General features: G+C 36.2%; 1 pseudogene; it reads right to left on the bottom strand.

The window, feature by feature from the left end:
* Nucleotides 1-41,940: 41,940 nt before the first annotated feature.
* LOC119540628 lies at nucleotides 41,941-44,326 on the bottom strand (annotated as a pseudogene).
* Between the last annotated feature and the right edge of the window lie 27,763 nt (nucleotides 44,327-72,089).

Below are 72,089 nucleotides of genomic sequence, written 5' to 3'. Positions count from 1 at the left end.
ATAGTGAAAGAGAAAAACTGCCAACCAAGAAATCTATGTCTGGCAAAACTGCCCTACAAAAATGAGGGAAAACTTAAAATGCTTTCAGACAAACAGACACTGAGAGAGTTTGTGAACAAGATACCTGCTCTACAAGAAACACTAAAGGGAACACTACAGACAGATAGGAAAAGACAAGAGAGAGAGGTTTGGAGAAGAGTGTAGAAATGAAGACTATCTGTAAGTGTAAAAGGAGAGAGTGAGAGAAAAAAATACAAATAAAATAAGATATGATATATAAAATCCAAAAGACAAAATGGTAGACAGTAGACATTATGTTGAGTGAAATTAGCCAGAAAAAAAAGGATGGATACTTTATGGACTCACTAATATGAACTAACATTAATGAGTGAACATTGAGAATTAAAGCTGTGAACACAGATTATCAGGAGATAGAAGAATTTAGAGAATGGGTATTTGAAGTTGAAGGAGTACAAAAGTTCAACAGGATTGATTGTATAGATCCAGAAATGGATAGCATAATAGAGTGTGATGGTAACACCATATTGTAAGTAGTCTGAATAAAGATGGATGTGAATACAGTTGAAAGAGGAAGGCTAGGGGCATATACAACACCAGAAGAAAATATAGAAGATGAAGACTGGAATTGTATAACTTAGTGAAACCTAGAGTGGTCAATGATAGTGATTAAAAGTACAAATATAAGAATGTTTTTAAATGAGAGAGAACAAATGAATGTCAACATTGCAAGGTGTTTAAAATTGGATGATATGGGGGAAAAATACAATCAATGCAAATTAGAGTCTATAGTTCACAGTAACATTTTATGATACTTCCATTAATTGTCATATCAGCAATATACCAAAGCTAAATGTGTATAAGAGGCAGATATAAGGGAGTGATATGGGATTATTGGTGGTTGTGTTGTTGTCTGACCTTTTGATTGAATTTTTTTAGTTTTCTTCTTTTATATTTTTATTCTTCATTTTATTTATCCTCTACCTTTTTCTTTGCAGAAGAAATGGAAATGTCCTCTTATAGATGGTGATGGTGAGTACATAATTATGTGATTATACTTGGAATCATTGATTATTTACTTAGGATGGATTGTATGGTATGTGAATAAAACCGTTTAAAAAATAAACAGAGGGATACAAGTGCTGGTAAAAATGTGGAGACAGGGTATACCTACTCACTTTTGGTGGGGAAGTAGAATGGTGTGGCTATCAGGAAGGGAGTGTGGTGGTTCCACAGGAAGCTAAGTATGGAGTTGCCTTATGGTCCTGCAACCCCATTGTTGGGTATATACTAGGAAGAACTGAGAGCAGGGACATGACCAGACATCGCACACTGGTGTTTATAGCAGAAGTATTCATGATTCCCAATCACAGAGGTGGCCTAAGGGTGCATCGACTGATAAATGGAATCGTGAACTGTGGTGTTTACATACAATGGAATACTGAGTGGCAGCAAGGAGGAATGAAGTTGTGGGGCATGCAACTAGGTGAATGGACCTTGAGGACAGTATGTTGAATGAAATAAGCCAGAATTGAAAAGGCAAACATTATAATACCTCACTAAAATGTACTAACTATAATGCGCAAACTCTGAGATTTGAATCTGAGAGCACAGGTTATCAGGGGAAAGCTTATGGCAAAGATTCCTAGGTTGTACTCTTATAGCAGTCACGTCTATTCCTGAGTTGTAATGGCTATTTCTAAATTCTGAGATGCTGAGCTCTTTCTGTATAATGTGGTCAGTCCCTGAAACTCTGGGTATCTCTATGACACCTGAGACTCAAAGCCAGAGTTTGGTAGCTATGAATGGCAGCATTACCCCACACAGCAAATGTCAAAGAGGCTGAAAAAGAGATCAGACTTCCATTAGAGCTATGAATGAAATGGACTTGGGTAGGACTAAAGTAAACCAGACTGAAGGGAAAAGAATGATATTGATTGTGTTTTAAAACTTCAACTTTTGTGTGAAACCAAGGTAAGAGATGTTTATTTGGTGGAAAATCTATATTTTCTGTAGTATACTATATAATTTAACTTGTATAGTCAGTTTATTTAAACACCATAATTACACAGTACCTTGAATAGGGAGCGAGATCTGGTTGTACAAGTTAGAGTGAAGCCCTGATACATCCCAGAGTAATTTGGGCAGAGAATAAAAAGTATTTGCAAAGCCCCCTTGAGGGACTAGGGGTAAATGTGGAAATATTAAACTTCCCTACCTGGGGAATTCCTGATACTCTTGCAAGTATTGGAGACTACCAGTTTAGTAGGCCAAGCCCTTGATCTTGGGGCTTACCCTTACGAAGCTTGTTACTGCAAAGTAGAGACTAAGATTACATACAACTGTGCCTAAGAGGCACCCTCAGAGAACCTCTTTCATTGCTCAGATGTGGCCTCTCTTTCTAAGCCAACACTGCAGGTAAACTCACTTCCCTCTCCCCTACACAGGACGTGACTCCAGGGGTGTAAATCTTTATGGCAATGTGGGACATCACTCCCAGGGATGAGCCTGGACAGGGCATTGTAGGATTGAGAAAGCCTTCTGGACCAAAAAGGGGAAAAGAAATGAAACAAAATAAAGTTTCAGTGTTTGACAGATTTCAAATGGAGTTAAGAGGTCATTCTGGAGGTTATTCTTACGCATTATATAGATATCCCTTTTTAGATTTTAGTGTATTAGAATAGCTAGAAGGAAATACCTGAAACTGTTGAACTGCAATCCAGTAACCTTGATTCTTGAAGATGATCATATAACTATATAGCATATATGGTGTGACTGTGTGATTGTGAAAACCTTGTGGCTCACACTCCCTTTATCCAGTGTATGGACAGATGAATAGAAAAAAGGACGACAAAAATTAAATGAATAATGGGAGGGGGGTAGGAGTTGAGATGTTTTGTGTGTTCTTTTTTACTTTTATTTTTATTTTTATTCATATTTTTATTTTTTGTTTTTTGAAGTAATGAAAATGTTCAAAAACTGTGGTGATGAATGCACAACTATATGGATATATTGTGAACAATTGATTGTACACTTTGGATGATTGTATGGTATGTGAATATATCTCAATAAAATTGCATTTTAAAAAACGAGACAAGGTCTTAAAAGTGGGGAGTCCAATTCGAGAGGCCTTATATAAAGTTAAAATCCCCATTGGACTATTACTACAGGGAAAGTAGAGAAGTTGGGGAAAAATTGTGTCATCACTGGAAACAGCAAGGAAGCTTATTTAACAAAAGCTTGCCTTTTAGGTAAAGAGAAGAAAATCTCAAATAAAAATCTCTAGCCAGAAGCAAGCCTTCGTGCAGGATCTGGGTTAAAATTCACAGTAACTTCAAAGTGCAAAACACATTTTGATAATTTAATTTAGAGTCCTTTAGGCACTGTACATAGTTGCCTGTCGAAAGCAAAAGAATTTTTTCTCTTGGAAAAAAGCATCTTGCAACTCAAGTCTCATGGAATGTCCACAGATAAATTTCCAGTAAACATGATCACTCACACACAAAATGCACAAAAGGGAAAAAAGGCACCAAGATTAAGAGTAAGCAGAGACTGGAAAAAGCAGAACAAGACTTTCAAAGACTGAAAATACTGGAATTGACATTTAAATAATATAAAATAAGTGCATAAAAGGGGTTTAAAAACTCAATTAAGGATTAAGAGGCTATCACAAATACTTACACAAATGTAAAAATCAGCTGAAAGAAATTTAATGAAACATAAAATATAATAATTAAAAATATAAGAAATAAAAATGCAAAATGTAATAATTAAAAATGCAAAAGAACTCAATGGAAGGGATAAATAGCAGATTAAAAGAGACTTAGTAAATTAGAAGGCAAATCTGAAGAAATTGTCTAGAACACAGCAAAGAGAAACAGAAAAATCTAAAAGAAATTTATAAACAACATATAGTATAGAGTGAGGAGATCTAACAAACATTTAATGCAAATTCCACAGAGAGATAAAATGGGAACTAGGAGAATTTGAAAATATAATGGCAGAGAATTTTCCAAAATGAAAAAAAAAACCATACAAATCCACAGATTTAGAAAATACAACAAACCCCAAAGAGAAGAAATAAAAATAAATTTACACTTAGTTATTTTATGGTGAAATTTCAGAATCAAAGGCAAATCTTAAAAGCATTAAGAAAGAAAAGACACTTCTCAGTATATACCCGGAAGATCGGAAAGCAGTGACACCAACAGATATCTGCACGCCAATGGTCATAGCAGCTTTATTCACAATTGCCAAGAGATGGAAACAACCCAAATGTCCTTCAGCAGATGAGTGGATAAATAAAATGTGGTATATACACAAGATGGAATACTACGCAGCAGTAAGAAGGAACGATCTCGTGAAACATATGACAACATGGATGAACCTTGAAGACATAATGCTGAGCGAAATAAGCCAGGCACAAAAAGAGAAATATTATATGCTACCACTAATGTGAACTTTGAAAAATGTAAAACAAATGGTTTATAATGTAGAATGTAGGGGAACTAGCAATAGAGAACAATTAAGGAAGGGGGAACAATAATCCAAGAAGAACAGATAAGCTATTTAACGTTCTGGGGATGCCCAGGAATGACTATGATCTGTTAATTTCTGATGGATATAGTAGGAACAAGTTCACAGAAATGTTGCTATATTATGTAACTTTCTTGGGGTAAAGTAGGAACATGTTGGAAGTTAAGCAGTTATCTTAGGTTAGTTGTCTTTTTCTTACTCCCTTGTTATGGTCTCTTTGAAATGTTCTTTTATTGTATGTTTGTTGTCTTTTTAACTTTTTTTTTCATACAGTTGATTTAAAAAAGAAAGGAAAGTTAAAAAAAAAAAAAAGAAAAACAAGGGAAAAAAAAAAAGATGTAGTCCCCCTTGAGGAGCCTGTGGAGAATGCAGGGGTATTGGCCTACCCCACCTCCATGGTTGCTAACATGACCACAGACATAGGGGACTGGTGGTTTGATGGGTTGAGCCCTCTACTATAGGTTTTACCCTTGGGAAGACGGTTGCTGCAAAGGAGAGGCTAGGCCTCCCTATGGTTGTGCCTAAGAGCCTCCTCCCGAATGCCTCTTTGTTGCTCAGATGTGGCCCTCTCTCTCTGGCTGAGCCAACTTGAAAGGTGAAATCACTGCCCTCCCCCCTACGTGGGATCAGACACCCAGGGGAGTGAATCTCCCTGGCAACGTGGAATATGACTCCCAGGGAGGAATGTAGACCTGGCATCGTGGGACGGAGAACATCTTCTTGACTAAAAGGGGGATGTGAAAGGAAATGAAATAAGCTTCAGTGGCAGAGAGATTCCAAAAGGAGCCGAGAGGTCATTCTGGTGGGCACTCTTACGCACACTTTAGACAACCCTTTTTAGGTTCTAAAGAATTGGGGTAGCCGGTGGTGGATACCTGAAACTATCAAACTACAACCCAGAACCCATGAATCTCGAAGACAATTGTATAAAAATGTAGCTTATGAGGGGTGACAATGGGATTGGGAAAGCCATAAGGACCACCCTCCCCTTTGTCTAGTTTATGGATGGATGAGTAGAAAAATAGGGGAAGGAAACAAACAGACAAAGGTACCCAGTGTTCTTTTTTACTTCAATTGCTCTTTTTCACTCTAATTATTATTCTTGTTATTTTTGTGTGTGTGCTAATGAAGGTGTCAGGGATTGATTTAGGTGATGAATGTACAACTATGTAATGGTACTGTAAACAATCGAAAGTACGATTTGTTTTGTATGACTGCGTGGTATGTGAATATATCTCAATAAAATGAAGATAAAAAAAAAAAAGAAAGAAAAGACAGATTATCTACAGAGTAACAATAGATAACTCATTTAAAAAGGAATCCAGAAGAGAATGAAATAATATTTTTCAAAGGATTAGAGAAAATATGTCAAGCCAGAATTATATGCCCAACAAATAAGGATGTAAAAAAAAGACAACTTCTGACAGCCAAAAATGATAGAGGTTACCACCATCAGATCTCCAACAAAAGAAATTTTAAAAGATACCTTTCAAGAAGAATAAAAATGATAAAAGGTAGAAGGATAGAGATGTAAGAGGAAATTAATGAGAAAAGAAAAACACAAGCATATAGATAATTATAAATAAACACTGACTATATAAAAAAATAATAACAATGTTTAATAAGGGGTTTCAAATAAAGAACTAAAATACTGTTCAACAATATACCATACTACCTGGCACAGGCTGTTTTGGTGTTACCAGGAGTTAAAGATTTTAAGATCTTGTATTATTCAGGAGACATGTCAAGAGATTAAACGTACATTCTTTTAAGCTAAGCAAGCAAGTTAAATTTTCTAAGTCACCAAAAATAATTAAAATAGAATATATAAATATTTAACAGAGGGAAAAACATAACATAAAAAAGAAAAAATAAACTTAGAATGATCTAGACAAAAGGAAAGTAAAATATAGTATAACAGAAATAAATCCTAATATATTAATGGCCATATTAATGGTCATAATATAGATGAATGGATGAAATCCAGAATGTAAAAGTTTATGAAAATAAGACTGGATTAGAAAAACATGCACTTAGTTGCTTTCTTTTTTTTTTAGAGCAGTTCTATTGAGATATATTCACATACCATACAATCCATCCAAAGTGTACAATCAATGGCTTTTAGTATAATCACTGAGTGATGTTCATAATCACAATCAATTTTAGAAAATTTTCATTACTCCAAAAAGAAAAAGTCATACCCCTTAGCAGTCACCTCCCAATCCCTCAATCCTTCCCAGCCCTACATAACAACTAATCAAATTCTGTCTCTATAGCTTTATTTATATTTATTATTTTATACAAATGGAATCATACAGTATGAAGTACTTTGTGTCTGGTTTTTTCACTTAATGTAATGTTTTTTTAAATTATTTTTATTTTTTTAATTAGATAATTTGTAGATACAGAAAAGTCATGTAAAAAATACAACATTCCCATATACTTTCCTATTGTTGACACTGCATTAGTGTGGTGCCTTTGTTACAATTGATGAAAGAATATTTAAACATTACTAACTATAGTCCATAGTCTACATTAGATATATTTTTTCCCATCTACCACCATATTATTAACACCTTGTAATAGTGACATACACTTGTTACAATTCATGAAGGAACATTCTCACATTTGTATTATTAACCACAGTCATAGTTCACAACAGAGTTCACTGCATTATATAGTCCCATGTTTTATCTTCCAACTATCCTTCTAGCAACATACACATCCCAAATCTTCCTCATTCAACCCCATTCACAAACATAATTCAGCATTATTAATTGCATTCACAATAGTGTGCTAGCATCACCACTATCCATTTCCAAACATTTACAATCAACCTAAACAGAAATTCTGCACAAATTCAGCATCAGCTCCCTATTCTCTACCCCTATTCTATCTCCTGGTAACCTGTAATTCTAGATTCTAAATCTATGAGCTTGCTTATTATAATTAGATCATATCTGTGAGATCATACACTATTTGTTCTCTTGTGTCTGGCTTATTCTCTCAATATAATGTCTCCAAGATTCATCCATTTTTTTGCATGCATCAGCACTTCATTCCTACTTACAGCTGAATAATAATATTTCATCATATGTATACCCCACATTTTGTTTATCACTTCATCAGTTGATGGACACTTGGGTTGTTTCCCTCTTTTGGCAATTGTGAATAATGCTGCTATGAACATCAGTGTGCAGTTAGGTGCTTCTTATGAGACAAACAGAAACACTGAAAAAAGACAGAAAAAGATACCAGGAAAATATTGACTAAATTAAGCTGCCATAGCTATTTAAATATCAAAGACTTTTAGGCAGAAAGCATTATTATATACAAGAGAGACCACAGTAATTATAAACATTCATTTTACCAGTAAGATAGAACAATTTAAATGTTTCACCTAATAACTGATATTTCAAACAAGGTCCATGCATTGTCTTTTGTTAACACATTTCTTAGGAATTTATATAAAAATTAAGAATTCAATGACACCATAAAATGCATAAAAAGGCAAGCTGCCAATGGAAAGAAGATCCTTGTACAGTATATAACCAACAAAATATCAATGCTCAAAATATATAAAACAATTTTACAAATCAATAATAAAAGGAAAACAAGTAGGAAAATCTATGGAAGTAACAAAAATTCATTTCACTTAAGAGGAATTGTAAAGGGCTGATAAGCATTTGCATATGGTTAGCCTTGTTAGCAATTAGGGAAATGAAAATTTAATAATTAAGGAAATGAAAATTTAAAACATGGTAATGTATAACTTTATACTCTTTAGATTGGTAAAAAATAAATAAATAAATAAAATTAAAAGCCTGGCAATCAACAAGTGTTGCAAGGGTCAACACTGGTAGAAGGTAAAAACACTTTAGAAAGCAAATGAACATTTGCTGTATTTTGAAGATGCACACGCTTGTGATCCAGCAATTCCTAAATATACACTCCAGGAATGTGCCTGGAGACTTGTATACTTTCCAAGTGGATGAATAACACTGCTGTAGGAAGGCAATCACAAATATTACTGAAATCAAGCCAGTAAAAAAATGACTTGACTTAGCCTTCTTAAGAGTTGTTCAAATGCTCTTAACAGGGAGGGGGGTGGGGAGATGATTCTTCATTTTTAAAGGTTTCCCTTCACCCAGGGTCTGCACTGTGACTCCTTGCTCTTATAAAGGTTATATTCTATGGAGAAAACCAGTTCTAAATATATGATTACAAAATTACACAAACGTGCTGAAGCCAAAAATTCGAGGAATTAAGAGAAGGGTTGTAAAAGTATTATAAATTTCAACCAGCAACTGCCAATACTGCATTGATTCAATCTAATTCAATACTGACTCCAACTGCCTGGGGTTAGTGCAGACTCCACAGGATCCTCTACAAGATGGCCCTTCAGGCCCCAGATGCAAGGTTGGGGGCCCAGCCTGCCTGCACTTCTGACCAACTGGCAATGGGAATTAAATTTTTTCAACAGTGGAATAATTTGATTGGTGTAGCAGTTCTGGGGTTGGAAAGAAATCAGAATCCAGCTTGTGGCAGATTAAGTTTGAGATGCCTGAGAGACTTCCAAGTGGAGGTGTCAAGGAGGTGGCTGGATCTACAGATCTTCAAATGCAAGGTCCAGGCTGGAGCTCTAGGTTTGGAACTTCTGAATGAAAGAATGTTACTAAGAGACATATAGATGCATGAGGTCCTTTAGAGAGAGAATGTTGAGTGAAAATAGAAGTGACCTTAAGACTGAACCCCAATAGTTCAACAATTAAAGAAAGTACAGAAAGGGCAGAACTATCGAAGAACTCTGAGAATGGCAGGCAAAGAAACAGCAGGAAAAAAATGAGAGCGCAAGTTGTTTAACCTTACGTAACTTAAGCATTCGTAAGTTCGTCTCTGAACCATGTTAGTCCACTTGCCAATTTTCTGAATTTCCATCAATAACTTGGAATAGGGATCAAAATATTAGAATATTTTCTCTAAGATTTTGTCCAAACTTTACTTTTCATTTAAAGCGAAGCACTTAGTTTTTATTGAATGACAACTTATGCATATATAGGCACATAGATATTTTGGGAAAACATCCTCTCATAATGTGGCAGTGACTATTTTTTCCCTCAGCCATTTTTCTCTTCCTCATTAATAATGGAAACTCAGAATTGTAGGTAAGCACATAGATTACATTTCCTAGCCTCTCTTGTAGCTAAATGAATCTATTTAACCAATATCTGGTCAAGAGTGCTTGAAGTTTCCAGGATGTCCCTTTACGTGAGTTAAGTAAAGTAGAATGGCAACCTACTTTGAGTATTTCCAAGAGAAAGGATTATCCAGAAAACAAAAAGAATTGACCTGCCAGGACTTTCCAAGAAAATGGAACAATGGAATGCATCCTACAGAATTGCAGATAAGCAACACCTGGTGATAAACCAGCTTGCCTCCAGCCCATTAGAAATAGCTTATCAGAACAGACAAGCATAGCAAATCAATCAATGTATATCTGCTTCCCACTTTATAAGACCCCCCCACACACACATAAAATGGAAATTTAACATTTCTTCAACCAGAACATTTCTTCGTTTGCTTCTGTGTTTGCCTTCTCTAAGCTTCCCCTTTCCACTTGTCCACTTGCTCTCAGGAGTTACTCAGTACTATCGGTTTGGTGCTACCCTATTTGCAAATCGTTTGTTATGCAAATAAATTTTGCTTAAAAATTTAAAAATACCTCATTTTATGACACATGGATGGGATTTCTACTTTATTTTATCCCTGGAGAGAAGGCTTAATGGTGGAAAGGGGACCCATCTAGGACCAGAAGACACATCCTAATTTTGAATGACACATAGATAAGATAGAAGAAATATTCCTTGACACAATTAAATCAGCCACCAAGCCTTGTTGGTCCAACTTACAAAACCTTAAATAAACCTCTGTCTACTTTAAGTCACTGTAGTTGTATCTCTCTTTGTTTCAGCATCCTAAGCTGTTTTCAATACATGCAGTTTTGCCCACTGAAATCTTCTTCCTTACTTCTAGTACCTAGAGAATTGCTACACACTCCCAAACTTCCCTCAGTTCAAGGTCCTTCTTGAAAAGCCTCTGCTAACAAGCTCACCCCCTCTTCAGCACCTCATAAATGACTTGTAACTTACTTTATTTCCCATATTATTTTATACAACTCTAGCACTGAATACAATTATTGTTAGTAGCCCATCATTTTTTCCTAAAATGTGTTCCCCTCAAGGATAGGGACTTTCTTGAATTTATCTTTGTCACTTCAGTGACAAGCACAATATATAGTATTAAATTAAGATGCCAAATGAACAAATGAATACTTATCTTCCCCCATCTGTCTCCTCTTGCAAGCACTTTCCCACCTTGTCTTTCGGGGCACAGGAGTTGCTGATCCAATCGCTCAGAATATGAAACATTCATTAAGCAGCATTCAGTGGTGTGGCAATTTACTATACTTTACAGGTGACACTTCCTTGCCCAATTCCTTTTCCACTACAAATGTAGCTCTTTTCTCCATTCTGTTTCCACACAGACAGGGTTTCTCTCATTGGGAGAAATCTATTCTTTTCTCTTTTTGTCTCAACATCTAGAATATAAGGCTGATTGGGTAAATAGACTTGACATTGCCCTAGTAATCACAGTCATTTCTACCTCTCTGTCCATAGCATGTCTGATCATGGAGTTTCTAGGGTTCATATTCAGGATATGCAAGAGGCTGAAGCCCCTCTTTGGCATGATACCTGTGCCAGTTTGAATGTATTATGTCCCCCAAACACCATTATCTTGATGTAATCTTATGTGGGCAGACGTTATCAGTGTTGATTAGATTGTAATTCTTTGATTGTTTCTTTGGAATGTGCCCCACCCAGCTGTGGGTGATGACACTGATTGGATAATTTCCATGGAGGTGTTGCTCCGCTCATTTGGGGTGGGTCTAAGTTGATCACTGGAGCCATATAAATGAGCTGCCATAACAGAAGGAACTCAGTGCAGCTGTGAGTGACATTTTGAAGAGGAGCTACAGCCAAGAGGGACACTTTGAAGAAAGCACAGGAGCTGCAGATGAAAGACATTTTGAAGATGGCCATTGAAAGCAGACTCTTGCTCCAGAGAAGCTGAGAGGACAAATACCCCAAGTGCAACTAAGAGTGACATTTTTGAGGAACTGCAGCCTAGAGAGGAACGTCCTGGGAAAAAGCCATTTTGAAACCAGAACTTTGGAGCAGATGCCAGCCACGTGCCTTCCCAGCTAACAGAGGTTTTCCAGATGCCATTGGCCATCCTCCAATGAAGGTACCTGATTGCTGATGTGTTACCTTGGACACTTTATGGCCTTAAGACTGTAATTGTGTGACCAAATAAACCCCCTTTTATAAAAGCCAATCCATCTCTGGTGTTTTGCATTCCGGCAGCATTAGCAAACTAGAACAATACCTAAGCTAACCTCAAAACTCCAGTCTTTGCCACAGTTTTGCATTGTCATATTAGGAACTTTTCAAGGTAATGATGAAATTGTCTTTTTGTTCCATACATGGTTTTCATTTCTTGTGTGCCATGTTCCTTAGTTAGGAACTCCAAAAGGGAAGAAAAATTAATTATAGTAGCATTTTGGCACTCAAACTTTACCCACACACCTTAGCAGATACTTCCTTATGCCTCTTCAGACCCAAAGCAGTACTTTAATATATTTATGGAGGACCCACCTTATTCTTAATGAAGATTCCCTTATTTCTAAAAATTTATTTAATAATCAATAGATATAAGAAATCAGAAGAAGTTGGTTTCACAATATTGGTAGGTGGTGACTATAAGGGATAGGGATGGCTTTAAGGTTTAACCTGGGCAATGAAGATGATAAGGGAGTGGGAACAGTGAAATTTTGGAGAATTCATGGGTCGGATGTCCTGGTGGTTTTGCAGGGCTATTGGCAATGGGGTTCTAGATGGAGTAAGCACAGATATAGAAGGTACTGGCCACTGATTGGGATGCATATTTAAGATTATACAGGGGTTGTAGTTATTGGAATGGCAAGGTCTTGAGAATTACATGGAGCTGAGTAGCTGAGGGAATGTGTAGGGTAGGCATACTGAAGGAGAACAGTGCACTAGAAGGATCATCATCTGGATAATAAAGATAAGAGTGGTATTAGAGAAAAGGAGAGTGAGTCAGGAACTAAAATCATCAGGAAATGAGAGGCAATGGCCTGAGGGTGACAATGGCAATAATAAGGTGCTATCTGATGACATGGCATTCAAATATGGGGGAGGGGGGTTTAGGGAAGGAGGAATGTTCTGGAATGGACATAAAGGATACCCAGCTAATATTTAAGCCTGGCCATACAAGGGGTAATAGGGGAAAAACAAAAACAGACAAGCAAAAATAAGCTACGGGCCCCTGCCCTGATCCTTATTATGAGTGAGATACTTCAGAGTTCCATCCTCCCACAGAATCTTTGAAAAACCAGTAAAATTTCACAGAAACATCTTTCTAAAAGCTCCAGAAAACAGTTAAAGGATTTCAGTAACAAGGAAATTACTAAATGAAGAAAATGCCGACTTAAAAGCAGTAGGGGTCTGTTTGGCCCCTCCTCCATTCTCTTACCAGCTCAGCATATAGAGCTGGCCCAGGCTCCCAGTTTGGATTCTTTGCTCCCACTTCTAGAGGGAACACAGTAATCCTTATGCACATTCTGGGAGTATGTATGCCTGACCCAACCTCTGTGATGGTGGCCTGAGGGACTCATGTCCCAGAACTTGCCCTGTTTGTAGGAGGTGGTCAAACACTGTGGGAGAGCAATCAAGTCTTGTTGCCTGGGGAGAGGGATTGTTGGCTGTAGGAGAACAGTGTAGTGTCCAGTAGTGTGAGGAATCCATTTCTTAGGGAAGAGGGAACATTTGTATCCATGTAAATGGGGGAATTCCCAAGTCACAGGTGCAAGCAAAGACAAGATGCATGTGAAGAAAGAATCAAGGAAGACACCTATGATTTGGCCTGGAGCTATTCTCTAAACTCATTGTATGACTAAATGCTGAAGGAGGGCACTTCCAAAGGTCAGTGTGCAATGACTGGGAAAATTGCTTTTTTTTTTTTTTTTTTTAACCTCTTCCTCTTTCATCTTTTTTTTTTTTTCTTCTTAGATCCTAGCATTCAAGGAAAGCTCTGTCATAATACTAACTGGATACAAGCCTAGAGAGCAGATTTCTCGTAGTCTAAATCCCAGCAATAATACACTAAAATCTCAAAATTTCCAGGTTTCACTTCAACAAGATTACAAAACTTACAAAGAAACAGGAACTGCTGGCCCAGACAAAGGAGAAGATAAAAGCATTAAGCACTTTCTATGAAAGGGATCAGATCCAGGACATTCCAATTAAAAACTATTTTTAAAAATGGTCCTAAATATGCTTAAGGTGCTAAAGGAAAACACGAACAAATAAATAAATGAAATCAGGAAAATGATAGATGAACACAAAAAGAATATCAACAAAGAGATGGAACTTATGAAAAGGAACCAAACAGAGCTGAAAACAATAGTAACAGAAATTAAAATTTCCCTAGAGGGGTTCAACAGCAGATTGGAGTTAGCAGAAGAAAGAATCAGAGAATGTGAAGTTAAGAAACTTGAAATCATCTATTCTGAGGGTCAGAAAGAAGAATGAAGAAAAGTGAAGAGAGCCTGAGGAACCTGTGGGACAACATCAAGAGCAACAATGTATGCATTTTAGAAGTCATATAAGGAGAAGTGTGCTGGTTTGAATCTCTTATGTACCCTAGAGAAGCCACATTCTTTTAATCCAGACTTGTGGGGGCAGACCCATTGTGGGTGGGTAGGTTGTTGCCATGGAGATGGTACCCCATCCATTGAAGATGGGTCTTAGTTCCCTTGCTAGAGTCCTCTATGAGAGGATGAAGGGCATAGACATTTTTGAGAGAGCTCAGAGAAGCTAAGACACGAAATCCTGTTTACCCCTGGAGAACCTAAGAGAGAGAGAAGCCCAGAGACATTTTGGAGAAAGCCATTTTGAAACCAGAACCCATGAGAAGAAAGACTAGCAGACATCACCATGTGCCTTTCCATGTGACAGAGGAACCCCAGATGCCATTGGACTTTCCTCAGAGAAGGTATCTACCTCTTGATGCCTTAATTTGAACATTTTCATGGCCTTAGAACTGTAAGTTTGTGAACTAATAAACTCCCATTGTAAAAGACAAACCATTTCTGGTAATTTGCATTCTTGCAGCTTTAACAAACCGGAACAAGAAGAGAGAATATTTAAAGAAATAATGGCTGAAAACATTCCGAATTTAACAAAAGACATGAATATACATATCTAAGATGTTCAATAAATTCATAACAGGATAAACCCAAATAAATCCACCCTGTGCCACCTTATAATAACATGGTTGCATGGTAGTCTTACATTTCTCATGAAACTTAGCAATTTCCTCTGATATCTCAGGGGGATTCTGGCACAATATGCTCAGCTCTCCCCCCCTTCTTTATTGGCCAATGATTCCTTAACCACCTTACACCAGGGGTTATATTTTTTTATAGCTCATGGAGTCAAGGGACAACCAGTGACAGCAGTGGAGACAGCAGCAATATAAAGATCACATACCCTAGCAGCACCGCTGCTTGTGGGGTGCCATTGTGCTTCCTGTGAAGCAGTGCCCCTCAAGCTAAGCATGGATTTAAGACCCAGGCACACAATCCACAGACACAGGTGTTGGAGTCTCCCACAGAAGTCTCCCAGCTGCTGTGGTCCAGACATTGGGAGGTCTAGCACTCTTCCTTTTGGCCCCGGTGAGTTTAGCCCTTCTCACTCAGGAGTCACAGCTCAGGGCTGGGGATGCCTGTTTTCTGTCTTGCAGTCTCCTACTGTCAGAACTACAACATCTTCATTATGTAATCAATGTTTTTCAGTGTCAGTGTCATCCAGTACCCATCGTTCCCATTCAGGGGTGAGATAGAAACCACATGGTTTCCCCTCTTGCTACACTAGGGCTGACCATCTGCAGATCCTGAGAGGACTCAGATCTATAGGACCACCAATTTGGAGTGGGAAACTTGGCAAAACCCAGCAGAGGTCACAGGTAGCAGCACGAAGCAGCACAGATGGACATCAGCAAGCCATGGACCCTTCCTAAGTACTTTTAGCTATCTGGGAGAACCAGTTAGTAAGCCAAGAGCAGCCAAAAGGCATTATGCCTCATTTTTTATGGAAGTGAACAACATACCCTGCTTGCCATGCCACATGTTTTGCATCTGTTTAGTTATATTTTAAATTTGGGTCAGGGTAGAGGCCAGTTGCAACATAATGGGAAACCAAGACCCATGAGAAACAGTAGCTTGTTGTCACAGATCCCAGAGGGAGAGGGGTGCCATGAGGGGTGGATGGGAAGCTCCAGTGGCTTGGGTGGCTCAACCAGCAGGTGAGCACAGAAGCAGAGTGAGAGGGACCCTTTGGGCATGTGCCTTTATTGTGCTCCAGGGATGGAGGTTAGTTGATTTCCTGCAAAAGTCAAAGATTGGTTTGTTTAAAGCAAAAGTGCTGAAATGGAAAGGGACTGGGGTCAGATAGCAGTGGAGATGGTCAGCTTATTATTTGGGACCAGCTGTGGGTTTTGGCTGAGCTGTGGGTGGGGTGGGTGGTGGCCACAGATGTGGGTTTGGGCCCTGGGGAGTTTATGGCCCAGGACTGGAAAGCTGCTTATTAACAAGGCCAAAGATCAGGGTTAAGTCAAGTGGCTTAGCAAAAGTAACACGGATGCTGAGGCAGCACACAAAAACATTTGATGGTTATAACATTATAGATTTAGGATGTTAAATTTAAACTCCATGGTAACCACAAAGAGAATATGAAAACTCATAGGAACAGAAAGTAAACTACAGGTTACCAGGCATGGAGGGCAGGGGCAATGGGAAGTCAATGCAAAAAGCCTATAGAGATTCTGTTTAGGGTGAAAGGAAAGTTCCAGTAATGGATGATGGTGAGGGTACTGCAACATTGTGAATGGGGTTAATACCACTAAATGGTATGCTCAGGAGGGGCTGGGATGGGAGTATTTATGTTGTTTACAAATGTACACAATTTTTAAAAAAAGAAAGAGAAACTAAGAAGATAATGACAACTAAATGCAATACATGTTACTGGATGAGATCTAAGAATACAGGATAACAGATTTAAAAGGAAATTATTAGGACATAAGAAAAAATGGAAGGTTGGGATGGGAGTATTTATGTTTTATATATGTTTACACAATTTGAAAAACAAAGAAAGAAACTAAAAAAATAAAGACAATTAAATGCAATACATGTTACTGGATGAGATCTAAGAATGGAGGATGACAGGCTTAAAAGGAAATTATTGGGATGTAAGAAAAAACTGGAATATAGAAGTTAAGCTTTATATCAATGTTAAATTTCTTGAACTTGATAACTGCACTTAAGGTGACTACTTACATGAATATCCTTGTGTGTAGGAAATGTGCATTGAAGTACTATGTGTTCAAGGAGGATAATGTGTGCTACCTCCTCTCAAATGTTCAGAAAATAGATCAATAGACAGATGGATAGATAAATAGATACATATATACATACATACATACAAACAAACAAACATACATACATAGAATGATACAGCAAAGGTGGCAAAATGTTAAAATTGGTGGATCTCAGTATTTGGGAGAGTGGTATGTTGGAGTTCTCTTTATGGGGTTTCTATTATTTTTGCAACTCTCTTGTATGTTTGACATTATTTAAAATTAAAACATTTTTAAAAAGCCACTTCTTGAGGGAGCTATTGGGGTGCAAGAATTCTCTGGAGTGGGCCAGATATTCTTGAGGCCAAGATGAAGGAGAATGTCAGAGAAGAAATCAAGCAAATAGAGGATTCTTCCTTAAGATGGACTGAAAAATCCAATAGACACAGAGAAAGTGTTTTAAGAGTTGGAGAGAGAAGCAAGAGGACACAGAACAGGGTATGAACAGAGGGGTCCCTTGGAAGCTGACAAAGGGGAAAAGGGACAGAATGAGATTTGTCCTCGTGGACTCATGGCAGATAGTGGTGGCCAGGCTGTGAGTGTTATGAGGAAGGAAGGAGTGAGTTTCTGTAGCACTCTCTTCATCCCCTCTGAAAGTCTCAGTCCCAATGTATAGGTCACCTCTGACTGCTGGTGGGAGAGGTGAACTGACTTCTGTGTGTGCATGCACAATTCTGACCCCTACTGTTAGAGTTAAAATTTCTGGAGAAACCCAAGTCCAACCTCCTCTTTCCTGATGATGCAGTAAGTCACTCTTAACTCTTTAATAACAATATGAACATGGGGAAGTTATTTAATTTCTCTGAACTACTGTTTCCTCAACTTAAAATGTAAATAATACCTGTGATCATTCAATGAGACAACATATAAATTGTCTGATTTAGAGCATGGTTCTTAGTGGATACTTCATTATATGTTATCCATAATTATTCATTTCCCTAAAGCTTAAATTAAGCATTCAAGGAAAGATTCAAACACCACTGTTTTGTTCTCCTGGTAAGTATTAATCTCTCTCCCATATAGAAATTAACCCACTGACTTCTAGAATTTAGGTAATCTTTACCAAACATGTCTTGAGGGTAAATCATCTCTATTATCACCATTTCAGCATGTAGAATGGAGAGGCTGACTGTTCACATTGAGAGGGTGTGTTGATTTGAAACTGGTCAGTATTCATTGTTATGTCTGTGACATTCCTGACTACATTATTATTGTGTCTAAACACTCTATTACTCTAATGAATAACATGGTACAGACTCGACCTGTGACATTTACAGTAAGCTAACACTATAATTCAAAAGTTGTGATTTAAAACAAAATAAAACTCTAGTTTTTTTTCTTTTCTTACTGGGATATAGATTAACAGGAAATGGAAAAAAAAAAACAATAATATGGGTCATATTGGCATCAAACTTCTTCCTAAGAGCAACACACAGGTAAATATTCCAACCTTGGAAGATATTTGATTTTTCCATTTACATCTCAAGTTCTTCAGTCTAACTCATACATATAAAGGATAAAGGAATGCTGATGCCAAGGGACCCCATACTAAATAATGTTACTTTTCAAGTAAAGTCAAGTAAATACAAGATGGCAAGAAAATATAAATACAAAATATAATAAATTAAGACAAACAACACACTCAAGAAAATATTTGCAGGAAACATGACAGACATCCCATATGTGCATAATTTAGATATAAAGGATATACATGTTTAGATTAAAAACAATATAATTCAAATACAAAACAGGCAAAAGACATAAAGTAACAGTTCATGAAAATAAACTACAAATAAATAATAATAGCAATGGGAGGTGAGGGGATGAGACAGTTCTTAGTTGGCTGGGTAGCTACATGGTCTCTCATCCCAGAAGATGGTTAAAGCTGAGTCTTCAGAGTTGTTTTCATATGTTTTTGAAAGGATTTCATTGCTGGAGACTGGGATATTCTGTCTTGTAGTTTTCTTGGCCAGAATGAATGCAACTCTATTTCAGATGTTCTTCTGTGAGTTCTTCGATAGTCTCTATGGATATGACATTCACTTCCAGTTCCTTGTTACTGGGGAGTCTTCATTCTTATAGGCGGCCTTTTGGTCAGATCCCAAAACACCCTCAGTGTACCACAATCTCTGGCATGGTCTATGTCTGGCTAGATGGGAACCACTCAAGCATCCAAAGCCCTGAGAGCTTCAGGATGGGCCCACCTCCTGCACCACCTCCTTTCTGCTGCCCCAGGCTGCATCCGTAATCTCAGCCATGCACTATTTGCTATGTCTCTTCACTACTGAAAACATATTTCTAGCTCTCCTGAGTTTCCCCCTGGATTCTCCACTCTCGAGGTTTGAGGTGAAGATGGCAACTCCCTTTCTCCAATCTCTGACCCTCTGTATTTCTCAAACTAGCTGATGAGTCCAGATTACCCTCATCTAATTGGTTTTAAAACATTTCCTTTGTAAATTCTTCAGACAAGAGATCTGCCATAAGCTCATTTTCATATCTGATATCAGTTTAATATCTCATTATATATAGATAAAAAACTTTGGCTCCAACAAACATTAATGAAACAGGCCAATATTGACTATGTATTTTGCCATAACAAAAATTTTAATAAATTTTAAAAACAAACAAATTATATTGGCCATGTTCTCTGATCATAATGTAATATGTATATAAACCAATAATATATTTATATATTTATAAATGTGTATGTTTATATACTTTTATATATGCTTAAAACATATATAAAACATATTGTTTAAACACTTATATGTGTATAAAAGTAGGACTGGAGATTCATCCAAAAATATTAATGGCGGTTACTCCTGAGGCTGGTGGAGAATGGTAATAAAGGGATTTTTCATGTTTTATTTTGTTTACTTCTTTATTTTGCTCTTTTCCAAAATTATAAATTTGTCAGTTAAAATTAATACAAATGAACAATGTCAACAAAAAGAAATGTTAAAAATTGTCAGCAGAATCTAATGCTACAGATAGATCAAGTAAGATAAATATTGGACAAATAAATAATAAGACTGAATAGAGTTAATAGAATCTATCATTAAGCAGTTTACTGTAGACCTTGGGCAGAGGAGTTTCTCTCAAGGGTCAGATTTTAGAGAGCAAAGAATAATTTTTGGAGAGCAACCTATTTCATATAAAGATAACAGAGTAAGTGACAACTTTACAAAATTCTTTGAGTATTTATATAGTTACCAAATAAAACTTTTAGAGAGAACTCTCCAGTTGAGGGAAATCATTACAATGGGTAAAAAATTCCTAAGCCAATCTAGAAAGGAACTACTTCACTCTCTGAACATGCGATTGATCTGACATATCAAGATGATGGCTGAATTCTCATTTTCAATGAACTTGTTTGACTTGTGGCACACATTTGTAAAGCAGTGGACTGCATTGGGAGTTGCAATCCTTGGTCAGGGATGAGAAAAAAATGAGCTAATCATCAAGTTCATGAAAACTCTTCTCTGATACCTCTTATAACCAGCTGACCTAGAGAGTCACAGACTAAGTGCAATAGTCATTACTGACACACAAAATAGTCTTCTGTGTGCATTAATATGTTCATACAAAAAAAAGTAAAACACCCAACATAATTAAAATTATTTTAATATTAAATTTTGGGTTTGGGGTTTGATGTGCACTTTCATATGACTTCACATTTCCATTCATTGCTGAATGTTTAAGGTAAGATGATTTTCCTATATAAAATAATTTTTACCTTTTAAATCATGAGTCAAAATTTATGTTAGGTAATGTTCCAGTTTGCTAATGCTGCCATTTTGAAAAACACCAGAAATGGACTGGCTTTTATAAAGGGGGTTTATTTGGTTACAAAGTTGCAGTCTTAAGGCCATAAAGTGTCCAAAGTAAGGTATCAGCAAATAGAGTACCCTCAGTGAAGGATGGCCATTGGCATCTGGAAAACCTCTGTTAGCTCGGAAGGCACATGGCTGGCATCCACTTGCTCCCAGTTTGCGTTTCAAAATGGCATTCTCCAAAATATTGCTCTTGGGGCATTTTGCCCTCTCTCAGCTACAGCTCCTCTTCAAAATGTCACTCTCAGTTGCTCTAAGGTCCCTCTGCTTGTGAGCTTTTTTAGATGGCTGTAGTAAACTAATCAAGGCCCATGCTGAATGGGCTGGCCACACCTCCATGGAAACATTCAGTCAGAGGTCGCACCCTAACCAAAGGTGTCACTCACAGTTGGGAGGGTCACATCGCCATGGAAACACTCAGTCAGAAGGTTCCAACCTAATCAACACTAATTCCTCTACCCCGACAAGGTTGCATTAAAGAATATGGCTTTTTCTGGGGAACATAATATATACAAACCAGCACAGGTAATGTGATAATAGGAAGAACATTAAATTATAAGATAAATAAATGCTGCTAAACACTACATCTAAAAAAAGAACACAGTAAAATGGTTTGAAAGTCTACAGCAATATCCATGAAGAGCAAAAATGAAAATGATTGGCCAAACAACCATAATTTATGCATACAATGAGTGAAGAGACAGCATTACATCTTCCCAATATCATACCATTTTTTTCTCATACTATTTTTGAGGAAAAGGAATTTTGCCTGAAATCTATAAGAATCTATTGTTGAAAAAAAGTAGAATAATAGGATACATTATTTTTAAAATGAAGGTAAGATCCATGAATTTTAATCAAAACAGGAAATAGGCAAAACTACACTTTCTTCTTAAACTTTTCAAATGAAAAATAATTTTCCCCATTTAAAAATTAATCCGTGATAATTGTAGAAATTCCACTATTTTGAGTTAATGAATGTTAACAATTTGGTATACTTCTTTCACATGTTTACATAAGGTTGTGTGTGTGTGTGTGTGTGCATGTATGTATGTATGTGTAATACGTACAAATATCTATTGTCCGGCGCCTCTCCGCCCCGCCTCGAGTCCTCGGTCGGCCGGCGATGGGGACCAGAGAGATAAGGGGAGAGAGGGGGATGCAAACCGCGCAAACTGATCTGGCTGGAAAGTCACGACTCGAGCCACACGGTGGTTGTGAGAGCAATTCTTTTACTGAAGCTAGACAACCATTCTCTGTTACAGATTACCACGCGTGGCAGAGTGCCTCGCGGGGGAACAGCCTCGATGCGGCCGTCAGGTACGGCTCCTTGTGGGCTGTCTCCCCGAGCTCTGCCCGGAAACTTTCTTATATACAATGATCATAACCAACAAACAAACACCACGTAAGCGTGTACAATAGGCTAGCAGCGACTGCTGCTTCTAGCGCCATAATGCGGAAGCAGGGCTCGAGCGCCATCTCGGCTCACTCGATGGGAGGGGTGTACTCTAGGAGCAGGCTGAAACAGGACGCGAGCGCCGCCCCGCTCACCCGATGGGAGGGGCGCACTCCAGGAGCAGGCTGCAGAATGCCCACTAGGCCCTAACCCGGAAAATGGCTAAAAACGGCTCTCCACAATCTATCTCCATATATGTGTATCCACTAGTGGGAGGGATAGAGCTGAAATAATCTAATCTGAAGTTGAGCTGATTATAATTTTTGTTGGTTGCTTAATTAGATTTGGTTCATCTCTAATTCAAATGGTTTTCAGGTAGGTTCAGAACCATACCTTCAACAGGGCTTTGGACCTGAACATGGTTGTGACTCTGGACACCTCTTTGTGATTTGCAGCCTAGTCTCCTGCTCTCTGAAGCATGGAGGATTTCCACTGCTCCTTATTTTGGATAGTACATTGGCCTGGCTGCTGGAGTTTTGAATCATAAGGTGAGTTTTCTTTGCTGTCTAATCTAGCCCCTGTCTTTTTGTGCTCCTGAAATTGCTCTCCATCCTGCTTCACTGACTTCAGGAGAGCAGCCTCTGACTTTCAGGAGGGAAAGACCTGGATTTCTGAAATTTTTTTTCTCAATTTTCTTGCCCAAGCCTCCAGACTGTAGTAGCTGCATTGAGCAGCAATAAGTAGTGTCATAATCACATGAAAATTACCATTCTGACCTGAAAATTGAAACTGTAATGTTGTTGCAGACTACAAATTAGTTTTACAGAATGTAAAGATATATTTGGGGGAAAGATCATATTCTTTTTATTAAATGTACAAAATCCTAGTTCAAGAATGCTTTCTTGAAATATCTTCAGTAAAGAAAATGGCACGGGTAAATATAAATTCCAGTGCTATGGCATTTTTGGTTTGTAACTCCTCTTTTTACTTCTTATAGGATCTAAAAGGCAAATGCATAAAAAGTAATGATAAATCAATGGTTTTGGACACACAATGTGTAAAGTTGTAACTTGTGACAAGAACAACATAAAAGTAGAGGAACAGAGGGGTAAGAAACATAGTATGTACAAGACATTGAAATTAAGTTGGCCTCAAATCAGATGAGATTGTTATAGATTTAGGATATTAAATTTAAGCTCTATTGTAACCACAAAGAATATGTCTTTAAAAATATAGACAGAAGGAAATCAGAAGATATTCTAAAGGGTTCATTATAAAAGATAAACTAAATACAAAAGAAAGCAGTAATGTAAGATTTGAAGGACAGAAAAGTTAAAAGAGTTACAAAAATTAAAGAACAAACTAACAGTAGTAAGTCCTGCATTATCAATTGTTCCCTTAAATGTAAATGGGTTAAACTCTCTAGTCAAAAAGCAGAGTTTGGCAGAAATTATTAAAAAAAAAAAAAAAAAAAAAAAAACATGACCCAACTCTATGCTATTTACAAGAGAATAACCTTAAATTCAAAGACACAGTATACTGAAAGTGAAAGAATAGAAAACAAATATATTCCATGGAAATACCAAGCAAAAGGGAATGGGGGTGGCCATCCTAATATATAAAAAAATTAGATTTTAATTAAAAAACTGTTAAAGAGACAAAGAAGAACACTATATAATGATAAAAGGGTCAATTCATCAAGAAGATATAAGAATCACCAACATATGTGCACCTAACAACAGAGCCCAGGAATATATGAATCAAATATTGACAGATTTGAAGGGAGATATAGTGCTACATTAATAGGAGGAGACTTCAATACACTATTTTCAATAATGGATGGAACATCTACACATACGATAAAGAAAGAAATAAAGTACTTGAAGAATACTATAAATCAACTACAGCTAGTAGGCATGCATAGAACACTTCATCCAACAGCAGAATACACATTCTCTTCTACTGCACACATATCATTTTCTAGGATACCACACGTTAGATTAAAAAAAAAAAACTCAATAGATTTTAAAATATTGAAACCATACAAAGTATCTTCTTCAATCACAATGGGACAAAACTAGAAATAAAAAACAGAGGGAGAAGTAGAAACTAATTAAACAATATATTCTTAAACAACCAATGGGTAAACAAAGAAATCACAATGGAAATTAGGAAATATCTTGAGATGAATGAAAACAAAACCAAAATATACCAAAATATATTGGATACAGCAAAGTCAGTGCCCAGAGGAAAATTTTTAGCTGTAAGTGCTTATGTTCAAAAAAGAAGCAAGATCTCACATCATTAACCTAATCTCACACCTGGAAGAACTAGTAAAGGAATAGCAAACTAAATGAGAACTGAGCCAAAGGATGGAAATAAAGATTAGAGCAGAGATAAATGAACTAGAGCATAGAAAAACAACAGAAATAATTACCAACACCAAAAGTGGGTCCTTTGAAAAGATCAATTAAATTGACAAGCCTTTAGCTTGCTGAAAAGGGAAAAAAAAAAGAGAGGACACAAATATCAAAAATCAGAAATGAAAGGGAGACATAATACTGACCTTACAGAAATAAAATAGTATTATAAAAGAACATTGGGAACGATTGTAAACCAACAAATTAGATAAATTTGGTGAAATGGATAAATTCCTAGAAACGCAATTCACTTAAATAGACTCAAGAAGAAATAGAAGATCCTAACAGACCAAAAACCAATGAAGAGAGTAAAGAAGAATGAAAACCCTCCAACAAAGAAAAGCCCAGGTCCAGATGGCTTCCCTGGTGAATTTTATCAAGCACTCAAAGAAAATCTTTCTCAAAATCTTCCAAAATAATGAGGGAGAGGGTACACTTCCTAAATCTATTGTATGACGCCAGTATTGCCCTAATACTAAAGCCAGATAAAGATATCACAGGAAAAGAAAAATTTGGATCAATATCCCTTATGACTATAAATCCTAAAATCTTCAATAAAGTACCAGAAAATTGAATCCCTCAGTACATTAAAAGAAATAGACATCATGACCAAGTGGAATTTATCCCAGAAATTGCAGGGTGGGTCAACATAAGAAAGCCCATGTATTTCGAAGGATGATGAGATGACATGTTATTTTTGGCTGTCCAGCATCCATCCCTTCCTAATAGCACCTTCACAAAATCACAGGGATTAAAAAATAACAAGGTGTCAATGTTTAGAAATCACTTCTATAATATCAATTTTGAAAGAAAAAACTGAGATGAAATGGACACATATTTAAGAAAGCAAAAGAAGAAATAAAGAGCATTTTTTTCTTTTTGCTAAACTAACACACTGTCCAAAAAAGAAAAAAGGAAAAAAAACAATGTAGTTCACTACATTAATAGAATGAAGTTATAAAAAAGATGACCATCTAAATAAAAGGCTTTTGACAAAATGCAGTGACCTCTCTTGCTAAAAACACTCAGAAAACTGGGAGTAGAAGGGAATTTTCCGCATAGTAAAAAGGGCATATATGAAAAATCCATCACTAACATGTTATAGGGGATGGTGACTGGAAAGTTAATGCATAATGAGTACAGGGACTCTGTTTGGGGTGCTACAGAAAATTTTCAGTAACAGATGGTGATGACGGTAACATAATGTTGTGAATGTGATTAATGCCACTGAATTGCATGCTTGTGAGTATTTGAGATGGAACATTTTATGTTGTATCATGTTACTGCAATTTTTTTTTTAAAGACAGTGACACTAAAGAGACAATGACAATTAAATGCAATACATGATTCAGGACTGGATGTAATAATGGAGGAGAAAATGCCCAAAAAGACATTACTGGAAAAATTGAAAAATATTGAAATATAGAATTATATCAACGTTAAATTGCTTGGACCTGATAATTGTACTTAATGTGGTTGCATAATTGAATAAGCTTGTTCTTAGGAGGTATTCATGTAATTCTTAAATAGTAAAGGAGCTTGATGTATGCTACCTACTCTTCAAGTATTATAAGATTAGGTAGATTGATTGATTGATCAATAGATAGATGATAAATAGAATGATGTAACAAATGTGGCCAAATGTTAAAAGTTAGTAAATCTGGATATCTGGGTATCTGGGTAGGGGCTATATTCAAGTTCTCTAAATTATTTGTGTATTATATTTGCAACTTCCCTGTAAATTTAAAATTGTTTTCAAATAAAAATTAAAAAAAAAATCTGCCCCAAGGATAAGGGATTAATGACCTTCACCAAAGGGAGAAGAGGAAAATCAATACTATTAACATGACTGGAAGTTTTCTAATCTTTAAATAAACAGCAAGCACTATTTTATTTCCTGAACAAACCCTCTCCCTTCACCCTTCTTCTCATCACCTAGTAACTTCTAATCTACCATCTATCCCTGCAAATTTTCTATTTCTATTCATCTCTTATAAGTGATAACATACAATATTTGTCCTTACGTGCCTAGATTATTTCACCAAACATAATGTTTTCAAAGTTTTTCCACATTGTAGCATGTCTTATAAGTTCATTCTTTCTTCTGGTCAAATAATATTCTACTGTGTGTAGGTACTACATTTTATGTATTCATTTCTTGATAGCCAGTTGGTTTGTTTCCAGCTTTCAGCTATTATAAATAATGTTATAAACACTAGTGTCATGATTATCTATTTGAGACCCTGTTTTCACTTTCTTTGGAGATATACCTAGAAGTGGAATTGCAGGATTTATGATAAATCTTTATTTAACTTTTTGAGGAACTGCCACATTGCTTTTCACAGTGGCTGCACCATTTTTTCACATCCCCACCAACAATGCCCTGGGTTCCAATTCCTCTGCATTCTTTCCAACACTTGTTATTTTCTGGTTTTATTTTGTTATATTTCTTTTTAATAGTAGCCAACTTTGTGAGTGTTAAGTGGTATCTCATTGGGGCAAGCATCATTTCCTAAGCTTAGTGGCAATTTGCATGTCTTCTTTGGGGAAATGTCTATTCGAGTCTTTTGTTCATTTTTTAGTTGAATTGTTTGTCTTTTTTTTTGTTGCATTGTAAATGTTCTTTATATATTCTGGATGGTAAGCCCTTATCAAATATATGTTTGCAACAATTTTCTCCCATTCTGTAGGTTGTTTTTTCATTTGCTTGATAATTTCTTTCACTACATAAAAGTTTTTACTGTTAATGAACTCAATTTATCTATTGTTTCTTTTGTTGCCCATACTTTTGGTATTGTATCCAAGAATCCATTGCCAAATCCCAAGTCAAAAAGCTTTGCTCCTCTGCTATCTTCTAAGAACTGTATAAGTTTAGCTCTTACATTTAGGCCCTTGATCCATTTTGAGATGATTTCTGTATATAGTATGTGGCAGGAATCTAACTGCATTCTTCTGCATGTGGATATTTAGTTTTCCCAGCACCATGTATTGACGACACTATGCTTTCCCTATTGCCTGTACTTAGTACCCTTGTCAAAAATCACTTGACCATAGATGTGTGGGTATATTTCTGGACTTTCAGTTCTGTTCTGTTGGTCTATTTGTCTATCTTTATACCAGTAGTACACTGTTTTCATTATTGTAGTTTTGTAGTACAACTTGAAATTGCATAGTATGAATCTTCCAAATTTGTTCTTCTTTTCAAAACTGTTTTGGCTATTTGGGGCCCCTTCCAGTTCCATATGAATTTGAAGATCAGTTTTTCCATTTCTGAAAAAAAAAGTTGGTGCTTTTCATGCTTGTAATAATAAACTGATTAATTTCCCATATGTGTTTTAGCTTTTTTGATAGATCCTCCTGTCGAACAGAAAACATGAAATTTAGCAACTTTTAAACCTTCCAGTTTTAGCATATGATTATGATTAAAATGCAATATATATAAAATTATATTGGTGGCCTAAATCTTTTTTTAAACTCAATTTTATTGAGATATATTCACATACTATGCAATGATACAAAGCGTACATTCAAGTGTCCACAGTACCACCAGGCTGTGCTTCCATCACCAAAATTAATTATTGAACATTTTCACTACCACACACACAAAAATAATAAGAATAAAAATTAAAGTGAAAAAGAACAATTAAAGTAAAAAAGAACACTGGATGCCTTTTTTGGCCCCCATTTTTCTACTCATCCATCCATACACTTGGACAAAGGGTAGCGTGGTCTATATGGCTTTCCCAATCACATTGTCACCCCTCATAAGCTACATTTTTATACAATTGTTTTCAAGATGCAAGGGTTCTGGGTTGTAGTTTGATAATTTCAGGCATTCACTGCTAGCTATTCCAATTCATTAGAACCTAAAAAGGGTTTATTAGATAAGATTTATAGAATAAATAAGAAAGGATTTATAAACATTGTTTTATTTTTGTTTTTAGCAAAGTAGTATTTGTTCATAGTATAAAAATAAATTTTTTGTACTAAAATTTTCACAACTAAATTAAGCAGTTTCGCATCCTTGACTTATCCTACACCCTGTTCCCTTCTTCTCCAGAAACAACCACTTTTAACTCTTGTGGCTTTTTCTTCTGTGATTATTTCCTATCACAGAAAAATTAAATATGCAAATATATGTAATATTAATATAGGTGCACTATTATATATAAAATATATATGATCTATGTATAAATGTAAATACATACTAGACATTTTATTTTTTTCACAGTAATAATTGCTAATATTGTAAAAATAAAGTACTTCACTCCTGAACCAGTGGTAATCTATGCTTATGAATTTTCTTTTGTGCAACTTTTATTGTTTTTCCTGGAATTAATGATTGCTTAATTTTTTTCTTACACAGTGTTTTCATTTTTTTTCAATCAGATCTCTCTGTAAATCTTATGGTTTAAGTCTCCATGTTGTTGCATTAGATTGTTTTTTTCCTACATCTCTGTATCTTCCTCTTTCTTGGTTTATCCCTCATTTTTCTAAATTCGAAATATAGGAGTAGTACTTGAGGCCCTTTTTTCTAGTTTGCTAATGCTGCTGGAATGCAAAACACCAGAGATGGATTGGCTTTTACAAAAGGGGGTTTATTTGGTCACACAGTTACAGTCTTAAGGCCATAAAGTGTCCAAGGTAACACATCAGCAATCAGGTACCTTCACTGGAGGATGGCCAATGGCGTCTGGAAAACCTCTGTTAGCTGGGAAGGCACGTGGCTGGCGTCTGCTCCAAAGTTCTGGTTTCAAAATGGCTTCCTCCCAGGACGTTCCTCCCTAGGCCACAGCGCCTCAAAAATGTCACTCTTAGTTGCACTGGGATATTTGTCCTCTCTCAGCTTCTCCGGAGCAAGAGTCTGCTTTCAACAGCTGTCTTCAAACTGTCTCTCATCTGCGGCTCCTGTGCTTTCCTCAAAGTGTCCCTCTTGTCTGTAGCTCCACTTCAAAACATCACTCCCAGCTGCACTGAGTTCCTTCTGTTTGTCAGCCCATTTATATGGCTCCACTGATCAAGACCCACCCTGAATGGGTGGGGCCATGCCTCCATGGGAATATCTCATCAGAGTCATCACCCACAGCTTGGTGGGGCACATTCCAAGCAAATCTAATCAGCACCAAAACGTCTGCCCCACAAGACTACATCAAAGATAATGACGTCTGGGGGACACAATACATTCAAACTGGCACACCCTTGAACTTGACAATATCTTTATTCTATCTTCACACTTCACTGGCAAGTTGGCAGGATATAGAATTCTAAGTTTCAAAATATTTTCTTTCAGAATTTTGAAGGCATTATTACCATCTGCTAGCACTTTGTAACTCAAAATATAGTCAGGAAACCAGCGTTATCAGAATCATCTAGGAGCTTGTTAGAAATACAAACCTTTGGCTACTTCAGTCCTACTGAATCAGAATCTGCATTTTAGCAAGATACCAGGTGATCTGTATGCACATTAATATTTTAGAAGCACTGGTCTAAACTGCAGTGTTACTATCCTTTGTATACGACAATATTTTTACTCTGGAGATTTTTAGGATCTTCTCTTTATCCTTGATATCAGAAATTTAATAATGTGTTCAGTGTGGGTCTTGTTTCATTCCTTGGGCTGGAGAGGTAGTGGGCCCTTTAAAACTTGAGATGCATGTCCTTTAATTCTGGGAAATGTTCTTGTATTATTTATTTGAAAATTTCTTCACCACTGTTTTGTCTCCTAATTGGAATATCTCCTAAATGGATACTGAATCTCCTGGAGTGATTGTCTAAGTCCCTTATCTTTTCATCTTTTTTTCTTTCTGGGCAATTTGTTCAACTATCATCTTCTATTGTACTTTGTATTTCATCTATGATAGTCTTAATTTCAAATTTCAGTGAGCTCATTCTTGTTTTTGATTGTCCTTTTTCCATCTCATTGCCCATAATCTAGTTACAAGGTAGAACTACTTGCAAGGGATGCTAGGATTTTTTTTTTATTATTATTCCAGCAAGTAGCGTGACCTGCTAAATATCAGTGTTCTGTTGCCCAGGAAGTGAAGAAAGGATAGCAGGTTGACACCTGGAAGATTTTACCATGACACTAAGTGAATAAATTATATGAGATTATTAAATAATAATGCACTTACATTATTACCTGTTTGGTTTACATCTATAAGACTTCTTGCCATGAGGTAGAATAAATGATGAGTAGTAAACATTGAAGAAAATTATTTTAAACAGGATAATTGTTTGAAAACAAGTAGCTTTGCACCAAATACCATTTTGATTTTTAAATTCAGAAATTCAGAATAAAGTTTCAACTTAGAGTGTAAAATATGTAAGATCTGTTAATATAATAAAAATTATGCTTTTAACAAATTACAGTCAAAGAGCTGGTTCTTATTTTGAGGTTAAACTTTAGTGAACCAGTTACTTTTATTCCCTTGATTAAGTCTGACTCCTGTTTCTGAAAGGATCATATTCTTCAACTTAGTGGATTTTGCAAGGTCACACATGCAGGACTAGGTTTTGTCAGCCAAACTAACTTTTCTCATCCATGTGGTGACAGATGCCATGGTCCCTTCTTAACCCTCATATATTCATTCAGATTACAGTCCTATCCATCCATGTGGTCAGCTCTTGATCACAGCAACAGAAATCCTAGAAGAATTTGCATTTATATTCAAAAATATCCCATGTGGCAGTGAAACAATCCTACAACCCTAAAAATTAAATTCTCATTTGAGGGTATCAGTAGCAAAATAAGTCTAGCCATCAATCAAAGTCTCTCCTTTTATTTCTGAATGTAAAATCCTCATTGGGGAAGCTAGAGAACATTCTAAAACCATTTACCAAGTTACTTTAACCATATTGAATTCATAGTTACATTTCTGGATATCTATTAATATTTATTAGAAAAGAATTGTGGTTGAGAGATAGTAAACATAAAATAATTTGCAATTTAAAATAATTTAGAAGGAAATTGATTAGGTATGTTCTCAACATGCTTATTTTGTATCTGTCATTGTTATATTTAAAACTTGCATGTTCTTTCCCTCAAAATCCACATAAACTCTAGGTTTAGGGATTCTATTCATTTTAGTTTTACTTGACTTTCATTTGCTATATAATATACTAAATTTATATTTACATGTTTCTGAACAACAGATGTCTTTCTACTTGTTGATACATTCTTTCTATCCATACTTTTTCCAGATGCAATAGGCAAATATGGAAGATGTTAACATATAGATCTATTTAGTCCTGTCTAATCTTTTTTGAGACTTAAAACATGAAAAGAGATAAAAGAAACAGCTAAAATTTAGCTGGCTACTTCCACATTACTGGAAACTATTCCTCCTGGCACAGCAATTAAAACTAATGTTTGTTCCTCCCAGAAATAATGAAGTTTCAGATTTATAACAAGGAACTGTGAATTATGCCCCTATTTTGTTTTTAAAGGTGAAAGATTTACAGTTGCCAGGCTTGAACTGATGTGGCTCTTTCATTCCAGAAATGTGGGAGAGAAGGAATGTGAGTGCAAGGCCAACAATGCTATTGTGTCCAGGTAAAAAAGGAACATTAAAAGGAAGCTACTAATTGGACAATTTATTTTTAAATGCTTTGTGTAAAATCCATAAAAGCTTCAGCTCTTTAATAATAGAAAAAGAAAACTTAAGTGGTTCACAATTGCATATTTATTGTCATTGTGTTCTTCATGTTAATATTCCTTACAGATATTAGTTCTCAGAGCTAGATACTCTTCTTCACTAATCTCTAGAAAATTCTTATTTCCCCGGTGAGATACAATAATGTTCTGGAAGAAAACTACTCCCTGATCTCTTCTCTTTTACAACCTTTGTTCTGCCACAATTTACCCACATTTGTATTTGCAGGGCAAGTTCTAGTTTAACATTCTGTGTCCAAATAGCTCGTCTTTTCCTCTGAGGAAAATGCGAGACTGCCGTAATAGTTAATATTTGTCTTCTTTTGTCCTATGTCTATAACCTTTTGCTTCCAGTTTCCTTTGCATTGAGACAAAAGGATTAAAGTTATTTTCTAATCTCCTGAAAAATAATCAGGAACTATTTACTTCATCTATCTCAGGAGCTGAATGAGTTTTCTGAGATGGTAGCAATTATGGTTACCACATATTTGGAATCAGGGAATTTGTACACATGATATTAAGTTTATTCCTATACACAGCTTTTCTAAGAAAACGTTTCCTCTTTATTTTTGCCTTTCTATATGTATCAAAATGTTGCTACAATACAATATCTCAATCCCAATACAGGGTTTATTCAGGAAATACTAATAGATTCTCTCAGGTTAACCTAGTTACATACAAAGACATACACACACACACACACACACACACACACACACACACACACACACACAGTATTTTTTAAGCCAGTAGACAGAAATGCACCGAAAAGTGGTACATTATTTCATTAATGAAAGATTGATGCAAGATTTAAAGAAACCCAAATTATTTCTATCAAATTGAAAACAAATTCACATCATTGTTAATAAATTCTCCTTGTTGCCTAACTTTTGTTTTAAATTGACTTATTTTATTATTTTTAACTTAACTTTAAGTGAATGTGTAAAATTAACATGTATGTGTGTATATATTCATAACATACACATACATAAATATACTAACCTGCTTTTCTGTGGTGTATTTTCTTGTTTGTGACCTCCCCCCTTGCCAAGTACAAGTATCCTCACCAGGCAGAGAAACTAAACTCCAGAAAGAAAGAAGGGTAAGGTAGAAATGTAGAGAGAAGGGACCAGAGCCTGTGCAACTCTGGAGGTGAGAAAAACCAGCTGTCCTGTTTCCTAGAGGCTTCCTTGTTCTTGATTCACATCCCATCTAAGGGCTGACTGCACTTTTATCCTCGGGTTTTATGAGCTTAACCTACATCTTGAAAATCAACTTCCCATTTTCAGTTCAAGAAAGTAACACAATAAATTTAACACCAATATTGAGTTTTTAAATTTATAAAAACAATGCAAGCTTATAATAAAACATTTGAAATGTATCCAAGTACCTGTGGATGCCCCAATAGAATCGAGGCAGTGGTGAGAACGCACCTGACAGACCCCCTGCTGCCGAAAGCGCCTAGTGGACCAGCGTCCCAGCTGCCAACCTTTGAAATCTACTGTCAGGGTCATGCCTCCAAGCTTGCTTCCTGTTTACGAGTGAGTGCTGTGGAGATGCTAAAGCAGATCTGTTCCTGGGAGACACGGCACTGCTTTAGAGGCCAACCGAGGCTCCAGGATTCCCGATGGCTTTGAGAAACCTTCCTTAGACTGCACACCAATCTAAGATGTCTCCAACCAAACCTCTCCCCTGTCCTTCACTTGGAGTCAGATTTCCTCTTGGGTCTCACGCCTTTGCCTTCCCCAGCCTCTTTCAGCTCCTTTCGTATTTCCTCTCATACAAGCTTTCCCCTAATAAAATCTTTTCACATTTAATTGAGTCTCAGTGTCTTCTTCTCAGAGGACCCAGACAAATGTAGGAGTCCTAAATGTGTGCCTCAACCAGTTAGACTGTGCTTCACTGCTTCCACAGCTGCTGGGGAGCTTGAGATGAAACTATCCCCTGTGTTATTGGGCTAATGAGGACATGACCATGTGCTTTTGTCAGATTCCTTAGAACTGTATATCACAGAGTCAACTTTATTGTATGCAGATTTAAAAAGTTGACCAAGATATTGGGGGATCCCAGGGCAGAGTACAGACTGTGACAAATGAATATAAATCTATTACAAATGTGTAACATAAAGGCTTTGAAGGGGGTAGGGGAAAACAGGAGCTGACTTATAATAACTTTGCATAGAAGTGTTTTCACTGGAAATTGTAAGGATAAAAATAAAAAGAAAGTGTATATAAACACTATAGTCTTCGTTGATAAATTTGTTTCTCATTGGGGCATGTGTCAACAATTTAGAAACTGCTTTACGTGTATATTGGGAATGAGCAAATAAGCAAATGGATAGTGGATGGTGGGAGTCCAGTCTCATTGTTGGAGTGGAAAATTACAGAGAAGCAAATGTGGGAAGACTAGACTGAACCTTGTGGAACTGAATTGAATCAGCATGAACCCATGTTTAATCTAATTTATAGAAAGATGGACAGATACAGAAATATTATAGATATGTGTGTTTACATGGGTCAGTACAAATACATCCTAGCTATATTTGCTGAACAGTGACACCCTAGTAGCAATGAGCCCATCCGTTGCCTAGATCTTAGTTTCTAAATACCATTCTCCAGTAAAAAGGAACCAGGGTACCTTGGAGAAATGGCTACTTCTAGGATTAAGGCAGGGAAAATACAAAGTGATTCAGGAGCAACTTGTAGTGCCAGAAAGTAAGTACTCAAAAAGCAAAAGGATCCCCACATGTCAGAGACATAGGCACCAACCTGAGAGAGCTTCCAGTGGCCAAAGCTGGAAAAAAATTGTTCAACAAAATAAATAGCATGGCACTGTATTACAACTGAAAGTATAAAATAAATATCCATGAGTATTTATTGATATAAATGAATGACTACATAAATAAATAAATAGGGGAGAAGGGACAAATCTTCCTTATAGAAAAATTCCAAATAAAACACTCACCCTTCCAGGAAGTAGAACTTAATCCTCAAGTGGGAACTGAACTTAGTGACTACATCCAAAGAATAGAGAAAAGAAAGCTGAGCACCTCTTCTGAATTGGCCTGAGCAGAAGAGAGTTTGTCCTGAGGTTATGGGTTATAACTAAAACCCTCAGCACCCCTAAAACCCCCTCCCCCATCCAATGACTGATTGGTGCAAGGAGTGGGCCGGAATACCGAAGGCTGGCCCTTTCCTTAAAGGGGACAAGTCTGAAGGTTATGGCAACTCCAGAATGCCAAGTGAAATTCTCTAGAACTTCTTTTGCAACCACATCAAAGTCCAACTTCTCCCTCTGCTCAATTCTGCTTCCTTCTTTCTTTTGTAGTGTGGTTCAGCTCAGCGAGGACTCTTATAATAAAATTTTGTATGCAAATCCCCATCAAAGTCTGCTTCCCTGCAACCTAATCTAAGGCACCTCCATTGTGAAAGGGAGAAGATAGGTAGAAAGTGAGGAGGCAGGTGTAAGGTGAGGAAGAAGGAAGAAGATGAGGAAGAAGGTATAAGGATGATACAGGGACGACAGTGGGGGAAAAGTGAAGAATGAAGAGCAGGTTGTACTGATCTAGAGGATAGGATATAGGGCATTTGGGAAAATGGAGTTTAAGAATCAAGTGCTAGGAAGACCATAGGCCTGAGTTTATACCAAATATGGAGGGAGCCTCTGCTCTCACAGTACACAAAATTTCTTAATACACATGGAATGAGCTCCAAGTGTGCCTGCCCTCCCACTCAGATTTGGTCACTGTTCACGTATCACTGAAATGGGCTCTCTCTGTCATTGTCTAAAGGTTTACTCTGACCTAGTCCCAACTGTCATAAGATCTTACAGCCAAGTTTTGCCAAATAAACAACATCTTATAGGATCTAAACTGATTCAGAAAATAATGGCTCGCATCCCCCTTTTCAGAAGCCTATCCAACTCTCCAAGGTTGGCTATAGCCTGAGCAGCAAGAGAAACAGGCTGTCCTACTAGCAGACTTAGGATAGACATGACAGACCCATAGTAATGTTTGGGGACAGGATACAATACCCTGCTTTTCATACTTGTGGTAAAAGCCTCAGCATATGTCAAGACCTACAGAAGTTGCAGCAAAAAATGGTGTGCTTCATACCTAGCCCCCTTAAAACATCTTGTGGCTCCTATTTATACTATGTGAGAAGAAAGGTAAAATTGAGAAATTGCTGCTGCAAGGTATATGAAAAATTTAGTTACACTATTGCATAAATTGAGTTCTTGGCTGTGTCACCAGGATAAAGTCTGACCCAGAAAGTTGCTCATTAAAACTTTCATATAACTTCTGTTTCTGCTTGAGTTGTGCTTATTTTCAGTAAAATATAACTGCAAATGCCTGCAAAGAAGCTGTTGAGAACTGCAGCTCCTGCGGCCATCCCCCATTGCTCTTTGGTGAACCACAAGGTCCCCAGCCAATGAAATATAAGGAACCCATCTCAACGCTAACCTCAAGTTCTTGCCTTGCCTCAGCCAGGGAAGTCCCCTTCCAGGAGCAAGTGCACTAAGCCCTCATCCCTGACCTTACTTTACTATTGTCATTATAATAGTAAATTCTCCACTTCTGGTCAGAATTTAGACTCCATTTTCTGAACATGTGATGTATGTAGAAGTATGTTCCAGCATGACCAGGGACTGTGCGCACTCAAAACCAAAGCACAGAAACCCCCTTGAATTCTTTGTAAATCTCCTTGCCCACTTGCCCCAACCACCTGCCCATGTATCCCCTAATCCATTATAAAAGAATCCCACTCACTTCCCTATGGGGAGAAGGTGCCTTTTGCACACGCGTCCACCCTTCTCCGTTTTTTTGGCAAAAGAATAAAGTGCTGCTTTGTTTGACCGAACCTGGTTCCATTCTATTGATGTGAGCAACACTGGACAGACCTGTTTTGGAGGGTCTGGCCGCTAGAGGGTTGGTAACAGCTGTAAGATGGAAATGAATGGAATATAAAGCACGGGGTAGATTTCATGAGACCTACATTCTCGTCAGGGAGCAGGCCCAGCTGAGACTCCTTATGAGCAGCTCGGAGCCCCAGAGAATAATGAGTCATTGGATTCTTACAAGTAAGGATGGAGGGGCCAGCATTAAAAGATACAGGGAACAATAGATGTACAATAATGGGCCAAGACTTGTAAATACAGGCAAATCTAAAATGTTGCACTGGTGAACATTGGAACTAAAGGGAAAATTCAGCTACTATCTGAATTCTAGATCCTCAGAGGCTGTTGTCATACCATCCCATTATCCCATTGTGCCCTAATTCAGTGAAACTGCAAATTCAAACCTTACTTTTCTCATGAATGGGTATTTTTATACACAGTAAAGAAGTATCAAAAGAAAACTGTGTAGCCTGCTATAGACTTATACCAAATTCTATTTCTGCATGGTGTATCACCTAATTATTGAAGATTATGTTAAGGGAAAGAAAGGACTTAAAAAACACATTCTATTAAAATAAATTTTAGTCTCATTTAATTTCCATAGAAGATAGTCTTGTATGTGAGTAATTCAAGAGTTGCCCAAATGCCATATTGAAAATGACCCAGAGATCATGATAGAGATCTATAAAAACTTTTAAAAATCCTAGACTGTCTTGAGTCCAAGGACTGTGCAAGAAACAGAAGCAGACATGATTCTGACTATTTCAAACATTTACATTTGAAATACATGTGTTAACATAATATCAAGCAATTCTTTACATGTGAGTGTGTCTGTGTGGAGTGGGAGAGGTGAGACAGGCAGCGGGAAACATCCCTACAAGAGAATAAAAGGATTTCAGTGGTCTGCACTTTCCTTCTCCCTCCTCTTTGTTTCCATTAATTAATTTGTGCTTTTAATTAAATCAGTTACAAAATCATTCATAGTTTTGAAAGGCTCTATTTCTGTCCCCTTCAGAAAATTGTTCTAAAACCTAATCTTTTTGTTTTAAGCCTTTTGCATCTGTCAGTATCTACTCATTATCAACATTAAGATGTAGGAAAGAATAAACGTAGCTGGCAAATTGTTTAAATACACATGGACACTTTTCATTTATTTTTCTTCTAAGAAATTAGAAAGATATGAATTAAAATGCCTACAAAACACTAAAAGTGGAAAAAAGTATGACTATGGTTCTGTATGTGTGCTTTCAGGATCTTTTACATTTAACTGATCTGATTTCATAAACTGTTAATTTTCCATAAAAATTATTCAAATGTGGATAACTCATACAAACATTTCTTTCAACTATGCCTGGTGTTTATAGAATAAGAAGTGATTCATTCAAGAGATAGCCATCTCCAAACATGCAAAACAATTCCTAGAACATGTACCATCTGTAACCACCTATTCATGTCATTTCCTTTTTTCTTGCTCTCTCTACTTTCATCCATTTCACAAGAGGCAGTTCTTCTATGAGAAAAGTATGTTTAAATAATTAAGTAAATATGAATCACCTCATCACATCTAATTTTCCTGAGTTCAATATTAGAAACATAAGATGGAAAATATGGCTACATCTTAAAATGCTCAGAATTATCTTGTCAACTTTTTGACTAATTACTCTAAAATTGGATTCAACTTTACAACTAACAGCATGATTCCCCAACACTTCTTTACTACTCCCATTTGGAAACATACCAGAGTCTGAAAACTGTCTTAGACAATCTCAGAAATTACATTTTACAAGGGGAAGAGGAAGACACACAAATAATACTTCATCCTTTTGAAATTCTGTGACAAGCTAACAGCTTTTCTGGGGGTGGGGTGGGGAGGGGAGATGGCTTCTTGAGTCTGAGAATGGTCCAGAGAACACATATTATGAAGTAAAATGAATGTTTTATTTTTCCAAAAATAAATGTCTTTTCCACTGTGTCCAAGAAAGCAATGACTAGTTATTACAAAGAGGTCTGCATACTAATAGAGGAAAGGAGGAAAGTCATAGGAATAAATCTCTGTTAGTGGTACTTCAGTTTCAATCAACAAGACATGGGGAGCCCTTCCTTGGGAAGACGATGTGGTGGGAAAAGCTCAATGCTCGACAGGCTTTCCTTTGAATCTTGGCTCCACCATTTACTAGCCTTAAACAGGCACAGGTTTGCAGACTTTTTCTGAGCCTCAGTTACTTTATTTGTAAAAAGACATAATCATAACTATCTTATGTGGTTATTTTGAATACCAAATGAGGCAGTGACGGTCAAGCATGAACTAGGCATCCAATGCTAATCTACTTTAGATTAGATAGACTACCCTTATCAACTTTAAAGTGTGATGTATTCCATCATAGCCTTGCATCACAGGCTGCAGAGTCAAATATAGGTAAATCAAATTAGCCTATATATTCCTGGCAAACTGTGTTTTAGGGAATTGAAGGAGAATAAAAGGAAGATCATATGTTTATTGAGCAACAGCATTGTGTCAGAAACTCTCAATACATAAATTATGTAACCACTCATTTCATCCTCAAGAGTATCCCATGAGAGAGGAACTATTTTTAGCCTCTTTTCCTAAGGCAGGAGGAAGTTATGTAATGCTAGACTTCTCAGGACTAACAAGGAGGTGAAAACCTGAATTTAAAGCCACAAAGTCCAAGTTCGGCTCCTCTCTTTACTACAATATATGTGTGGCCTTACAACATTTGCAACTTGCACTGGGGTTTTAAGAGGGAAAAATTCTAAAAGCAACATGCATTGAGATTTACTAGCAGTGTCTCACAAATATTTAGTATGTTGGGAATTTAATTGATAATCTCTTCCAAATTTTAACTAGAAATAAGTTTTGACCATTGACTTTTACTTAATGTAAATGTTTTGTGATCTTATCTTTTTGTGAACAATGCTCTTATACTTTCACTTCCAAAATATTTTTGAATGCCTACTACGTGACTGACACTGTGTGTGGCTATTGCATTACAATAGAGAATGAAACTCACAAAGCTCCTATCTTTTGGAGCTTATGTTCTATGACTTCTATAGGAAGAAATTTCATCTCTTCTATTATTTGGTTACCCAAAAGGAGATATTTTATTTCTTTTTAAAAAAGGAAAATAAACACTTGATCTTTCATTTGTTTTTTATCTATTTTCAAAATAATGAGGTGGCTTACCAGCATCCTCCAACAGTGATCAATTAAAGTTTGTTTTTGTTTTTTAGCATAATTATGAAAACTCATGAATTTAAGCATATACCTGCTGCAATTTTTACCTTTAATTTTACTTGAATTGTCTCATCTTTGGCTATCTTTTGGGCTCTTCGAGTTGGATCCTGAATCCATTTGACACAATCCCTAGTATTCTTTGATAGCTTCTTTTCCATCTCATGAAATAAGTGATCTAGTCTCCTATTTCTAATTTTAGCTTTTTTTTTTTCAAAAAGCACTATTTATTTTAGTGAGAAATGGATTCAGAGTTCATAATTAAAACATTTTAATTTTAAAAAGTTTTTTTATCCTCACAACATAGTGTACAAAAGGTCTGGTCAACTCACTGTGTTTTTTGTTTGTTTATTTGTTTGTTTAACTGATGGGAGTTTGTCAGCTCATGGTTTTGAGGCTAAGAGAAAGTCCAAATCAAGGTGTCCTCAAGGTGATGCTTTCCTCCCGAACACTGTTGTTCCGGGACTGGCTGACAGTGATCCTTGGTCCTGGGCTCCTCTGGGCTCCTCTGTTACATGGCAATGCATTTGGTGGCCTCTCCTGCCCTCTCCCTTCTCTTCCAGATTCCACTGACCCTCAGCTCCTTGGCTTTCTCTCTCTCTGTCTGAATTTCATTCTGCTTGTAAAGGACTCCAGGAACAGGATTAAGACCCATTCTGACTGAAGTGAGCCACACCTTAACCAGAGCAGCCTCATCAAAAGCTCTTAGTTACAATGGGTCCACACCCACGTGAATCGATTAAGTTTAAGAATATGTTTTTCTGGGTTACATACAGCTCCAAATCACCACACATATATTCCCTCCATATCTCAATTTTTGAAAATTATCCCTGTAAAAACTCATGGAACTAGTTAAATACTGATTACCTACTTCTCTTTCAAATCTTGACCCATATTTTCACCAAGTCTCTGCTTAGTGTCTGCATAGCATTTTCCCTGACTTGCTGTAAAAGATTTACCCTCAGCCACCTTAGAAAGACTGGACACACTTCATTCCAAATCCGTAAATGCCAAAGAAAGCTCCACGGATGCCTCAAAGGAAAGAGATGGGAAGTGGTGGCAGGGAGGTGATATTAAGAAATTATCAACAGGAAGTGCTCAAGAGGCTGGAAAAGTAGTACCAGGATAGCAAGATACCTGTCCAGTTCATCTATAGTCTCATCTTTGAGCCATTTAAACATGAGATTGTTTTGGTTTTGAACTCCATTCATAGGTTCTAGAGTACACTGAAAGTTCAGAAACAAATATCTATAAAAACTACAGGTTTTTGTTTTGTTTTGTTTTGTTTTTATAACATATCACCTCTTACATCAATTTTCTTCTAGCAAAACAGAACTTTTAGAATTGGATTTTGTCTTATTGGTCATCTTCTCTACTATATTTTGCTTTCTGTAAATGACATAATTGGGAAGTTCAACTAAACCTACCAAAAGAAAAAGGCCAGATTTAAATTCTGACTTGAATAGTTTGGCCAAAAGCATAACAGCTCTCACTTGGGAAACCATCTACTAGCAAGTAGAGGAGACCTGTGTGGCCTTCCTTAAAAGATTAGGAACATTTAAAAACTACAACATTGGCAGTATGGTGATACTAATCCCTTTGTCATTATTATGGAACTTTAATTTCCATGTACTTCATTTAGTATAATCAAATCATCCTGTACACTTCAATGAAAACCATCATTCAATGAACTTGTACTATATATTTTATTGCTTCTTTGAAAGTAATTTGCACGTTTAACAATAATTTTTTATCTATTTGGGGCAACTTCTTTTTCTCCACAAAAACCTAATTAAGGATGTTATATGAATTTACTTTTACTTCCTTCTTGTTCACTGAGTTTAAAATGGGTATAGGTGAGAATGCCAAACAAAGTACAGAAAATGCCAAGACCCTGGTTAATTTAAATTTACATTGGGTCCTTCAATAAACCATATCCTCCAAATAATGTGATATGGAACTTCAAGTGTTGAAACATGTTGTAGGTAACTGGTAAAGTGTTCCCAATGATGTAGTACATTGATAAATTCACCATGAAAGCTGTCATTCCAGATTGCAGCAACATAAGCAAAGCAGAAATGGACCAGGGGCCAAATATTCCTCCTTCTCTGAACTTGGGCTCAAAGAAGGGCACAGTGACCAACGGCATGGCCGACGACATCGGTGCCTGGTAGTCCAGCAGCTGCATTGAGTTTACTTGCAGTTCAAGCTGTTTGGCTCCTAACCACACTCAATAAAGTGATGTAACTAAAACACCAAGAGCAGCAAACACCATTCCAAAGAAATTAAACTTCACATTGTAGTAAGGATTTAGGATTACACCTAAAGTTATAGGAATCAGTGTGAGCTTTACTCTGGTGGAGAAGGTTCCCTTGTAGCAGACAGTCTGGATAGCTATGATCACCGCATGGTCATGGCCTTGGCCAACTGATACGGGCCTCCAACTCACTGTTTTAAAGTCACCTGGAATATTATCTTAATCAGGTGGTTATGTCATCAACATATTTAGGTTCATTTAAAAATATTCTTAAGGATTGTTCTGTCATATATCTAATCTTATAATTATGTAAAATATTTCCATAGTACCAAAGTCACGCCAACCTATATTTGTAAGATATCTAGTTTCTCTTTCTTCCCCTTTCAAACATTTCCATCTCATACCTTATAAATAATGTTTTTGGAAATTTGGGTTTTAAATTTCCATTGTTTTTATTTTTATTGCAAACAGATATACATAATCTTTTAGACACCTATTTGAGGAGACTACATTTATGGGCTTCCTTCTTAAGAAAATGCCAAGGAATTGTCCTGGAGGCAGCAGAATGATCTTCCTGACTACTTGCTACTCTTTTCTTAAATTCCGTATCTAAAATTCACATTTTACAGCTCAGTTTGCACATAACATCTATGTTACTGTCAAGTTCATTAAAAAGCTTCCCAAAATATACACTGGATATTTTCTTTTGTCCAGAATTGAGGTGAAACTGTATTTATTATATAGTTTATCACAAAAGGCGGTAAGGCATTTTTTGAATATTTAGTAATAGCTAGGCTTTTACTAAATTGAAAATGTTTCCTGTTGTCTTTGTATTTTTTTCTGAATTGGATGCATTTATTTTGTCTTCTCAGAGTACCCTGTGCTTACTTCAATCATAGCAATTGTTACCTTAAACTGTAATTGTTTTCTCCATTACCTTGCATTGTGCCTGATACATAGAAAGTAATCAAAAAATGTTTGTAGATATGAATAAATTAATGGATTATTATAAAGACACCGAGTAAATGATGCTTCTTAATGATTATTTATTGAGATGAATTCAGGATCTATTGCTGAGTTGGAGCTGGAGCGGTTAGGATTCTGTGTATTTTCACATGGTTTCCTATTCACTGGTGGTGCTTTCCTAACCCTCAAACTGACTGTAGGAAATACAGAAAATCACACTGTCCATAGGGAGCAAAGTCATTTCATTCCTTACTCAAATATGTAGATATTTGTAAAGGCACATTTTTCATATGTGTTTTAATCAACTGATATCTCTCTCTAACTCTCTCTCTCCCTGTCTCTGTCTATGAGTATAAGACCAGCTTAGTCTTATCCCAATTCTAATACCCTAATGATGAATTATTTGATCCACATGTCCAGTAGGACAATCAGATTCTTTCTGAGATTTTAATATTTGGAGTTAAAAATCACAAGTTGATCTCTGCTGTCATTTACATTGGGATGAAGAAGATGCACGGACTGAGAGCACCATTTGGCACAGCCGTCATCGAGCTATTTGTAAAATCAGCAAAGAAAACAAGTGTCTCGACATGTAAGAAGAAAGCAGGCACACAGAGAGCAACAGAAAAAAAAAGAAAAAATATCCAAGAGCCCTCAGATGAAAGGAAGGAGTCATTTTTATTTCTATTTAGCTGATCTCAATTTTATGAGCAAAACATGTTTAAAAATATGACTTTCTTTCGCTAATCAAATGTAATTTCTATCTTTCTACTGATATTTGAAAACATCATCTAGTCACTCTCTACTAAATTCAGCAGAGATTACTCAATCTATCTATTGGTTTACAATTTAGCCAATTCGGTATTTAAACTTAGTGTGTTGAGAAGTCAGAATCAGTTAGCTTAGAGTTTTCTCCTTCCGCTTCCTAAGGTTGTCTTTCAGTGCTGGGGAGCAGTCAGTGGCCCATGGTATTGGTGGAGAGAAAACACTGGTCCTTGATCATCTCTTACTCCATCTTCCACTGAGATGTAACTCTTCTTATTTGGTCATTTGTCAATATGTGCTTTTAATGCAACTTAGGTATCTGGGTTCACTCTGGTGCCTGATGTCCAAGTTTGCAGAGCTTTCCCTTTCTGTAAAATCTGAGACCTCTTGCAGTCTCCTATCACCTTCTTCTACAGCTCCCCACATCCTGTGAGACTTCCCTTAGGTCCAATGCCTAAATGTTCTGCTCTGCCATCACTGCCCCGCATCTGTGCACCATTCTTTAAGAAAAGCTTCTTTACAAGGCCAATGGCCTCCTGGGCCACACTGGGAAATAAGGTAGAAGTTCTTGCTCTAGGATCTCTTCAAATTTACCATTTCTATTGTCATTCCCTCCCCAATGGCAAAGCCCAAGTTTCTTTAGAAAGTCACAACAGTGGTTGACATTCCTGTTCTCCTTTCCCAACTTTGAAAAATATCTCTTGGTCCAGCTCAGAAAGGACTTGGACTTGGATTGTGATTAAGTCACAAAATTCAGGCGCTTCTCCATGTAAGACCACTGTGGGACTGGTCAAGAGAAAAGAAGTAGTTAAGTGACAGTGTCGTCACACCACTGCCTCCCTACCCTAGCCTAAGCAAGAGCTCTGCCTCCACTCTGTTTCTCTTCTTCCTGCCTAGAGTCTGAGACACAAACTACCTTGCCCAATCTTAATTCCTCAACAAACAAGGTTAATTCTAACCAAAATGGAAAAAAATGTTCCATCATATTCAGTTTAAAATGATTTGGAACTTCAAAACTTGGGAGTTGGAGCACACCTGTCTGTCAGAAGCCCCTAGAACCCTGTTTGGGCGTTCTTTGCTGGCACAGGAAAAAAGGCAAAATTCAGCTCTGTCAATGTTTTCTAAACTTTCCCACTAATAAGAATCACCTGGAATTCTAATTTAAAGTGCATGTTCTTTCTCTGGCTATTCTGGTACAATTAGTCTGGGATATAGGGTTGTCAGGTTTAACAAATAAAAATATAGGAATAGATATCCTTTATCTGAAATTCAAATTTAACTGCTCTCCTGTATTTTCTTCTGGCAACCGTAATGGCCTGATGCTAGGGAATCGTGTTTTTAACATGCACTTCAGGTGTTTTTCATTACAATGTGGAAAAGAGACCCTAAACAGCTTCCTTTTTAGCCAAACCTACCAATCCCCTTTCCAAGTGACCCTTAAAAATGCTTCAATCAGCTGTATAAACATCACCAATCTCATTTAGTTACTATTTATAACCATTTACTATTATTTACAATTGTAATTATGTAGATTATTCATATGTAAGACAAATTTAGTTCTGTCCTTTGTTGATTACAAAACTGAACTTTTCTCATATAGTTGGTCTTCCTATTTTGTAGATCTCAATCATTATCCTAATTTTAAAAGTTAGAAATTAAATTTCACAGTACACCCTGAAAATTGTAGGTGTGGGTCTTTGGAGGTAGGATTTAATGGTTCTTTTTGTTCTTGATTCTCTGACATCATTTGAAACAAGCTGAGTAATCATAGAATTTGGTGAACTTTGACTCAGTTTTGTCCTCAAAAGATCCTCAACTCTGGTATGTGCTTTTTCTCCTTGGTTCAATGAAACGTGAGCTTCCTGGCTCCAAGACTAGGCTTCAAGGGTCAGTTGTTTACAAAAACATTAGTCCGAGGGCTTGAAAGTAGGGGCCCAGATGATCGATGGTATTTTAAATGTATTTGTCATGTGTGAACCCCTGGAGGATCAGTAATGGAAACATCTTAAAAAGTAATACCAGTAATTAGGCATCTGGGTTTATGAAAAATTAGCCTCATATTTTTGAAGGTTTAACATGTTAACGATTTCCAGTCTTCTCAAGTCAAGGTGTGAGGAACTAATTGCCAATAGTATATGTATGGATTTAATAAACATAGCTCACTCCAGCTTAAACAGCCCGGAAGCCCAAGAAAATTTCAGAACTTGATTTCTCGGAACTTGCATGGCCTTTGGAGCCTTCCATTAAAGAAAACTCAAGCAGATTTGCTTTAAGTAATGCCAACCTTCAATGATAAATAAAAAGAATCTTTCTCAAACATCAAAGATCTTAAAAAGGTTTTTATTTTTAAAGGCCCAAATGTTGTGTAGATTTTTCGTAGATTTGGAAAAGATTTTGGCTTCTCAGGGCTAAAGCTCCAGGAACAATGAAAGATATCCTAGGAGACCTTTCCTCTTGTAAGTTTGAAATGATTTCCTCACTTTAATCACACTAGTAACTTGAAATCCATCCAGATTCCATAAGATCAGACAGAATGACCAGCTGGTCCCTGAAATTCTCATTATATTTTTTACTTTTAAGACTTTTCAAAATTTTTGCACAGTATCCTCTCCCCAATTCCTCCCTCTCCCAAATGCTTAACTAGATGCAGGAAACAGCATGATTACTTTTCTCAAAAAATGACACAGATTTATTTTCACCCAATACAATATTCTAGGGAATTGAATTCTTGGATATGCTTTGGAACGCAAGAATTCTCAGCTGAAGCACACCTGAAGAAGTGCAGAATGTGAGTGTCCCTAGTGTCTTAGGGCTAGCATAACAAAGCACCACAAACTTGGTGGCGTAAAACAACAGAAATTTATTTTCTTACAGTTCTAGAGACTAGAAGTCTGAAACCTATAGAGGAGAATCCTTCTTTTCCTCTTCTTAGCTTCTGGTGTTCATCAGCAATATTTGATTTTCCTTGGCTTGCATCTGCAGCACTTCAGTCTCTGCCTCTGCTCTCAAATGATGTTCTGCCTTCTGTCTATTCATCTCTGTGTCCAAATGTCCCTCTTCTTACATGAACACCAGTCATATGTGATTAGTGCCCTCTCTAACCCAGCTTGTCCTACCAATCACATTTTCAAAGACCCTATTTCCAAATAGGATCACACGCATAGATCTAGAGGTTAGGACTTGAAAATACCTTTTTTTGGAACAGAATTCAATCCAAACAGTGACCTAGGACTTTAGTTCAGTAACAAAATGACAAATTTATGAGAGGACAATGTTGAAATATTGGACACATTTCCTAATATTTTGGGGCTTCTTCTATACTTTTTTATGCTATGTTTTCTGTTTTTCTCTCTCCCTTACACTATTGGTTATACTGTGGACTTAGTGGCTATGTTCTTAAAAAGTTCAATTGGAATTGTTTTAACAATAAGGAATTTGTGAAATAATTTTATTATAACAATGAACAAATATAAAATTAGAAAGAAATAAGCTCAGGATCAGGCTGATTCTAGTATATATATGTATGTGGTCAAGCAGCTAGAGGAAATAGTCTTCCCCAAAACATTCCCAGAAGATGCATTGCAACTTCATGCACAGTGGGAGGGAGAAATATTTCTCCCCCACCTGAGAATGCAATAATTTTCATTGATAGAAGTGTAGTTTCAATTTACTACCTCCTCAATATACAAATTTTTATTATAATTTTTATTCTATCAATGCAAAATGAGCTGTGCATTAGCCTTTGTTCCTTTACTGTACTGCTACTTAAACATTTGCAGGGAGCACAGCTTGTAGGTTCTCAGGTGATGGCAGGTCTAATGAATGCACCAGGAAATCAGAAATCTCCACTTCCCACCACTGCGTGAGTCTGGGAGCACTATGTAAACTTTTGAGGCCCTGTGCCTTTATCTGCGATTTAGAAATGATATATGACATGCTGTCTTTAATAGGGTTTTTTGAGGCTTCTAATGAACAAATACATGTGGAAAAATATTTTTGTAGAAATATATGCTGAAACATATTCTAACCATAAAGTAATATTTCAAGTAATGTATTTTATTGCATGAAGCGTAGGGTACAGGACATTTTATCAGAGAAAAAAGAATGAAGACATTATGCATATTTACCAGAGTGACAAAGAGGTTATTTGAAACAAATAGAATCGATAAACCTGCATGAAAATGGCATATACTTTGGAAGCAGGAAGATGCATATAGGTCAAGTTTGTTCTGCAAGATGTGAAAGCAACGATACCTTTTAACAGCCATGCGCTCCAGCTCCGGGTTAAAAGGGTGAGAAGAACAACAGTTGATGAAAAGCCAAAGAGACAATTTATCTATCACAAACATGCTATTGTTCATGATTCTACATCAGAAAATTCAAGCATGATTTAATATCAGATAGGCAAATAAATTATGCCAGAAGAAAGTGGGGGTTTCTCACTCATTTTGTAACAACCAAAGAATTCTGGCAGCTATCACCATCCTCACAGTGATTTTCTCTGAGTGTATGTCTCCATATCTATTGTACATATCTGATTCAGATTTGATTCTGGTGGTATGGGTAAGGATTACAGTAAATAGCTGAAGAAAGAATAAAGAAAATAACCAGAGTGTATATTAGCTGATGGACTCCCTAAAGCCAGGAATCTTTTGTTTTAACCATTGCAATATCCCACAGGACCTTGAAAAACATTTCCCCTAAGGCAAGTGTGTAGGAATGTTTGCTGAGTTGTCTTGAAATAACATCTGAAGACCTTTAAAGAAAATAAGATGAAACCAGTTATAAACATATTGACAACTGGACATGGCAGTAAGAGGGCCAGAGGGAGGCATCTAGTAAACTGCTAACTACAAAGTCTGCAGCTCACAAGAGAGGTCTCCCAAAGATGGAAACTGGGACATCTTACACAATTAGAGTGAAACATGAGGAGAGAAGAGGGTTAAGTACAAACTCCTGGAGATTATCTCACATGCCAAGCACACAGCCTCCAATGGTGGGAATTGTGCTCCTTGGAGTGGAGCAGTGTACAACCTGCCCACTGTACATGGCAGTCCTGTGCATTGCATGACACAGAGCAGGTGCTCCAAAAAAAATTTCTGAAAGGAAGGAAGGAGAGCTGAAGAGTAGTCAGAAAGTAGAAAGGGGAGAAATATTTTAATCGTAAAACTGCTTGGTAATAGACTCCACTTTGCTATAAATATAGACAAAACAAACATTTATGGAAATAGGATACTTTGCTCAGATAAATGTGACTTTTTCCCTCCTAGGAAGAAAGCAGTGTAAATAGCATGGTTTAAAGAGAAAGAAATTCTTGTAAGAAGTAAGAGAAAAACAATGTGTGTAAATGAAATAATGAGGAAGTGCAACTAACTTTCAGTCAATTCACACTTTTTAAAAGATACAGAGATTAAATAAATTTAAAAAATCTTAAAATGGATTCCTCAAATAAAAATTATATGAATAAAAAGTTTAAAAAAAGATTAGTAGAATGGTCATGAGGAAAGAAGTAATATTTATCCCTGGATAAATAACGTCTATTTTCAACATTAACCCATTCAAATAATATATTTTGATTGTTTCAACATATTGTTTTAATGCTCATTTTCAGGATCTCTACATATTTAATTTCCCTCCTTAATATATACTAATGTACATATGTATACATTTTACTTACTAAAGAAATCTTTTTGTCACTTTTTCTTTTTCCTTTCTAAAACTATTTTTTTCTCAAAATTCAACTACTAATCTAAAATTTTCCATTGTACTCTAAGTTCATTGAATTTTGCCTTCCCAATTTTTATTTGGATTTCTTTATTATATTTTTTATATTTGAATTTCATATTCTCTAAGAAGTTTCTATGGTCCCTAATATATTCTTTCAAAGCATCATTGCTATAAAATTAATAATCAGATCATTTTTATGTTGCTATTTAATTTCAAGTTTGTTTCTCTCTCCCACTAGACTGTACCCTCTGATGTCAAGAACTTTATCTAATCTCTTCACTGTTTTGTTCCCAGCAACAAGCAGAGTGTCCAGTACAAAGGAGATGATCAATAGATCTTGAGTGAATAAATTGAAGAAAAAAAGAAAGAATTAGTGAATGGCTCTATCTCAAGTGAAAAATTCCCATTTGACTGTGGGTAATATCAATGATACGCCTTTTGTATTAACAAGGATGCAATCAGTATAAAGAATGGTGATGTTGAAAGTAACATATTTTCCTAACTGCACCAGTTGCTGTGTAAAAGCAATAAACAATTCTTAAGAAAATCCTTCTGAGCAAATAATTTGCTTGACGGGAATGGGGAGGAGCTGCCCACCTTAGTGTTTTAAAAGGAGAATGATGACTGTCTTTTTCCACAATGAACATGCCAACTTTGAGAAAACCTATGAGTCGTGTCATTGGTTTTAAGCTATTCTTGTTCTTGAAATTTTATTTTCATTGCAAGTGTCTGATACTATATCAATCAAATCATTCCAGTACTGGATTCAAACCATACATTTCTTTTTTAAACCTACTTTGAATGCTGCAAAAATCTTGGCTTTCCTAATACACTAATGCAGTTTTGCCCACTTTTAGTGCATGCCAGTTTACTTGTCATTCTTTGAATATGAGCATACTTTCCCATGTTTGACATTAATTCAAAAAGCTTAATTTACCACTAGTAGTTATTTGCTATTGATTTTTACAACCAATTTTTTTCTGTTTTCAGAACAGTGAATTTTCAATGTGGATAAGCTGTTTCAATCTTAAAAAATTTGCTCTACCCCAAAACCCATTCCATTTATTTTGCATCCACTTTTTTGAGGTAAAATTTGCATATAATAAATTTCATGAATTTTAAGTGTACAACTGCTTTTTGAAAAATGTATGTATTTATGCATACACTATGCTCCTGGCATTCACAAATCTGCTTCAGTCTCAGGTTCTGCCTTTTCTAGTAGTGTCTTATAAATGTCTGCATTTAGCTTTTTTCAGTTAGCATAATGATTTGGAGATCCACCCATACTAGATGTGTCAGTAATTTATTCTGTTTTGATATATGTTCTAGTTTGCTAATGCTGCAGAATGCAAAACACCAGAGATGGATAGGCTTTTATAAAATGGGGGTTTATTTCACTACACAGTTACAGTCTTAAGGCCACAAAGCGTTCAAGGTAACACATCAGCAATCGGGTACCTTCACTGGAGGATGGCCAATGGCGTCCAGAAAACCTCTGCTAGCTAGGAAGGCAGCTGGAGTCTGCTCCAAAGCTCTGGCCTCAAAATGGCTTTCTCCCAGGACATTCCTCTCTAGCAAGCTTGCTCCTCTACAAAACATCACTCACAGCTGCACCCAGTTCCCTCTCTTTGAGTCAGGTCATTTATATAGCTCCACTGATCAAGGCCCACCCTGAATGGGCGGGGCCACACCTCCATGGGAACATCTCATCAGAATCATCTCCCACAGCTGGGTGGGGCACATTCCAAGCAAATCTAACCAGCACCAAAACATCTGCTCCACAAGACTACAAAGATAATGGCATTTGGGGGACACAATACATTCAAACCGGCACATTCCACCCCCTGGACCCCAAAATGACATTATCTTTCCAAATACAAAATACATTCATTCCATCACAATATCACAAAAACTTGAATCATTTCAGTAACAAAAGTCAAGCACAAGATCCCATCAAAATCAATTACAGATGTGGTGGGTCCTAAGGCATAATTCTCCCTTAGCTTTGGATCTGTGGAGTTAGAACAAGCTATATGCTTCCAATATACAAAGGAGGGACATTCATAGGATAAACATTCCCATTGCCATAAGGAGAAATAGTAAGGAAAACAGGGTTAACAGGAGCAAAACAGTTCCTAAAACCCGCAGGACAAACTCCATTAGATTTCAAAGTCTGAGAGTCATTTACAGAACAATGTTGCATCCTTGGGGCTTGAGAGAGCAGGAGTCTAACGCTTCCTAAGTGCCTCTGTGGTAGCCCTTTTCTTTCCAAATGCTTGGGTGAGTGCTCCAACATATCCACACATTGGGGAGACCACCTTCTCGGCCCCACCCTCCTCAAACATCGAGGCAGCTCCCGGATTCCATTCCATCTCCGGGGCACACACTCAACCCCTTCAGAACAGTGTGGTGACAGCCAGGCTCTCCCCAATTCCCTGGGAATGTGCTCCACCCTCTTTGGGACCTCAGATGGCAAAACTCTTCCAGAGCATCGAGGCGGAAAGCCCGCCCTCAACCTCCAGGGCAAACTCACCCTTTCCATGCATGTGGGCTGCTCCGCTCTCCCAGCCCGAGACCTCTTGACTCCAGACCTCAACCGCCATGGCTCTGTCTTTGAAGAGATTTTTCCTTTAATTTTTTTCTTGTCTGTCTCCTCCAGTCCAGAACAGCAATGGCCCTGTCTATAAAGATCTCGCAAAAATTCTATTGGCTTTGCATGAAGCACACAGGGATCAAAGCCATTAGACAATAGGACTTTCCACAAATCCTTTCTGGATAATTCCATCTCTAATCTTGGCTTGTACTGAAATGGTGGCTGGGTTCCGTGTTTGGTTACATCCTCATGTTGGGCTATAGCTTCAGGGATTCCACCCCCGGGTTTCTTTGAACCCAAGAGTTCAGTTCTAAGTTTGTCTCTTTCCGCTCACATTTTACTATAAGCTGCAAGGAGAAGCCAGGGTACCTCCTCCACATGTAGTCTGGAGATCTCCTCAGCTAAGTATTCCAGGTTGTCGCTTTCAAATTCTTCCTTCCATCTGACACCAGGACTCAATTTTGCCAAATTCTGTGCCACTTTAAAACAAGGATTGCCTTTCTTCCAGTTTGCAACAACACATTCATCATTTCTGCTCAAGTCCTCATCAGAAGTATCTTTAGAGTCCATATTTCCACAAACAGTCTCTTTAAAGTGGTTTTGGCCTTTTCTATCAAGCTCCTCACAATTCTTCCAGAATCTTCCCCTTATCCATTTGAATAAAGCCACTCCAACATGTTTGGTATTTGCAGACTCAGCAGCAAAAGCACCCCACTTCTCTGGTACCAAAATCTGTTCTAGTTTGCTAATGCTGCAGAATGCAAAACACCAGAGATGGATAGGCTTTTATAAAACGGGGGTTTATTTCGCTACACAGTTACAGTCTTAAGGCCACAAAGCGTTCAAGGTAACACATCAGCAATCGGGTACCTTCACTGGAGGATGGCCAATGGCGTCCGGAAAACCTCTGCTAGCTAGGAACGCAGCTGGCGTCTGCTCCAAAGCTCTGGCCTCAAAATGGCTTTCTCCCAGGACGTTCCTCTCTAGCAAGCTTGCTCCTCTTCAAAACATCACTCACAGCTGCACCCAGTTCCCTCTCTTTGCCATCAGTTCATTTATATAGCTCCACTGATCAAGGCCCACCCTGAATGGGCGGGGCCACGCCTCCTTGGGAACGTCTCATCAGAATCATCACCCACAGCCGGGTCGGGCATATTCCAAGCAAATCTAACCAGCACCAAAAAGTCTGCTCCACAAGACTACAAAGATAATGGCATTTGGGGGACACAATACATTCAAACTGGCACAATATATGTGTATCAAAATTTGTTTATCCATTCCCTTGTTGATGGATATTTGGGTAATGTCAAATTTTTGTCAATTATGAACATTCTTATGGATATAGATTTTCATTTCTTTTGGGTAAACACCTAAAAAGAGAATTGTTGGATGTTATGGTAAATATATGTTTAACTTTATAAAGAACCTTCAAAATGTTTGCCAAAGTGGCTATAAAACTTGTCATTCTCACCAGCAATGTTTGTGAATTCCACCCACAAGAGCAGAAAGACATGGGGCACTGGGTAGAATTCTCACAAAGAGAAAAATCAATTAAAACATACCAAAAAAATCTCTGTCATGTATTGATCTGTTTCTATTGATTTATTTTGTCATCAACATGGGTCATATTTTCCTGCTTCTTGGGATGCCTTGGAATTTATAATTGGATGATGGACAATGTGAATTTCATTTTGTTCCTTGGAGATTTTGTTGTATTCCCTTAAAGAATATTGGACTCTGTTTCAGCATAGAGTTTACTTACTCGAAAATAGTTTGATTCTCTTGTGACTTGTTTTTAAGCTGCCTTAGAGTAGATCCAGAGCAGTGCTCAGACTGAGGCTAATTTAACTCTAATCCAAGGCAATATTCTTGTGAGGATTCAACCCAATGCCTCAGCTATTACAAGACTTTGCTCCTGTCATTTGTATGAACACAAACTTCCTTCAAATCTGTTTCGCTTCTTTCCAGTGTTTTTCCCTAGCCCTGGGTAATTTCCTGTGTTACATGCTACAGATTAGGGCTCAGCCTTGGCATCCTCAAACCCCAGTCACTGTCTCTATAACTAACTGAGACTTCAGGGTTCCTTTTGTGTTTCCAATCCTCTCTGGAAGGTGCTTGCAGGCAGTAAACTGGGTCCATTGTAGCACTCATCTCATTGGTTTTCCTTTTCTCAGGGATCATGATCATGAGATGTCCATGGTCCAAAGCTGAAAATTTTTTTTTTTTTTAATATCTGATTTTTAGTTGTTTATTACAGTAGGATAAACCTAGTTCTTGTTACTCTAAAGCCAGAGGCAGAGTCCTCTCATGACACTTTTGGGCTACAAAATCAAAACTCACTTATGAAAAAATATGATCAATTGGGAATATTAACAAAATGGAATAATAATGTCTTTATTGAATATGATACATTTTTCATTTTTCCAATTATTCACTAAAATAACTCTTGCAACAGGTTTTGAAAGTGTTCATTTGTTTATTGGATCTCTCAATAAGGCATGATTAGAACAACTTTTATTTGTATTGTAATATATTTCAAATCAAAGCCTCATTTATTTCCAGGGATTTTTAATTGCTAAATTTTGCATGCTTATGTTTTTGACATACAATTGTTTTCATTTTATAGTTCTTCCTCTTTAATGGACTGATACGTCATAGTCAAGTTTACCCAGGGGTTTAAACCTCTAAAATCATATTCAACCCTATAGTAAATGAAAGAACAGCACCTGGCACATACAAAAGATATAAATGTGAAAACAAAAATGTTAAAACATTTTTTTAAAAACTAGAAAATATCTTTGTGATTTTGGCATAGAGAATTAAGGAAAAAAGCTGCACACATAAACACACACACACAAAGCACAAAGCATAAAGGAAAATTCAATATGTTTCACACTTCACTGAAATTAAAACTTCTGAACAAAAAAAAAGATACCAAAACAAAGATAAAGCAGACTCAGAAGTCAACTAATCCATTAAAAGATGTCAACTTCACTATTACCAGGAAAAAATTAAAGCCACAATGAGCTACCGTTTCATAAAATAAGTTTAAAAACAAAACAATAAATGTGCTAATGCTAATGAGAATATATAGGAATGAAAATTTCCTTATGCCATTGGTAGTAATATAAATGAGAACAATCACTTTGTGTAGAAATTTAGCAGCATGTCATGAATCTATGTTGTTTATATCCCACGGTCCAGCAATTCCACTCCTTAGTATACCCTGGAGATGTTTCATGGGGTATGATCAAGAACATAAAGGAAAATATTTTTATGACATCCTTGTAAGTAATATTGTATGTAATAAAAATGTCAGTAATCCAAAATATCATCAAAAGGAAAATAAATAAATAAATGGATTGTGGAATATTCCTAAGATATTAGACAGAATGGATAAATCTTTGAAATTTGTTAGCTGGCACTAGCAATATGTGGAAAGATACAAATGCTATGGTGGTATTTTTTAGTTTTTAAAACATGCAAAACACTGATTATGGATAAAAACATAAGCTATAAGAACATGCATGTGAATGATTAATGGCAAATTCAGGATATAGCATACCTCCAGAGAAGGACTGTAAAGGAATTTAGGATGGTACAGAGGAGGTTTGAGCTGTGTTTGTAATGTTTTTCTTGAAACAGATGAGAACTACAATAATATTTATTATCCTGTTGTCTATACTTTTACAAATACCTGGAAGATATCACAGGAAATTAATTTTTTGAAAAAATAGTATAATGTCTCTCAGATGTCACTGAGAGGTCAAATATGATACAGATTTTATCTAATCCATACCATAAGGTTTTAATGTAGCCTTCTATTAGGTCTATTTTACAGATGAGTCAGCTGTGTCTTAGACACATTAAGCGACTTGCTCAAAGTCATAAACATTTAATGAAGACAGAGGATTTGAATCCAGTTTTGTATAATTCTAATACCCATTCTTTTCCACCATATTCTGCCGCTTCCCCATAATGATTAAGATTCATTCTGCAATTGCCAAGGTCCTGCATAGAAATGGCTTTGCCTTCTAATGGGGTGGGAAATTTAAAGTGCTTCAGATATAACCATAATTTAAGTTAGGAGGAGAGTAACTAATATTTACTATAGACTATTAAGTAAAAATGTAATTATAGACTTTAAGATTATAAACTTGAGAAAAAGAACATACATATTATGCATACTAATTATCAAAAACATTTTAACATGCACAAATATATTCAACTGATATTTGACAAAGATACATTAATTCAGTGGACAAAGTATAGACTTTTTTCAAAAATGGTGCTGGAAAAATCAGATGTCCGTATGGAAAAAAAATGAACATCAATAGAGACCTCACATCTTACACAAAAATTAACTCAAAATGGGTCATAGATTCAAAAGAAAAATGCAAAAGTATAAAATTTCTAGAAAGAAAAAGGAAAAAATCTGCTCAATCTTGGTTTTGTTGATGAGTTTTTAGATAAAACATCAAAAATATAATCCATGAAAGAAAATTGATACATTTTACTTTATTAAAATTAAAAACCTTTTATCTGTGAGAAGTAATGCTAAGTGAGCCACAGATTGGGAGAATATATTTATTTACAAATCAAATATCTGGTAAGGAACTTATATCCAAAATATACAAAGGACTCTTAAAACTCAAAAATAAGAAAGGAAAAAAACACACAATTTCAAAAATAGGCAAAAGATCTGAACATACAACTCACCAAGGCAGATATATAAATGAAAAATATGCGGGTGGAAAGATTCTCAGCATCGTTTTGTAATTCCTCAATTTGTCATTAGGAATATGCAAATGAAAACAATGAAAAACTACTGCACATCTAGTAATACCTCAGCAAAGTGATCACTGTTAGCATCGTCACTGATAAATCATGCCAATAGCTTGTACCCTGGATATGACATGATAAAAATAGCACTTCACCACTGTGATCGTCTTTCCCAAATCTCCAAGTCTAATCATGAGGAGTACAAAGTTTCAAGGTTTCAAGGTAATGAGAAACAAGGAAACTCTGACAAACTGCCACAGGCTAGAGGAGGCTGAGGAGACACAATGGCTAAATGTAATGTGATATCTTGAATGGTTTCTGGAACAGAAAAGGGACATTAGAAAAAAATAATGAAATCTGAATAAGGTATGAAATTTACTTAATAATAAGGTGCCAATATTGGTTCATTAATTGTGACCAAGTGTCATAGTAATGTAAGACGTTTATGATAGGGGAAACTGAACACAGTAGATGGGAACTCTCTGTACTATCTTTGTAACATTTCTATAAATCTAAATCTATTATAAATTAAAATGCTTATTAAAACAAACAGATATTTTGATCTTTGTGCTCTTAGCCTATATGTGTTGTAAGTATTTCTTAATTATTAGAATGCAATTTATACTGTCATAAAGTATTGGTAATTCTCTGATAACACATGTAAAGTCTTCCAAACAGCCATTTGAAGATTTCCACTGTCATTTAAAAGTACTAAAAGAAATTTTCTAAAATTAAAATTATCTGGCAGCTTAGAGGAGGTCAAGGAGGTGTGTTGCAATGTAATTAAATCTAAACCAAGAAGTTAATAATATTAGCAACTTTTGAATGGAGGAAGCAAGCCCTTACAAAATTTCTTTCTTTCCCTCTAAGATCCTAGAGAGTAAGAAGTTTAGTGATATTCCAAATATTCCAAACTGATTTGAAGCAGCAAATTAAGGCCAGATAAAGTTTGAGGAGGGAGATATATCTAGTGAAATTATATAATCACACAGGAGGAAAATATTTATTTCAATTAATAGGATACGGCTGTGGCTACTCAGATAGATTGAAATGTGATTCCATTTTCTGGGGAAAAAAAATAAAAGTAAGAACAAAAGGCTAATGGACCCAGGTCAGTAAACACTTTTGCTTCCTCTGAGCATCTAAAGGAGGGCATTGACTTGGAGTGGAGATTGGGAGAACAATCCTGAGACCCTCTGTTTCCTATGGGTGGTGAACCCTAAATTGCTGCTGCTCCCAGCAGATCCAGTAGAACCTACCTCTTGCCTCATGCTGGAACTTGACCTTGTTTGGCTCGGCATTAAGAATTCTGCTGTATATTTCAGGGCAGTAGAAGAGGAGAACCAGAAAAAGTGCCAATGATTCTAAGTGGAATTTATAACCTTTTCCAAAATGTTTCTGCTGACCTGCTTTACCTTGTACTCTCCTTTACTAATCTCCTTTTTAGTCAGCCAACTGAAAAAACAAATTAATTATTTCCTATTTCATGACCTGACACATGAAGTCAATGCCTGATGATGTTAGTTTTAAGCTTTTAATCATGTCTTGCCAAGAGCAGAATTTAATATGTTTTCTATGAAAATGAATGTTTTCAGAATATGTTCTTCTTGCAGTTATATAAATATTGAAAATTTTATGGCACATTGTTGTCTAAGCTGAAACCTTCAGAATGTAACTCCATGCATCTTAAGAGTTTAAAAGGGAAGGATTACAATTTTATATATTTACACTGGTAATTTTTTACTTAGGACGAGCCAAATGGTATTATAACTGTAAATGAGACACAGTATAATTTTTGATGGAGTGCTATATTCTCTAGGATTTTCCTTTTGTCTGTCTTTTTTCTTCCTCTTTCTTTCTTTTTTAACCTTTGGTAATTCAACTAAGAACATAAAGAGAGTATAATGCAGACCTTCTGCTGAATTTTTAAATAGCTTTATTGAGGTACAATTGACATACAAAAGATCATTACAAGGAAGATAATGAATTTATCTTCACCTCCAAAAATTTCCCTGTACCCTGATATAATCCTTCCCACCTACCTCCATCTCCAGGTAACCACTTATCTGTCAATGTAGATTAGTCTGTGCTTTCCAGAATTTTATATAAATCAAATCATATAGTAGGAACTCATTTTTGTCTGACTTCTTTCACTGAGCATAATTATTCTGAGAACCATCCATGTTGTTGCACCCATTAGTAGTTCATTCTTTTTTATTGCTGAGTAGTATTCTATTGTATGGATACCACAGTTTCCTTATCCTTTCATCTGTTGATGTATATTTGGATTTTTTCCAGATTTTAGCTATTACAAATAAAGCTTCTATGAGCTTTCAAGTCCAAGTCTTCAAAAGACCTTGCTAAGAGAATGAAAAGACAAGCTGAAGTCTGGGAGAAAATATTTGTAAATCATACATCTGTCAAAGGACTTGTATCCTGAATATGTAAAGAACTCTCAGAACTCAACAATAAGAAAATAGACATGTCAATAAAAAATGAGCAAAATATTTTAACAATCACTTCACCAAAGAAGATATAAAGATAGCAAATAAACTCATGAAAAGATGTTAAACATCATTAGTCATGAGGAAATGCAAATTAAAACCAAAATGAGATACTATTACACATCTAGTAGAATGACTAACATTCCAAGCGTTAGCAAGGATGTGGATGTTAGCAAGATCATTATTGGCAGGACTGTAAAATGGTACAATCACTTTGGAGAATGGTTTAACCATTTCTTAATGAGTTAAACATACACCTACCATGTAACTCAGCTATTCCACTCCAGGTTTTTACCCAAGAGAAATTAAAACATATATACTTTCTACTGAGCTTATTCACTCTTATATTTGTTCTGATCAGTATTCAGTTTGACTCACACCTATGACAATTGTGACACATTTACCTGTACAACTACCATATTAAGCTGTTGAATATTTCATAATACTATGATGAACACTTTTTATGTTGCAAGAAAATTTAACCACAAGGCTAATTCCTTCTCACTATTTACAAAAAATGCAGCTGATAGATCTTGATGAATATGTTTCTGCTAACATCTAATTTTAACCCTGAAAATGGAGTCAGTCAAATTTTCCAGTACCCCAAGAGTACATTTTTAAAGTGGTTAATGCAAAACAAATCCTCTATTTAAGGAAAGTACTAAAATCCATCTTAAAGAGACCATTTGAAAGCCTAAAAATATTAAAATACAAAAATATTTTAAAATAGATATCCTCAATCAAGAATACTAAGGTATAGATACTTTACACATTCAGACACAGCAAAGAAAAGCAGTGCATTTGAAAATTAAATTGTCCATAATTCCATAGAAAACTCTTAATTCTATTTCAAAGCCTTGGTTTTTCATCTGTAAAGTGGAGGTGATCATAATTCCACCTCACAGGGTTGTTTGAAGATTATGTGAGATGAGAGAAGAAAAGCTTTTAACGAATACTTGACTGACTCATGATCAGCACTCTCCAAATGTTTTTCATTAATATTGTCAATAACTCTTCATTTAATTAAGTATAATTTCCACAAATAATGCTGTGATAGAATTAAAGCTAATATGTTTCCAGATATGACTGAGAAATTGGAATTATTGTAGATTTATATAAACCTCAAGCAGTTTCATGTGGGCATAGATATTAAGAAGCACTGACTTTAACATAGTTCAATGTGACATTTTTCTCAAAGTGAATGAGTAAAACATATTCATAGAATTCCATAAGAATATGTTTGATATTCATTCTAGAATGTACAACCTATTGAGTTCATATGAAATATAAAAAAATAATAGATTGCATGAAATCAAGGATTACATTCATTCTCTCTTTTCTTTCTTTTCTGTTAAGAAGTGGTAGTAAAGTAATTGATTTCACTTCATTTTATTTCAGTTTGCTTGATTTTATTATATTTCAAACTTGGCTTGTTAGGGTATTCCTATAGGAGAACCCACAATGCCCTCCCTCCTTCATACACCAGAAATAATGTAGAACCATCATTTTTCTGTAGTTTTCTTAGCAGTTAGGTAACATATGTTAGACAGAGAATCTAATGACTGGAGATCTCCAAGAATTCAATCCACACGTACAAGCCAGCTCAGAAAATCCAGAGATCACCTGATGTCAGCCACTAAGAAGGAATGAGGGGCAACACCCCCACCCCTGGCAAAGCTCTGCTGCTGACACCCTCATTGCATGGCATGCACCCATCACAGTTTAAAAGGACACCTAGAAGTCTTCTTATCCCTGGTATGATCTTTGTGCTATCTAAAACTGAAAAGCAGTCTGTATAAATCTTTTAAGATGCTATTAAACACAGACTTTGACATCAGAAGGGCTGGGTCCAAATCTTAACTCCAAAACTTTGTGTGCTCATGAGCAAGTTTCTTATTTTTTGTAAGATAGGAGTATCAGTACCAAGCTCACAGGGTTGTTTTAAAGCTTAAAAGAGCTAAAACTTCTAAAAAGCCAGACTGAGTAGGAATATGCCTAGCAGATGGCGGTTATTCAAACAGTAGCAATCATAATTATTCTTTAAAATGTATCCTTTAAAGCATTATGTTTTCAGTCTTCATATTTAAAAAAAAAAAAAGCTGACAAGCACACAAATTTTCTTTAGAAAACATTCTGAGAACTTTCTTTTGCTAAAATAATTTATTTGTGATCTTATACTGGTGATACTGTTCATTCAATAAATGTTTGTTGAGTACTTGCTCCCTGCCAGGCACCACACTGAGGGAACCATCTGAGAAGTGTTTTAACTCTAAAACTTGGAATTACAGTTAAATTCAAACGGCATCTCTAAAGACAAGCATTCTTAAAGTAGTCTAAGAAGATACAGTTCCATGGCAGTTTTAAGAGGAGAATGGAAAGTTGTTACCTTCTAGTTGGAGAAGCAATACAGATATGCAAGCTCTCAGAGGTGGCACACACAACTGCAGTTCTAAAAGAAGCTGCTCAGAATTAAATACTGAAGCCTAAGATTTATAAAATTGGGCATTCAGCTTGGAATCCAGAATGTGAGGGGAAGGCTAAGGGTTTTCTTTTTTGGAGTGGTAAAGAGGAAATGATGAAGAATCATAAAGCATGATATGGTGTCCAGTGAAAAAGAACAGAGTACAAAACAGAGCCTTGGTTACAACAATGTTTATATATAGACAAACGAGAAAAGAAAATGGAAAAATAAAAACAGTTGTTACAACAGCACAAGAGACTTGTGAGTACATTTTTCTTCTGTTTGATATCCTGTAAGTTTGCTATAATGTCATTTTAGGTAGTAAATAGAAGTCAAGAGAAAGTAAAAATAAAGACTAAAAAGTAAAGAAATGTTGTAAAACTACCACTGGTAAAGTGAGAAAAATAGCAAACTGAAATTAAGAATTATTTATTTAAAACATCATCCTGAAACACCACCTAAAATAATCCCTAATGGCATTAGTTTATTCAACAGGCCTTCCTCCCTTGCTGCTCATCTCACCCTATTTCCACTCCAGAACTTTCTTCCTCCATAGTGAGATCTGGACTTCCAAGCCTCTGCTTCCTTCCTTACCGCCCCCTGGAGCCCACTCTTGCTGCCTGAGTTCTACCTCACTCCTGGGGCCCTCAACTCCCTAAGGCACCAGGACTTAACAAAACCAGAGACACAGAGTTGGGTCTAATGACATTGGGCTTTATTAATTAAAATTCTGTGGACTAGCCTGGTAGGACTATCCATTTGTAACTTTCTAATATGAGAAATTGTACTTTGTGGGTGAATTTTCCTGTGAACTCCAAACTTTTAAGTTTCAAAGGAACTTTCAGATCAAAACTTATTCTAACCCTGGTCCTACTTATGTTATTTAATGCTTGTATTCGGACATTTCACTGAAGAGTAATTTAAGTGAAAGAAAGCAAGAAAGGGAGGAAGGGAGGAAGGGAGGAAGGGAAGAAGAGAGGAAGAGAGAGAGGGAGGGAAAGGAAACATACTATCTCCAACCCTAATAACTTAGGATAAAAGCCTGTAGAACTACAGGTTTAGTATTTTAAATTAGGTGTTCTCTTTCTAAATTTGAGGAATGGTTAACATCCATAGTCCACCATATACAGAAGACAACATCTCTACATCTAAGAGATGGGGTAAATAACATGGAATCTGCTTTCTCACCAGAATGCTCCCTTCTGGTGGAACAAGACTACAATGCTATGATGTTCTTATAAACACATGGATGATACCTGTGTTTAATTTTATGTCTTTTGCATTATAGACATCCAGATTGTAACTAAAATCATTGTATTGTAAGGTCCTTTGAAGTGAAGTTTTACTGGACTAAAAAGTTTAGAAACTAAAATTTTTGTATATGTTCCATTATGCCATGTATAATTGCTGTGTAACTGTTGATAACCTTAGTATTTACAAAAATTAGTTCGCCTATAATGAGGTAGTAACTGCCTTTGACCTGCTAACAAGTGTCTTTGGAGAAAAAAATCCTTCAACTGGTGTTTTTATTAATGATGTTTCTCCACCAGGACAGATACTGACCTTGAAGTTCTTACCAATCATCTAAGAAGTTTTTCCTAACAAATTCCACCCACTCTGGCAATTTCCCTAATCCAAATTTTGTTATTGTTTTCATTCCTACAACATTATTACATGCTTATTATGCATAACCATGTAACTGTTCCCTAAATGTTCTCTGTATCTGAGTATTGGGTCTGTCAAATTAGATTGCAGTTTCCTTCCAAGTAGAGAACAGGACTTTCCTTACTTTTGCATGTCCTCTTGTTGTCTGATTGCTTGAAATAATTCTCATGAAATTTTTCTTAAATGAATACTTGAGTGATTTAATTATTTAAAGCTAATGATAGGAAAATATCTACGTAGTTCATATAATTTAACTACTAAGAATAAAACATATAAGTGCAAATAAACCAAATTGTATTAATTTGGATATTCATCCCTGATGAAATTGAACATCTGTTAGTAACTGTGCCATTGCACCTACTTCATGCTATTCTATATATAGTGGATACACTAGACATACATATATGTATATATATGCACAGACATAGGTGTTATGATGAGCTACCCAGGTTCCCCCTTTAGGACTGAGGCACTCATTTCTACAGATGCCAGAGTGTGCACTGATGGCTCACACTTGCGTCACTTGCCAGAAATTGCTCTGGGCTGAAGAGAACTGCCTAGCATCCCTTTGTCCCCATGACTCAAATAGGGGACAGTTCTAAAGGGCCATCCCTGCTCTGCTCCAAAGTGCCCCTTAGGATCTGCCAAGGCCTCTGTTGTCCCTGTCTCACTGTTCAGCTTCTCTCTATGCATAAGCCTGCCTCTTTCACACCCCTACAGGACTAGTTCCCAAGGTATTACTCAATAAACCCTCTGCACACCAACCTCTACCTCTGTGTCTGTTTCTTGGGAACCCAACCTGTGAAATTCTATCCTAAGATTCAAGAGAAAATATAATATGGAAAAGAAAAATAATTTGCCGACAGGCAAGCTTTGCTTCCAAAATATCTGCGCCTGGCATTCTTTTTCCCTAAGTGAAAAGAACCAAAAAAACAAAAACCAAAAAAAACCCAAAAGCAGCAGCTACAATGTTTTAATCCTTTTATTTCTCTTGTGGTTGCTGAGTCTGGGCACTCCCTTGTCAGGTATTAAAACTATGTAAACTCATTAAACACGACTTTAGAAACTCCTTACCCATAATCAATGTGCCAAAACAAATGTACTGCTATCCATCAAGTGGAGCTACTGAATATCTAATGAGACATTTAAGGCACTATTACATTATGAAAAAGAAAAACAAATCTACAGTAAAATAAATTGGTGATTCTTCCTCTTGCTTTATATTGCAGCATACTCCACAGATTGAGATGAAAATAGAGTCATATCTATTTGGATTTTTTTCCAGTTAATTTCCCCAAACTCCAAATTACCCTTATTAGCAAGAAGCCAAGTATCTCAATTTTGAGGGCTGGAAGGGATTAAAAGAGAAGTTAAACTGTATCTGAAATGTTTTATTCCTTAAATCTGAGCAAAGAGGACAACAATGCAAATATGTATTCACTCCGAGGAAATGTGTATATATTCTTTAATTATTTTTAGTTCTTTTCTATAGTTATGAAATTTTTCATTAGAAACATATATATATAGCCCTGAAGTGAGCAGAAAAATTAAACCTTGCTTCACTGGGCACCCAATAACATAGGGAAAAGACAACTTGATCTTAAGTTGATATATTTGAGAATTAGTTCAACCTAAATTCCTCTTAGAAGTCCTCAGAGCAGTGACCACTCGAAAGTGTGCATTTCCAAGATATCATCAGTGAGTCACAGACAAATCAGTATGTCCCCTCTCTGTCACCCTACAACTGACACATATCTATTTTCTACTTGCACATGAACCCAGATGCCTCTTCTTACACATCTGAACGGTATGTTATGCAGGACTCACTTCCAGTTATGAGTGTCTACAACTCAGAATTCTAGATTTTGTACACATTTACCCTCCTTAGCCCCTCTCTCCCCGCTCCCTCCTTATCTTGATTTTCAGCAATCCTTAATTTGCTTGTCAGGGCCAAGATTTTCACTGTTTTTATGTACTTGACTCTCTCTTAGAGATCCATTTCAGCAAATTCAGAAGTGTGCAAATGTCCTAATAACTGAAAAGAGATGTTAACAAGTTTTTATATGAAGCAAACGTCAAAACACTAAGCATAGCACTTAAAACCATGCTTTCTTTATCTAGAACTCAAGGGTGGGCTATTTAAATTTATCTGGAATATAGCCCAAACTTAAAAACTGAGCCAAAAAAAAAAAAAAAAAAAAAACTCCAAAAAATGCAGAGGTCAACGAGTCCACATATTAAGTCCCATACTAAGTGTGCTTAGAGGAATATCCTGCAGGTCCTAACTCAGAGTATTTTTGTCCTTATTTTAGATACAATTTTAATAAACCTGGTAATCTGAGTTTCATGCATTCTGGATATTGTAACTTTGAAATGGGGAGAGTCAAAAAGGGTTACATAAGAAGAAGAAGAAGAAAAAGAAAGACAGCTGGACCCAAAAGAAGAGACTGGAATTTTTTGAAAATCCAGAATAGGAATTGTAATAGAATTAAAATATGGGGCTACTTAATATTGGTATTCATGCTTTTACATACCTAGTAGACCATGAAGCCCTCTCTGTATTGTTGCACAGTGTAGGAGTAAATCATAAAGGAAAAGAAGTAAGTACTGTTAAGATAGTGTTAAATAAAGCAAAGAATTATAAAATACATGTTAAGAAAACTTTATATGCATCCAAAATGATAAAATGATAATATATAATACACTTAAAGCTGTCTAAAAAACTTGGCTATGGAGCAGTTCTTTTTCCAATCCAAGTTCTAAGTATGTCACTTCTGTGCATTATACTCTTCCATGGTTTCCAATTTCCATAGGTACAGTCTCCAAATGGGGATGTACCTTAAGAGGTAAAAAGACAACCCTTTAGGGTGTAAGAAGAAAATATTGAAATACTTACATTTATTACACTACACGTTTTATTTTTTTAAAAAAATATATTTAGTCATACTGATACTTAATATATAGGTAGGCATGGTGCCCTCCTTCAGTGCCACAGCTTATGGTCACATAAAGAATTCAGTGGGAAGAGTGCAGAGCGTTTGATAGTGATCCCTTGCTCTCTCATTTATGTTCAAAGAATTGCAATGTGCTGCAGTTTATATGTATCAGTAAATGGATTTATAAATTATATTATTGAGAATTTACTAGACTAAACCTCAGAAAATGAGCAAGTGGCTTCAGAAGATTCCCCCAAAGAAATCATTGATTGAAGATAAAACTAATATTGTAGGGACAAAAGAGCAATTTAAAAATGATAGAGCTTCAACACCTTCTTCCTCTCTTAATATAAACTTTCTCCCAACCATGTCACAGGTTGTAATGGTTAATTTCAGCTGTCAACTTGGCTAGGTTGTGGTATCCAGTGGTTTGGTCAGGTGAGCGCTGGCCTGATTGTTACTGTGAGGGTACTTCGTGGATTTAAATCACTAGTCAGTTGACTGCATCCATGGCTGATAGCATCTGTAATCAACAATGGAGATTACCTTCAAAATTGGGAGTAGTCTCTTCCAACAATCAGTGGAGACCTTAAAGGGAGAACTGAGGATTTGGGCAGTCAGAAAGAAGAGTTTCTGTCTCTACTTCATCCAGTCTACTTCTGGGGAATTCATCGTCACCTTCTTCAGAGTTCTTAGCTTGTGGCCTGCCCTAAGGAATTGAGACTTGCCAAGACCCACAGTTGCAAGAGCCTATTCCTCTAACAAATATCTTAATATTTACATATACATAATCCTATCCTTAATATTTACACATGATCTTATTGATTCTGTTTTTCTGGAGAAACTGACTAATACACAAGGTGAAGAGAAGGATGATCCAGTAAGATTTGAGAAGATCACAGGCAAAAAGTTAGAAATTATCAGGAAGATAATTGGAAATATCAGTTTACATCACCATCACTACAGATGAACTTCAAAGAATATCTTGTACTTTGAGATATCAGTTAATGATCACATAATGCCTCCCCAAAAAGCAAAACCCTTCTACCATACTTTATTTCATCTTTGGCATATCCTTCTGAATTTTCTATTTTTATATTTGGTAAAGTATATCAAACACTCAATAGCAATTTATTAGAGTCCTTTCAGGTATGATTCTGAACACCTGGGAAATATCAATAAATAAAACAAATTTTTAAAAAGCCCACAAAACAACCTGCTCTTATGGAGAATTGTATTCTACAACATAGAATTGTACAAAGTTTTTAGATAGATAGATAGATAGATAGAGAGATAAATAACCAGATAGATAATTAAAGAAATTCATATATAGCTAAATAACTACACAGTAAGGTAATTATAGAAATTCATATTGATATAGAGAAATGGGGTCCTCATTTTTTAATGAATTGTGTGTGTAACCTAAAATGTTTGGATACCACTTGTGTACATGTAAGACTCCAAGCTTCCTGCATGTTTTATATGTTATTCCCTCCTACCTATGAAACGTCAATTCTTGCCATTTATGTTATCAAATTTCACTCACCTGTAATTGTGACATATTTGCATTTTTGTGAATGTTTCATTATATTACTACTTTTCTCAGGGCTTTGCCTCTCTCTTCCTTCTGCCTGGAGTATTTCTTTTACTCCTTCCTTTTCTTACCCTCTTGTTTTCAAAATTTCCTTCCTTTTTGTCCTCCAACACCCAGCTCAGTTCCTCTCCTTTGTGTAAGCTTATGTGGTTTTTCCCCCAGAATGAACCAGAACTATTTTCATGCCCTCCGTAAGTGAACCCTGTATCCAAGTCCACTATTGCACTCACCACACTATTCTGACAAAATTTCTTGATATAACCATCATCTCCTTGACAGATGGACCTAAATCTTATTCCCTCTTATATCACCAGGCCTAGCATCATGTATGGGACATAGCAAGGACTGTAAACATTTTTAAGGAATTGTTTTAAACTAATCTCCAAAAACTTTTCAGAAAACTTGTTTCACTCTTTTGGTTTATCAAATAAATTTAACTAGGGGATTCTAGTTGCTGGGTTTCCAAGAGAATATGTCTAGGTCATCTTGAAGTTAATAGAACTATTTGTATCATGTGCTACCTTGGTTTTAAAATGTCTAAAACTATTAACCTTGTTCTTGCTTGGCAATGTTTTTCCTGCAAACGAAGTGATTGTAATGATGTGAGATAGACGAATGTGCTAACATTGTAAGGAACGCAGTTGCTGGAAGTTGCATGCCATTTTTTCACTTCCAGGACACAAGTGAACTGGAGAATCAGTGTGCTCCCAGCAGCATCTCTCTTCCTGATTAATTTTATTGAAAAGTCACTTTGAGAGAGATGATTAAAGAACAGACACTTTACAGCTGTGAATACTGATGATGCTTGTAGAATCGCAGAAACCCAAATTGCATGGCCTACAAACATCAAATAAATTTCAACTTCCAAGCCTTTCATTTGGCGTTTTGATTAACTGTTTCTAGCCGCTGGCTAAATTGTCTATTTTACACCCTTGGCTGTTGCAGACCATACTGCACTGCGTCCAGAATGGATTTCAAGACTCCAGTGATTATTCACAAAATAGAAGAGGATATTGTGGGTGAGTCATTAAGAATTTAGGAATAACCTTTACCTGATAATTTTAGTCACTTAATGCCTCACTCAAAAGTAAAAAGAAGAGAGACAGACAGCAAGGAGACAAAGACAGGGACCGAGAATGAAGATACTAATGAGGTTCAGCTGCAATCATGATTGCAATAAAAAGTATGCAGAATGCAAAGCAGCAGGAAATGCCCAATAGAAAATTTGCCAGGGTGCAACTTCTTTTGTTCTCATTAGTCTGTCAATAAATCTTAATATTTTCCAGAAATTTGGGCGGATATGATAATTTGGATGGATTACTTATAGCAATGAGATTACATATGTTAAATTAAAAACAGCAAGAAGGTCACATATTCACTGCTATTTTGCAAGCAGTTTTCAACTCAAGAAGGTGGCATCTTCAGAAATTCCAATTTACCGTTGGTCCCATTAATTCTCGTTACAGCTGAAATGAGGGAGTGGTTCTGTGTTCTGTGAGATCATCTTGTCTGTGTTATCTTACTTAATTACTTATTTTTCCTGGTATTGTGTTAGCCCCATGGCCTCCTGAAAGCCCTTCCTAATCCTACATTCATTGTTTTTACTTTATCCACATCTTGAATATGAGTCTTCTAATTGCCATTTCAGTTTTGATACTTTGGCTTAAACAGAAAAATGGCATTTCAATAATTTATCATCTGGTTCATCTGCTATATGACAAACATTACTATGCTTTACTTCCTAATAGTTTGTTGTTTTCCAAGTCCACAATACCAAAATATTTTAAAAATATGTAAAAACAAGTTTTAAAGCCAGTGTCGTAAGTCAACATGTGCTTTACTAGTAAATTATGTGCATGGTGAAGGAAAAACAAGTTGTGGCTTTTATTTTTCCTTCAATAGAATCCTTTCCTCATATGGCAACTCATATCAAAAGCCAATATATAAAATAGGTAAAAGTGGAGCTCTTCTGGTGGAATCTCACTTGTGAGACTGGAGGTCTTTCTCCTGGAGCCTCTCACTTGTTCCACCCATGTCCCCTGAGGAACTGCCACTGAGATTCATTCATGGCCTGGGGAAAGACAATACAAAAACCATTGCATAAGATCCTTTAAGGGAATGGAGCTAATACTTGCAGGCATATGCCAGGCATTTTGCACATGTATTCTAATGTAAACCCTAAATCAACTCTGTAGATGGGTTATTTATCCCCATGTTGCACCTGGGGAAGCTGAATGTTTTGGCAGGAGACTGGGTTGACTTTTCTTAGGCTGCAGCATTTTGTTGTTGCTGGATAAAAAGTTAGGAAGATAATCTACTCATTAAGATGTTTAGAAGACACTTTCTAAAATGAGTCTATTAATAAAATATTGACAAGCATCTGGACTCTTGCTAAAATTTCTACCTCAAATGACTATATGCTCAAGGTTTTTAAACTGAACAAGAAAAATTAGGAAACTCACCTGTATGTCAAAATAATTGAATTTTATCTTGATATAACCTGATTTCAATCCAGTTTTAATTTTTCTAATGTGAGAATATTTTAAAATATTAGAAAATGCATTTAATAATCAAATTATTTTCTTATAGTAAAAGTTATCTAATGGTTTAAAAATTAGGTCATTAGCTACTCTGGACAACTACTATTCTACAGCCTGAAAAGAATAAATTGTTCTGATATTATTCATCCAACAATATTATTGGATGAGAACAAAATATTTCCTGTCATGAGAAATGTCCTAACAGATAAAGATTGATGAAGATAATTAGTGACTAATATATTATATACAAGACTTAGAACATTATCCCATCCAAACACAAGCTATCCAAATGGCTTTTTCTCAAACACAGGCTATTTGGAAAACTCAAAAGAATTTGTAGAAATGTCTCATTACTTTTAAGTAAGTTTGGTGATCTGCTAGTGATTAGAAAATGAAAACCTGACATGGAAAGCAAATAGCTGGCACAAACTTTTGGCAAAAAAGCCTAAAGCTCTGCTTTGATAAAGCACCTAAATCTAAGAGAAAGACCACACCTAGAAAAGAGCATGCCATTTAGAAAATAGTTTCTCACCAGAATTTCTGGGCCTAATAACCTGCATAACGACATAAGGCAATGTCTCCTAGGTTTCAAAATGTGTGTTCCTATGTATACCAAAAATACAAATGAGGTCCCCAGTTTTTTCCCTCTATTCCTCTTTATCCTCACTCTTTCCTCAGTTGCCACATGCTACTCTTTATTCAACTCTACCTGCAAAGAAGGGACTTGTGTCCCCTGTCACACCA

Source organism: Choloepus didactylus, chromosome 7 (genome assembly GCF_015220235.1).
Source record: "Choloepus didactylus isolate mChoDid1 chromosome 7, mChoDid1.pri, whole genome shotgun sequence".
In the NCBI taxonomy this organism is placed as follows: Eukaryota; Metazoa; Chordata; class Mammalia; order Pilosa; family Megalonychidae; genus Choloepus; species Choloepus didactylus.
Note: the sequence above shows the minus strand (reverse complement) of the source record. Positions and strands in the feature narration are given on the sequence as shown.